At 42.4% G+C, this 59,981-nt stretch overlaps 3 protein-coding genes across 3 annotated transcripts; all 3 read right to left on the reverse strand.

The window, feature by feature from the left end:
- Nucleotides 1–2,473: 2,473 nt before the first annotated feature.
- Nucleotides 2,474–23,795, reverse strand: shtn1 (shootin 1; the record flags this gene model as incomplete). Its single annotated transcript, XM_084470274.1, has 16 exons — nucleotides 2,474–2,559; nucleotides 3,857–3,980; nucleotides 4,332–4,382; nucleotides 5,029–5,135; nucleotides 7,702–7,784; nucleotides 7,910–8,036; nucleotides 8,827–8,980; nucleotides 11,497–11,643; nucleotides 11,857–11,951; nucleotides 13,362–13,443; nucleotides 13,916–14,013; nucleotides 14,251–14,425; nucleotides 17,559–17,653; nucleotides 21,987–22,047; nucleotides 22,651–22,703; nucleotides 23,741–23,795. The coding sequence occupies 16 exons, from the start codon at nucleotides 23,793–23,795 to the stop codon at nucleotides 2,474–2,476; spliced, it is 1,593 nt and encodes a 530-aa protein (XP_084326400.1).
- A 205-nt stretch (nucleotides 23,796–24,000) lies between these two features.
- On the reverse strand, nucleotides 24,001–48,472 carry atp6v1ba (ATPase, H+ transporting, lysosomal, V1 subunit B, member a). Its single transcript, XM_084470336.1, has 14 exons — nucleotides 48,266–48,472; nucleotides 39,494–39,549; nucleotides 38,941–39,039; nucleotides 38,322–38,415; nucleotides 36,313–36,390; nucleotides 34,996–35,135; nucleotides 31,931–32,032; nucleotides 30,097–30,194; nucleotides 29,851–29,974; nucleotides 28,622–28,772; nucleotides 26,754–26,836; nucleotides 26,340–26,444; nucleotides 26,004–26,133; nucleotides 24,001–25,033 (listed from the first exon to the last, which is right to left on the reverse strand). The coding sequence occupies exons 1-14, from the start codon at nucleotides 48,372–48,374 to the stop codon at nucleotides 24,891–24,893; spliced, it is 1,512 nt and encodes a 503-aa protein (XP_084326462.1). The 5' UTR covers nucleotides 48,375–48,472; the 3' UTR covers nucleotides 24,001–24,890.
- Nucleotides 48,473–53,333: 4,861 nt separating this feature from the next.
- vax1 (ventral anterior homeobox 1) lies at nucleotides 53,334–59,560 on the reverse strand (the record flags this gene model as incomplete). Its single annotated transcript, XM_084470404.1, is given in 4 exon segments — nucleotides 53,334–53,909; nucleotides 57,238–57,425; nucleotides 59,375–59,510; nucleotides 59,513–59,560. Coding segments are annotated over 4 exon segments (948 nt in total).
- Between the last annotated feature and the right edge of the window lie 421 nt (nucleotides 59,561–59,981).

Raw genomic sequence — 59,981 nt, forward strand, 5'->3', positions numbered from 1 at the left:
GAATCAATGTCTTTGCGTTGTGTAGTCATGTTATGTGTTATTTTGCATTTACATAAGTCCATTCGTTAATTTAATAAATGTATTATGTTTAACAAGATAATCATGATCAAATTATACCACTGTTGGATGATGTTGTTACAATAAATATGTGGATTTTCAAGTGACCCACGGAAGATATATTTATTCTTCTTTGGGACAGACATGTTATTATGCAGAACCCGGAAGTTGATGTTCACTTTGTTTCCACAAAAAGTCCATTCCAGGGGTTCATTTTAAACTTACATTTTGTTTAACAAAATAATTATGACGAACAAATACCGTTTTAAAGTTTAAAAAATCAACAAAAATGCAGACAAAAAATATTTCCGAATAACTTTTTTTTTTATTATCAACATGTACCACAGTACTTAGATCTATATAAACAATGCATACCCACCATTCATGGGGGCACAGAATGACTTGGGAGTAGGATACAGACGTCTGGTCTCTGAATCAGTGCATAAAGATCTACTAAAATTATTTTGGAGGCTATGGCCTGACAGGAAGTGATGTAACTAGAAGGTGCCAGGCCAGTAAAGTGTAATGGATAAGTGCCACATGTTATGCCACTCTTCCACCGACAGTACCAGCTCGACTCGCCTTGACTCGCCTCAACTTGGCCAGCCTTTTTTTTGCGTTTCCATTGGCAAAAAAAGTACCTGGTACCTGGTACCGGGTACTTTTTTTAGTACCACCTCCGTCGAGGTTCCAATGCCGCTTTTCCACCGACAGTATCAGCTCGACTCAACTCGCCTCGACTCGGTTCCAGGCGCGTTTCCATCTAAAAAAGAACCTCTTCAATGTGGGCGGGTCGTAGAAAAGAAGCTCTCCACCATGGGCGGGTCGTCATTAGGTTTTAATCACGGGAGACGCGATTCCCAGGAAATCTGAATCTGATCAAGACTATTTTCCCGGGATTCCCGGGAAAGGTTATGATGGAAAATAAAATAAAAAGCGCAATGACTGCGCGTCTATTGTTGTCATACGGTAACGTTGATGGAGGCGAAACTCGAGCCCTAGGAAAGGAACGACACTAAAACGAAACAGCGAAACGCTGATCCTCAAGAGCCGGTCCGTGGACTCCAGCCACGCCGGACACACACAATCACGCCCGACACACACAACCACGTGCAGCCTAACTCTAGCCCCGGGAAAGGAGCGACACACACGGCGAAACGCTGATCAGTGTCCCCCTCGGGAGCGGGTTTGTGGACTCCAACCACGCCGGACACAACTTAACTTTGAGTGATTATTCCCATTTACAGCCGCTGGCCAAACAGTTACCAGCAGCCTGTTTACGTCACACAAAAGTACCTACTCCGCTCGCTTGGAACCTCGACGGAGGTAGTACAAAAAAAAAGTACCCGGTACTAGGTACCGGGTACTTTTTTTGCCAATGGAAACGCAAAAAAGGCGTGGCGAGTCGAGTCGAGTCGAGCTGGTACTGGCGGTGGAAAAGTGGCACAAGTGAGCGGAGTAGGTACTTTTGTGTGGCGTAAACAGGCTGCTGGCCACTGATTGGCCAGCGGCTGCAAACAGGAATAATCACTCAAAGTTAAGTTGTGTCCAGTGTGGCTGGAGTCCACGGAACCGCTGCCGAGGGGGACACGGATCTGCGTTTCGCTGTGTGTGTCGCTCCTTTCCCGGGGCTAGAGTTAGGCTGCACGTGGTTGTGTGTGTCCGGCGTGGTTGTGTGTGTCCGGCGTGGTTGTGTGTGTCCGGCGTGGCTGGAGTCCACAGACCCGCTCCCGAGGGGGACACGGATCAGCGGTTCGCTGTCTCGTTTTTGTGTCGTTCCTTTCCCAGGGCTCAAGTTTCGCCTCGATCAACGTTACTGTATGACAACAATAGACGCCCAGTCATTGCGCTTTTTATTTTATTTTATTTCCCATCATAACCTTTCCCAGGAATCAGGAAATAGTTTTGATCAGATTCTGATTTCCCGGGAATCCCGTCTCCCGGGATTAAAACCTAATGACGACCCGCCCATGTTGGAGAGGTTGTTTTCTACGACCTGCCCACATTGAAAAGGTACTTTTTTAGATGGAAACGCGATGTGCCTGGAACCAAACCGAGTCGTGCTGCGCTAAGTCGTGGCGAGTTGAGCTGGTACTGTCGGTGGAAAAGCGGCATTTGTGAATATGCTATATAGTTTCGTTTCAACTAAATCTTTGTTTATAGTGTGCCTAACAATAGTGCCTATTCTTTCTTACTGTTTCATCAACAACAGATTTGTACACATTATTCATTTTGAAGTCTTACGTCTTCATCTCATGGTCAGTCCAGACCAACAAAATGGAATATTTAGAGTTTGTAATGGGATAGAATTTCAGCAGAGAAGCTGAACAGAGGTTTGTATATGGTAAGGTGATTGAAAAATAACAAAATGGAGGATGTCGAGAAACTGCAGTTTACCAGAAGAAACCCACTGTCCCTAGCAGGGCCTCTGTCTGGTCTTCTTAGACCTTGACGAAGACGACGGCTTCCTAGCATCCAGCCCCCTGCTGGGAGGAGGCGTGTCTGTGGAGAAACACACACACACACACACACACACACACACACACACACACACACACACACACACACACACACACACACACACACACACACACACACACACACACACACACACACACACACACACATTTTTCAATATACAAAGCTCAGAGAAATCCATGTGACAACATAACCTCGAAAGTCTTTCTCTGCCCAATTGAATGTGTACAAGAATGTTTTTTTCAGTGGTATTTCATGTTGTTTACTGTAGGTTGTATTGTATTGTATGCTGTCATGGCCAGATCTCCTTTGTAAAACAGATGGTTGATGGGTTCAATGGGACAAACCTGGTTAAATAAAGGTGAAACAAAACATAATCATAATACATAAAAGAAGCTACCCAGCAATTATTGGGAGATGCATGCCATCCAGTTTAAAAGGATCATTGACGATACCATCTTCTATTGATTAACACAGGTGTCCGCACAGTCACAAGTACGGAACACAATGTCACAACTTATCGAACCTTGCAGAGTAAACTTTAAATCAGCGTGTTTTGAAAACCAAAATCCACCTTCTTTTCATGTTCCATTCACACTTCACCAAGACCTATGTTGAAGGCTTTTATTTTCAGACGGGAGGTAGATGCATTTACAACACTCAATTTCTTATGACAAGGTGAGGGTCATCTACTTACTTTGTGGTGATGATAAATATAAAGGGTGAAGTACGTATTTTAAATGGACATTTTCGCTTCATTCAGAGCAAATAATCCTGCCCTACCTAATGTTCCACATTAAAATCCAACTTCACTATTTAGTAATTTAGCAGATGCTTTTATCTTAAGCGACATAGTCAGGTCTGTAGCCAGGGTTTAAAAAATTGTGAGGTCAATTATTCTTTTACTGTATTTGTGGACGAAAAAACACAACTTATATTGGCAGCTATACAGACTCATAAAGCTTAATGCTAAGAAAATGTATTACGATGCTTCTATTCATATCTCCTTTAACATAGGCTTCACTGGATCATCTTTTACAAAAGGAAAGAAGATGATGTCGTCCCCCAATTCCTTGCGGCAACAAGGAATTGTTTTAACGTTTAAAACGTTAAAACATTTATAATTTTCATTTAACAAAGAGCATACTTATTTGTACGTAATTTCCGCATTTGCGCAGTGGACAATTTACTGAAAAAAGTATGCCATCAGATCCCATGATCTGTCAGATCCAGATTCGATAAGCAGAGTCAGAATCAAAATTTAAATGACACCCACCCCTTCCCATAGCTGTCACACAGTTAATCCCCTTAAGTCACTCACCAGCGAGGGCCGTGGCTTCCAGAGCACCCCGCCTTCTCAGTAAAATCTTCTCCAGCTCCCCGGTCCCGTCGACTGCTGTCGCCTGCGGCTGGGCCCGTGGTGGAGCCGTCCGTTGGACCTTCTCCTGAGGAGGAAGACAGACCACACCAGACCAAGAGTCAAGTGCCATTTCTACAGGTTCATCTTATTTCCTTTGGTTTAATTATCTGGTATCTGACTTCTGTACCCGCAGAAGTCAGATACCAGATACCTTGTAGATACCTTCTGTAACTCATCCAACTCTTACTATCATAGTATGAGAACCCAAATGGAAAAGACAACTGCGTAATATTCCTAGTTTGTTATGATATTATAAATATTATGTTGCTCTACAACCTTTCAAAGCACAAAAGATATTCCTCTGGTGCATTTTCAACCCTTCTTATTTTCCAACCCATTACAACAGGGAAATTTGAAGCTTTCAAACTTCCATTACCATGATTCCTTTCAGTTCCTGAATGGCAGAGTTAGACGGCAGTCTCTCCACCTGAGAGGGGGTGATGAGAGGGGGAAACAGGGGACAGGGGATAGGAAGAGAGGAGAGAGAAAGAAGGTGGAGAGATGGAGAGGAGAGAAAGTGATGGAAAGAAGAAGGGGGGAGAGTGGAGAGGAAGTAATGGGGAAAAGAGGGGAGAGAAGAGGAGGGAGAAGGAGAAGGAGAGGGGCGAGAAGAAGAGATGGGCTTGGTAAATAAATAAAGTTTGAAAAATTATATTTACTTTCCTCGTTCAGCACTTAGAGTCTTAACTACAGACAGACAGTGCTGTTTTTTCACAGAATCCATTTCAGTCACAAGTCAATTTTCAGACTTTCCACCGTTCTTGATAATGACTTGAACAGGACGACTCCCATAATACCAGCTAATTTCAGAGAGCGCAGTAGCGGGGAATGGTCTTAAGAAGGCCCTGTGTTGTTATTTAATCAGAGCGGTGTCCTGATCCACACAGAACAAGCTCTAATGCTGTGTTAAAGACTAGGAGATGTTGTTGTTGGCAAGACGGTGTGATATGATTTAACAAACAGAGCTGTGGTGGAAGATAGTACAGACTGCACGGAGGGTGAATGCTAACATACTGCTATAGTACACTATGGGAGGTTTTCTATGGCATTGGCGTTTCCAGGGTTAGGAGTACCCTTGGTTTGGTCCTGGTGCTGGGGCTCCGGGCTACGGGTCGCAGGAGGACACCTCTCTTGATCCTGTCCATCATCTCATCCACCGCCTGCTTCCTTACATCCACCACTATGAGAGAGAGAGAGGAGAGAGGAGGGGGGGGGGGGGAGAGAGAGAGAGCGAGAGCGAGAGAGAGAGAGAGAGAGAGAGAGAGAGACAGGTCGGTACAATACAATACTAGTTATTTGAAATGTTTTTCTACAACATTATAACATTTATAGTCTCACAGGTCAGTACAGTACCAGCACCAGATAAAATGAAAGTTAGTTAGGAGACAGGCCTGACAAATGCTGATGCAGAGATGCTTACTAACTACATCTAACTACCGTCTCGGCTGAACTGGTCCAATGACCGGTCCAATGACCAACAAACATAAAGGTGCCTCAAAATTCCTTATCTGTCCCTGGCTCTAGTATTGATTTGAAGTAAAAGGTTAATTTGGTTGCTGACACCATGAGAGATATTCTTGTGAACTATTGATAAATTAAAAAAGGAATGTGAAACAAAATTGTATTAAGTAGGAGTTGTGTGGGTTTTATGTCTCTGCAATCGTCATATTAAAGCCCATGTATTTTGTGTTGTGTGGAATTCGATGAATTCCACACTTTCATCCAAATGTTATGCAAGGGAAAGTTCCCCAAGTTCAGGTGAAAAGAAAAAATCATTAAAAAGAAAAGAATAATACAAGAATAATCCGCTGACTAACGCAGTCTTTTGGGTAATATAACATTTCTAACAGCTTGCATTCAATGATACACACAATGGCTCCATTGAGATTTAAATTTCCTAACATTGTGGAAAAGCTATTTCATATTAAAAGTCATATTCAAATATTTTTCGTATTATTCCAATGTCAATAAAGTATCCTTGGGTCCTTTCAACCCGGCGTCAAATTCCCCATAATCACCCCCGGGCACAGTTGCCAATTGACGCCCGCCAAACATCTTAGACCCGAGCGAAGACAAGCGGTCTATTCAGTCAACCAGCTCTCCCAAGTCAAGGCTTCCCTTTTGTTTGGGTAGATTGAAGAATTTACCTGTGACCTAATCGGCCAATGGGAGAGGCAGAAGTTAATAAGTTCTCATATGCCACAAGCCACGATGTTTATCTCGCCACTCCAGAGTGACTCGCACAAGGCGATAAAGCAGGTGAATAATAGTTTCTCCTGTGAGGGAAGAGTTTCTGTGGCAGTGTTGGGGGGGGGGGGATATTCTGACAGAATATTCAACACCTGGTTCAAATAAGCAGAGTTCGGCAGCAGAGGGAAACCGCGGCATGCTGGACGTTTTGAATTCATTGTTGGGGGCTGTTGTAATGCCCAGACGGTGGCCGTCCAATTTATTTTGTCCTGAATCGTGTGCTCGCGGGAGGCTGAGAATACGGGTGAATGAATCCCACTGCGCAGGTACACTGTGGCCTCTACGTCACCAGCGTGGTACACTGGCCTCTACGTCACCAGCGTGGTACACTGTGGCCTCTACGTCACCAGCGTGGTACACTGTGGCCTCTACGTCACCAGCGTGGTACACTGTGGCCTCTACGTCACCAGCGTGGTACACTGGCCTCTACGTCACCAGCGTGGTACACTGTGGCCTCTACGTCACCAGCGTGGTACACTGTGGCCTCTACGTCACCAGCGTGGTACACTGTGGCCTCTACGTCACCAGCGTGGTACACTGTGGCCTCTACGTCACCAGCGTGGTACACTGTGGCCTCTACGTCACCAGCGTGGTACACTGTGGCCTCTACGTCACCAGCGTGGTACACTGTGGCCTCTACGTCACCAGCGTGGTACACTGTGGCCTCTACGTCACCAGCGTGGTACACTGTGGCCTCTACGTCACCAGCGTGGTACACTGTGGCCTCTACGTCACCAGCGTGGTACACTGTGGCCTCTACGTCACCAGCGTGGTACACTGTGGCCTCTACGTCACCAGCGTGGTACACTGTGGCCTCTACGTCACCAGCGTGGTACACTGTGGCCTCTACGTCACCAGCGTGGTACACTGTGGCCTCTACGTCACCAGCGTGGTACACTGTGGCCTCTACGTCACCAGCGTGGTACACTGTGGCCTCTACGTCACCAGCGTGGTACACTGTGGCCTCTACGTCACCAGCGTGGTACACTGTGGCCTCTACGACACAAGTGTAGATAATTTCATCATGGGTTCTCTTTTCCTCTGCAAACATGCAGTACTACACATCTTCACCCGTTCATTGGTTTATCATCTTTATTGATTGCAGAAATGAAGCAACTTTGATTCAGCATTGTTATTGAATTAGCATTTGTATTGATCTATCATGTTTCATGATGAATCATCTATACTGATGAATAATTTTCATTGATTTATAATCTTCATTGATTTAACATCTTCATTGATTAAGCATCTGTACTGATTCAGCATCTGTATGGATATAGCATGTTTATTATTCAGAATGTTTAATGATTGAGCATCTTTACTGATGTAGCAACTGTATTGATTTAGCATAATTATTTATTGAGCATGATTATTGATAACACATCTGTATTGTTTTAGCAATTGTATTGATTTAGCAAGTATATTAATCAATGAACTTGCTAAATCAATACAAGCATTATGATTCATGCATGTTTATTCAATCAGCTTGTTTCTACCTGGTTCCCCGGCGGAGTCCTGAACGACCAGCGGGATGTCCATTGCGACGCCCTTCTTCTTGCGGATCAGAGACAGCAGGGAGCTGAGAGAAGGATTGTTGTGTGTCAAAGCCTATCAAGACGAGGTCGCCAGGTGAGTCGGCACAGACCTTTTAGTAAGGACATTTTAAGAGGGAACGGATTCTATCACACCTGTGGCTAACCTTACCTGAGAGGGTTGGAGGGCTGTGGTGGTGGTGGTGGTGGTGGAGGAGGCGGGGGAGGAGGTGGAGGAGGAGGTGCGTGGCATGAAGGGGGATTGGTAGCCGTCTGGAGCCTCTGCTGGAGTTCCTCGACTTCAACAACAACACACAAGCCGACTCAATTCAAGTCAACTCTATATGTATATATATGTAGAGCCCTTAATCACAGTCACAGCCTCAAAGGGCTACACCATATTATACACCCTCTAACATTTAGCCATGTGAAGGATGAGGAAGGAGTCAAACACAAAGCCAGAGGTGAGAAACATTGAGAAGAAACACAGAAGAAGGACCCCTCCTTCCAGGAACAGTAAGGAGTGCAATAGGTGCACATAAATATGACCCTGGATTAGGAAATATTAATGGGGCATTTAACAACCATAAGGCTGGTTGTGCTGGCCCGGTAATTTAATTTACCAAGAAGACAAGAGGCCACTCAGCGGTGCAGAATGCGGCTGTTGGGATGGTCTGAGCAACGACAACACAAACTGTAGTTGTGAATATTCTCAAGGGGAAACGATGGCAAGAGGAGAGAGGGGATGGGGGTTACGCTCAGTGCTTTGTCGCCCGCTGGAATTCAGCCCTGAGTGTTTACGGCGCAACGTCCCTGGGCTCCCATCACCTCTCAGCTCCCACATTCTCCCTCCCTCTCCACGTCCCTCACTCCGCCTCCCTCCCCCTCTCCAAACCCGGTCCTCTCTCCCGTCCCTCCATCCACCCTTCTCTTTCTCTCCCCTCCCTCTTTCTCCCCCTCTCCCCGTTCTATTATCTTCCCGGCTCTCTCTCTCCCCCCTCTCATATCTCTCTATCCCCCCCCTCTCTCTTTCGCTCTCTCTCTCCACCCTCTGCTATCTCTCTCTCTCCCTCTTTCTTTCTCTCTCACCGGTGGAGCGCAGGTCCTTGACCTCCCTCTCGGCCCGGGTGCACCTCCCCCCCTGCTCCTCCTTCTCCTCCTCCAGGAGGTCAAGTTTGAGTCGCAGAGCCGTCAGCTCCTTCTCAGCCTGGCCGCTCCGCACTCGCTCCTCTGCCTCTTTCATCTGGCGACACAAACACAAACACACACACACACACACACACACACACACACACACACACACACATTAAGCGGCACAGTGTCAGTGTGGCTCAGTGTCGCCACACACATCCACCCTCAGTCCACGCCCAGGTCTGATATACAGTATTTGTGATGTCAGAAATGATCCTGTGTTCTATGTTGACAAAAAATCTTAACCTGCTTTCCATAAGGATGATAAATTATCTATGAGATAATGGAATCTTAGACCAGAAAATATACATTATAGAATATATATATATATATATATATATATATATATATGTGTGTGTGTGAAAAAGGTAGGACACCCAATGAAAACTTTTTTCTTTTTCAACATATTTGAACATGGACATTATAACATTATTTAGAGATGGCTGTAATATAACTAAATAAATAAAACTGAAAACAATATGTTTTGTAATTATTTGGAAGATGTAATTAAGAACTGCAATTTATTGTGAGGAAGAAGTTAGGACCCACCCACACGTTTTGCAACTTAAAATGCCTTACATTAGAATCAAGTGCACTACATTAGGTGCAAATTATTAAAACATCCTTAGAGAGGATTTTAGAGGAGCCTGCCTTATTTAAACCGTTGACATTTGGTCAGGCTTGCTCTCATTGTTGAAGTTAATGTCATGGTTTGGGGCTGTTTTGAGGCAGCTGGGCCTGGCCAGCTCCCCATCATAGAATCCTCCATTAATTTTTTATTGTACCAGAGAGTGCTTGAGAAAAATGTGGGATCGTCCGTCAGAAAATTGAAGCTGAAGCGTATGTGGACCATGCAACATGACAATGACCCAAAACATTCCAGCAAATCCACCAAGGAATGGCTCAAAAGAAAGAAGTGGATAGTTATGGAATAGCCAAGTAAAAGCTAGGATCTTAATCCTACGGAGATGCTGTGGGGTGATTTGAAACGGGCTGTGCAGGCAAGACACCCCTCAAACATCAAACTACTGAAAGAATTCTGCATGGAGAAGTGGGATAAACTTTCTCCAAACCGATGTCAGAGACTGGTACACAGTTAAAGGAAACGTCAAATTGAGGTCATTTCAGCCAAAGGGGGCAATACCAGCTATTAGGGAATATGGTCCTAGCTTTCTCCTCAACAGAAATGTTAGCTTTTTTTGTAAAGTAAATTAAATCAAGAATTAGCATTGTTTTCTGTTCTATTACATCACCTTTATCTGTATATATTGTTTGAAAGAAGATCAAATATTGATGTCCATAGTTATTACCATTGTTTTTTGTTCCATTACATCACCTTTATCTGTATATGTTGTTTGAAAGAAGATCAAATATTGATGTCCTAACCCTGTCCATAGTTCTTAAAACATATAACATATAACCTCACCATATATAACATATAAACATATATATATTATTATACTTTTTTTTATACAGGCTTTCTTATCATCTTATAATCTAAGGTTCGTGGCTAGATCTGCTATTAGCTTGCTGACTGAACTGGGTATTTGTGGACGAAGTCTGAGGCAGGTGGTTAGTAACATGTCCGTGGCAGCAGAACAAGCAAGTGAATGGCTGTGGGTAAGGAGAAAACATACTTCCTGGGGTGCAAGCTAAGGTAAGCCAGCTGTGCTAACGTGTGCTAATGTATTAACGTGTTTGTTTGGTCAGGGTTAGGGGTAGGGCTAGGGGTACGATGCAGGAAAGAGTGTTTAGATGCATTAAATGTGGCAATGTGGTGGCAGCATTGAGGGGGGTGAATCCAGGACGCTGGTTTCATTGTTAAGCCTTCAGGAGGTGTCGTGGGCCTAACTTAACGAAACATCTGTGAAAGAGGGTGCCCACTTGATAACCCCAATGATATTCTGCTCACTGCATACTGCTGTATTTACTGCTGTTAGTTGGGCTAGTTGTCTCGTGTTTTTCACCTTTGGTTGGTAGCTTAGTAGCGCCAGTGGGGCTTCTGAATATGTGTGTTCCTTGGATTTTGGCACAAGGGATTATAACATCTGATCCTGTGTATTAATGAAATAAAAAATAAGGTTCAGAAAATAACTATTTAATGTCAGACTGGATGAGCAGTGGTTCCTGTGGAGGAGTGTAAACATGCGTTTGCCAGTGTTGCGTGTTCACCGGCCCCCTCGTCTGCCTGCCACCTCGGCTTTCCCCAACAATGTGTCCATTGTTCCCCAAATGAAGAGGACATCTCCCCTCTCACCCCAGCGCAGGGGGAGTTCAGCGATCCCACTTAGCCCTAATTGTTCCTGCCGTCTGTGCCAAGCAGTGGAATTAGCCAGCCAAGCTGTGTTTGCTGTAGGCAGGAATCTGGCAGGTCAGACGCTGGGATCTTCCTCCCAACCCCAAGGTGCTAATCTAGACCCCGTCCAGGGTAAGGGGTAGGGGATAAGGGTGTTAGGGTGAAGAGGTTAGTGTTTGGGGGCTAGGTTTAGAGGGTTCATAAAACTAGCCCTGGAGGATAAGGGCTAGTGGGTAGTCAATCTAGCGTTGCAGGAAGTGGTTTGGTCAGACCTGCTGCAGGTGCTCCAACCTCTGGGTTTCCCCTTCCTGGGTGAGCTTGGCGACCTCTCGTAGTGCTTCCTGTAGGGCATGGCCAGGGGCGGCGCTCTGGACCAGCAGCTGGCTCTGTCTCCTCAGCTTCTTCTGCTCCACCAGCATCTGGACCGGAGGAGTAGGACATGGTGAGGTCATGTACAATGCTTGCATATTCTATTATGCATGGTATGCCTTGCATCCTGCAAGGATACCTAAAGAGAGACATTGGGGTTTGAACCTAGAACCTTTCGGTTGGGAGTTAAACACCCTAGTCACGATGATGTGAGCCGGACTAGGTTTTATGCATAACTACGGTACAGGACAGAGTTGATTTACCTCCCTGGCAAACTTCTCCGCCTCTGTCCGCAAGTCTCTCTCCAAGCTCAGGTCATCCTGCAACACCTCAAACTCCTCCGCTGCAAACACTGACACTGGAGAGAGAGACATGGAGAACGAGAGATCATTTTATTTTTAGTCATAGTTGTTTAGTCGTTAGTTGTTTGATTATGTGATTATTATTATGACTAGTTGTAATTAAACCCATAGCTATAATGTGGAAACCCCAGTCGATAATGTAAGAAATTTCTGAGCACATAATATAATAACATTTTGCCTATAATGTTACAACATATAACATTTTGGTTCACCTATTACATAATGAAGCAAGCGTAATAATTTTCTCCTTACGTTATGAAGCAAGCATATTCATTTTATACTTATAAGCCGTTTTCACACATTGTTGCCGCATTTGTATATCAGGAGATTCGACCCTGAGGGTGATTCACACTCGATGCTTTATATGCGGACATCGATGTCGTTTAGACATCAGTAGAATCAACAGGGGGTTCAGGGGGATTAGGCTTGCAAGGGGCGGGATATGACGTAGGGTCTAAGTTCCCAAGAGGCGGGAAAAGTGTGGCCTCTGTCACTGTAGTTTGTTTTGATTTGACCATAGACAAAATGGAGGCAGAACGGGCAGAACTCATCGCGATCATCTTAGATGTTGCTAAAATGATGCATCATATATTCCGTTGCATCCACAAAAGACATTTAGGGAGGCTCAAGGAGGAGAGTAATATTACATTTTAGCAACAAAGTGTAGTCTCTATAGACATAATTCACCATACTGTGTTATTGACGTTGACGATTGATGTTTTCGTTCCGTGTTATAGGGATGCTGTCTCTTTAAGATCACGTGACACGTGTGTTGGTATGCCGGTCGGCGCGATGTTTGAATCTAGCGGTTTTTATATGATAAGATGAACGACCTGCCGTTGCGTTGTCGACGTGAGTAATTGTCTCTTCACTTCTTTTAGCGCAATTTCTACAGTCTATAGCAGAACGTCTTACCTGGGAGAGTTTGACGACGGCGGGTCCGTTAAAACAGACGGAAGGGGGGAGGGGGGGATCAATATCGCAAGACATTGCGGGATGCGGGATCGATCTTGCCGTTGTCTTTGAACGTCTGCATGCGTGCGTGCGTGTGTGTGTGTGTATATGTGTGTGTGTGTGTGTGCGTGTGTGTGTGTATGTGCGTGCCTGCATTCGCGCGTGCTGTGTGTTTGTGTGTGAGCTGCAAGCTGCTTGGCACATGCGCACTGATCAACTTGTCAGAGCAACTTGTCCCGACAGGCCTGCTATTATAGTAGTAAGACGATTATATTATCATATCATATTGTTAAATGCTTTGGCAACAAAAAAACGACGAAAGACAGAGAATGAGAGAGAGAAAGAGATTGACATTGAAGGTATAATTTATTCTGCAAGATGTATTTCTTCTCAAGGTTAACTTACAGCAACAATACAGATAGACAAACACACACACACACACACACACTCACCTCGGTTGTATTTCTGCAGGAGGGCTCTCTGCCGCACTGTCTCTGCGATCAAAACACTGTTATCGTGTTTCTCTTTCAGCAACTGCATTAAAGTAAAGCCAGTAAAAATTACTTTTTATGTGTAAAAGAATAACCAAAACTTTAAACTCGCCCAGTTGCACAACAGAGTAGTACTATCAGTAGCAAGTAAATAATAAACAGTTTGGCATCTGTTTTTTTTCTCATTCCATTTGATTTGATTCTTCAGTTACTTATTAAGGAACTAGGAAAATTAGCGGTTGTTGGATTTAACCAAAAGGTAAACATAACGTGAGGTGAAAAGATAACACACACATTATCCATGTTTATACTACTTATTTTATATATATATATATATATATATATATATATATATATACACACACATTTCTATGGGATTAGTACCTTCATGGACAGGAGAGTGAAGAGAGAAAGTAATTTGAAGAAGAGAGGGCGAAACATGTGCCACAGGTCAGTTTTCCATTGAGCTACCAGAGGATTAACCTATGCGGGTGGCACACTCTACTCCTACTCACTTCGTCCCTGGTGTCACAGAGATGGTCACGAAGGGCCTCTACATCGACCACGGCTTGCGTCTTCTCCTGCACCACCTGAGAAAGTTTCTCACGCAGCTCTGACACAAACACAACATCCATTGCACCACCAGTGATAACCTTTACACACAAACAGATCCTGATCAAGTAGTGCACTAGTACTAGAATTTGATGCCAAACTAGGATGCTATGCTGAAGGTCCTTCCTTCTCTCCCTAAACGCTGTCCTGCCTCTCTTCACTCTCCTGTCCATAGAAAATAACTTGATCTGGGAGCATTGTGGTCTGAGAGGAGGAGCACTGCAGGCCCCCCAGGTACCTGTGATGGTGGTCTGGCACTTGGTAAGGAGACACTCCTGGTTGGCTCCTTGCAAATCCTCCTCCTCCTTCTGCTCCTTCTCCTCCTCCAGGTGGATCTCAGTGATGGTGTCGGGGCCCAGATGAGCCATCAACAGCATGCTCTTCCTCTTCAGGGAGCGGTTCTGACGCTTCAGCTGGGAACACATGGAGATGAACACATGCAGTTGGAGGGATGAGGGGACGAGGTGATATAACTATTCACACATGCAGGTGGAGCAAGGATGAGGTGATAAACCTATGGAGAAAAGCGAGGGATGAGGGGATAGACCTATGTACACATGCATTTGGCTGATGAGGGAATGTTGAAGTGGTAGAACGATGAACACATGGAGGTGGAGGGATGAAGAGATGAAGTGAATTCATAGTGAACTATGAATGTGGTCTACGGGATGTAGTCACACACGCACGCATGCACGCATTTCAAGGAGGTATATTTAAACATGATAAACACAGCAAAACAACACCTCATCCTGCTCTCATTTCGCGGGGGCTTTTATTTTCTAAGTGAAGCCGTCACACAGACGTAATTCATTGTGAATGTAAAAGTCAGAAGAAAAGAGCAGGGATGAGGCACCGCTGAGCTTGTGTTCTGATTTCTTTAGTTTCCCTCGTCCCTGCAATCAGCAGAAGAGGCGTGGCACATGAGACGAACAAACAGCCGTGTAACACCAGACACCTCATTAGAGGAACACTGGGGGAAAAGTGGCCCAAATATTTCTCCTTTCTCCATCGTAATCATTGCTCTCTTTTCTTATTTTTTTCATTTGATAGCACACGGTATTTGCGTCTATATTTCCATGCAGCAATTTGCACCTCTGTATTTTGAATCCAATGCTCTCTCTATATTCAAGGCGATTCAGCGTTTTCATCAGTGCTATACTGTGGGGGGGTCCACTATCCACTATGGGAACAGCGAATCCAGTGCTTCTGTCTTCCCGACAGCCATATATGTCCATTAGGGCGAGCGTCAGTAAGTAAAACCCTAATGAAACCTATGGCACAGAGACAGATGGCAATTATGCATATGTCTTGATGCGTTCTCAAGGTGGGAAAGTGCACAGAGAGAGATGAAGAGACAAGAGAGATGGAGAGAGAGACGGAAAGAGAAAGAGAAAGCAAGAGGGATGGATAGAGTGAGAGAGTGAGAAAGAGAGAAAGAGAGAGAAGCCAAGTCACAAATGACACATTTATTAATGGCGTCCCGCAGGGATGCAAATAGCAGCAATTCAATCTTTTGATAACGCCCTTCAAAAGGCATCTTTTTATGTGTGCATGCGTGTTAGATGCAATCAACAATACATAACATGGAATCACAGCCCTTTTGATAATAATCTATGATTGATAAAAGGCGTGCGTATGAAATTATGCACTCAGATAAATCAATGGCACCGGAGGGCAAGACCAGGGGAGGTCACCATCAACAAATTTGTCGCTCCCGCTGTCCTCCGCGCTGATCACACATCAACGCTGAAGAAAAAAAAAAGTCAAGCATCGCAACACTGCCACTGATTGGCCCGCTCGCAAATTGCTGGCATCCTCTGTCGTCTGGTTTTAATTCAAAGTGTTGGGAAATCACATTCAAGTTTCACCGCCTCTGTTACTGCTCTTTGGAAAGAGCTGGCAGTCAAAATAACTGTCATTGGACATGGAGAAATTAACGTGGGCTCAATTTGCCTGTCTTCCCTTGGTTAAACCTCCCCAAATATTTTGGGTGTGATTTAAATGGAAATGAGCTACAGAGTGATGCTGCCAGCATCCAGAGTCCAGGGATGCTGTTGCTGCTCCAATTAAATGGCTTATATTTATATCTACAGTATGTGTGTCAACATTTATTCATGCCTCCAGTATGTATCTTTAACATAAATTTAGGTCTTTCTCTCTAACTCTGTCTTAAAGTATTGATTTTATAACGATCTGATTCATTCAAAAGCTACCAATTTTGGTCAGTTCTGGAGGTATGAACAGAAAACCTACAATTAACAAAACTTGATCTAACTGATTAATCAGCAAATGTTAAAGAGGCCAATTTCAGCAGCAATAAATTAATATTTTAGCTTTAAGTCCACCTTGTTTTTTCTGCATTGTAAATTTATTTAGTAAAATGTTATTGAGTTCAAACTGCTGGACTATTTCACCAACTCCCTTTCTCTCTTGCCTGATTGGTCAACCCTAACATAAATCAATAAAAGTAAATAAAGGGTGATGCTATTTTAATCAAATCTTAGACATATAGTTATCAGCAAGTTCTGCTCAGAGGAGTCAACATATTCTCCTTATATGAATGAAGTTTCAGAGTAGGATGCTGGCTGAATCCCAGCGCTCTGATTGGACGGACCTGCTGATTAGAATAATCTGCTATTCCTGGAACATAATGATTGGTTATTGGCTTGCTGCTTTTCATGCTGAAAACGATGTGAATTTACACTCTATCTATGGTGTCCAGGGGACACCAGCCGTTATATTTGTATTTTGATTAAATTACTATTCTCAACTTTGAGAATAGTTATGACTTGATTTTACAAATTAAAATATGTACAAAAATGTATAAAAAGTCTTCAGATTTGTGAACAGGAGCAAACTCAATCCGACCAGGAGAAGAAGACGTCTTAGAAACAATGTGCTCAAACACACCTCATATTAGTATAAAAATAAAGATATTTTAGAATTTACACATTTAGAAATTAGGAAAAGTCTTGTATCATCTCAAATCACATTTGTTTCATTGGTTTGTCATTTCCAGTTCAGACGTTCTGTCCCAGTATTTCACAATCTTTTGTGCTTTAAATATGGCTGCCTGAATGGTATTGGAGGTGTGGAAGATGCTAACAGGAGGACCCTATTTGGTTGTTTAAACAATAACATAATTATTACGATTACTCTTAGTAGACCTACTTAATCTAAGAAACTAGGATCAACAACAAGCTGATATATACAGTATCTGCTCATTTTTGTACTCACTTGTCGAAACGTTACAAAAGTGACCTTCAGCAGCCAATTCAATGGCTTGGATAGGCCTTCAAGTTGCTAATCAACAGATGATGTACAACGTTTAATTTGCATATTTGCGTGTTTGTGTGCATGTTTGTGTTTAGCTTGCCTGTTTGTTTTGCTGTGTGTGCAATACAGTTCAGAAGGCGTGGTCTCCCATCATAAGAGAAGAGCATTAATGTAAATGCCGGTTCTTTGTCTGTGAGGAAGCTCTGCATGTCGTGGCGTGTTGGGGGTGAGACACAGCTGTACAGCGCTTGTCAGTGAGATGAGCCGTACCTTTGAGGCCAGGATTTCAACGCTCTGACGACAAGTCCTCTCAATCTCCAGATCCTCTTGAATGGCATTCACCTCTTCAATGACCATGTGGGACACTGGCAGAAAGACATACAAAGAGACAGAGAGAGAGACAGAGACAGAGACAGAGACAGAGAGAGAGAGAGGTCGTAAGATAACAAGCAATGGTTAGAAAGGATAGGATAGAAAAAAAAATCCTATTCTTAGGATAACCCTAAAAAACATGCTGGTTTATATAACTTAAAGGATAAGGAATACAGTAGGCAAACCATCACATTTTTACTATAAAAACATGATAGATCACATTTGTAAATACATTGTTAATGTACTTTCAAAGAGTAATTATTTCTTAAAACATTGTTTATATGAAGATAACATACAATACTCTCATACAATATTACTGTATCACGAAACAATATCTCAAATACGTCTATTCATAATGCCTGAGACAACACCATCCATGTCCCACCGTCCATGATGATAATGTCACCATGGAGAATCGATCAAGAAAAAAAATACAGAGAGCGTTGGGTGTATTCATGTTTTCTTAGCCTGTCACCTACAATGTTAAGCCAGTGCTATTCACCGCACAGCAGCATGTGTTTCCATACGAGTCCTGTTACATAAAAACACCTTTGTGAAAACAAAGAATTGGATAAAGATCTGCGCGGGTGTGTGTATGTCTGTGTGTGTGCGAGGGAGCATGTAACCCCCTCAGTTTACAGAGCTTTTAATTGACACGAGAACACCGCGATGCTTGACACTTTAAACCGACCGGCTGTCATTGTGGTGGTTACGCACGTCTTCATTCACAGGCACATGAACTCAACACTACAGATTACAGAGGGCTCGTCTCCTTTGTCTGCCTACTAGGTTTCCCTTGTTCCTTTTTACATATCCTTTGCTCACCGTGTAGATTTCAATCATAAAAGGAGGGAAGAAAAAAACATGCAAATTTACTAAGGAAGGTCGTTCCGGCTGCTATATTAGAGCAGGGTTCACACATACAGTACGATTTTTTTTAGATTTTTACGATGCTGACCATAACAACCTTGTCATTAAGATAGATTGCTATCAGGAATAGAAGTAACAGAAGTAGTAATAGCAATCACATGGTAGACGACCTCAAGCAATTTGATGACCAAGAAAGACTAATAACAATAAAACATTTAAAAACCACCCTCAATTAGTTTACTAGGGGGAAGATTGACTTTTGGAATGGAGATCTATAACCACTGCTCTAATCTGAATGTAATTCCTGGATCTCTCCCCTCTTGTCTCTATTTCTCTGCGGTTTTCTAAGCCTGACATGTGGCCCTGACTGATGCCATCATCAAGTATCTCTCGTCATCACACCTCAGGACAAAAGATCCTTCCTCACCACTTAACTAATTAAACATTGGGTGTCTGTGTGTGTGTCGGGGTGGGATTGTGTGTGCAGGCGACGGAGGGATGAGGCATTAGTGCCGTTGCCGCGGGCGACTCCCCTACCCCTGGTGACACATAATTAAGCTGTGTGATGAGTGTTGAACGGTACCACTCATCCATCAACACGTCAACAGTAGCTGCAACGCTAGTTCCAAATTTAGCTTCAACACTAGCCTCAATGTTTGCCTTGATGCTTCAACACGTGCCTCAACACTAACTAGTCTCAGCAATGACTAAACTCAATGCTAGCTGCAAAGCTAGCCTTAATGACAGCTTCAACGCTAACCAATGCAACACCAGCCTTAATGTTAGCCCATCCACTAGCCCTACTATGAACGCCATCTCTAGCCTCGAGCCAATATAGTTAAACATAGAAATACAGACAGACAAACAGAAAGGGGTGCCCTAAACTAAATGCTGTGTAAATTGTTATTACTGGTCACCAGAGTAAACAAACCTCCATGTGGAAGGTGTATGTGTGTGTGTGTGTGTGTGTGTGTGTGTGTGTGTGTGTGTGTGTGTGTGTGTGTGTGTGCGCGCGCGTGCGTGCGTGTGTGGCAGGGCCAACGACACAGAGAATTGTTAGTGTTAATTATAAGTTTCAGCCACTCCCCCTTGCCCCTCCCCACACCACCACCACCATCATCATCATCGTCATCATCATCACTCCATCTTTGCTTTCTACCCCCGCCTCTTGTCTTCGTGTGTGTGTGTGTGTGTGTGTGTGTGTGTGTGTGTGTGTGGACAGTGATTACCCTCAGCGTGTCAACGTGCAGCATAATGGTATCAGAGGCTCCAGTGCATCTCTGAATTAAATGGTGTGTGTGTGTGGGGGGGGGGGGGCTTGATGAGGGAGGTGGGGGCAGATGCCTTTGTGGTGTTATCATTACAACACAATGGTCATGTTGTCGCCAACCTTGCCACAGCCAATTCAAAAGAAATGATTGTGTGTGTGTGTGTGTGTCTGAGTGTGTATGTGTGGGTGGGGAGGTGAATCGTGGTGTGTGTGTGTGTGTGTGTGTGTGTGTGTGTGTGTGTGTGTGTGTGTGTGTGTGTGTGTGTGTGTGTGTGTGTGTGTGTGTGTGTGTGTGTGGAGGGGAGTAGTGATGGTGGTGATGGGGGTGCTGGTTTGGGATGGTGAGGGGCTTGTTCTCTCCCTTTCTCCCTCCCACCTCCGACTCATCCCTCCACTACATCACCCTCACCCCCCCCCAGTCGTTTCGTTGTGAATAGGAGCAATTTTCTAAGAGCTATGAAATCACGTAATAGGCCCTAATATGCAGCTGTTTGGCAGTGTGCGACAGCCTCTTTTAGCGTGCAAGTCAAACACAATATGTGTTTTGGCTGAGGGATCGCTGAATATTCGCCACGCTTATTCATATGAAAATCCTGGCGCGCGCACTGTGATTACAAAGGCAAACTATTTGCTTGTTCTTTTGACATGTGGCACCTCAGATCAAACCCTGCCTGCAATTATTTGGTCATGGTGCCCCATTCTACCTTAAAGGAAAATATATTTTTCGCGCAGGCTGAAGAAATGTGAAAAGCATTTAAATTGTTGAGGGATGTGTGGAGTGAAAGTGCTGTGGCAGGCCTGGTACTTGTGAATGCCATCATCTGAAGGTTTGGAGATGGCGGAGGTGGGCCTCCTCCCATAGGCCAGGAGGGGGACGGACCCATGGGATATTTTGGTGCCGAGTTTTGGTGCCGATTCAAACACGTCGATAATGCAATTGTTAACATATCTGGTGTTGTTGCCAGGGACAGAGACTCTCACATTACGGCGTGTCAATGTGTTTTCGAGGAGCAGTTTAGTTTGGTACCTACCTCTGACATTCAATCCAAAGTCGAATCGAAGGAAAATCACACCAAAGATTCAATCATGAGGAGGTGTGTTGGCTCTGCTTGCTACCAGTGATGGTTTACGTTTTTGTAGTTGTACCAACAAGGGCTCAATAGGGCTCAATAGGATTGTTAATTTTAACTAGCATATTATGCATTTATGTTTCAGTGTTGATGAGCAAATTTGTAGTCCAAATTAATTATGAAGGAAAATTATCAACTGATATATTTAGGAAGGGATTTGTTTTTTTGCTTGGATGTAGCTTGGGTTAACTAATGCAATGTTATTACCCTAAATTGATTATTGAATTTCAATATGACTGTGAGCACACTGTATATGAAAGGCTAGTTCAACCGTGTTTAAACAATCAAACTATTAAACTGTGTGTTTTAAAGACTGCATGTCAGGGTTACCACTCTACCCTGATCCATACATCCATAAAGGCTTGTCACAATACCCAAACGTTACTTCAGTCAGGGTGTCACCATACAACTTGGATCCTTCTATGTTAAGCACACATTTGCACCTACATGTGGGCTGGGCAAAATGGAAAAATGTATTATCACGTAGCTCATGGGTCATTTTACTTCATGATTAAGATATCCATCAATATCACGATTTAGAGTATATCTTGTCATCCTCATTGTTCTATACTATAAAATTGGGGATCACAAGTCGATATCCAACCAAACATTTAGTCAATATAAATGAACATGTGGATAAGTGAGACCCTAGCAACATGTGGATAACCTTTTGAAGGCCCACCCCACCAGAGAGGTTGGGCTGCCGGCTTCCTGAAAGGGGGTGGGGCAAGCCACTCAAATAATCAATACAAATGCACATGCATGTGAATTAACTTCTGCAAGCTAATTGATCGTTTCCGATCATTGGTTGTGTTGCCCGGGGCAGGTCAAGGAAGACTTTTAATATTTGTATACTTGATCACTGGCGTCATAAGTAACTATGTAAGTAACTATGTAAGGAACGCAAATTCAATCAAGCAAAAAAAAAAGGGACGCTGGCAGGGAAACCCTGGTCTAGTGGCAGCCGATAGCCAGCCTGACCTGGACCCAGGGCTAGCAGTTCCTTCTGGGTATGTCTGTCTGTCTGGTGGAGGGGGGGTCTGGAGATGAACCCACCTTGCTGGAACTCATTGAGCTTCTGGATGGCCTGGTCCCTCTCCTCCTGTATACGCTGACACTGGAAAGAGACAGAAACAGACAGACAGACAAACAGACAGACAGACAGACAGAGAGAGAGAGATTCTGGCATCTGAGATGTTTTGATATTGGGGAGCATATAAATAACAGGGTAAATAAAATGGATTGCTTAAAATAAAATATACTGAAAAAATGTGATCTGTAGGAACATTGGAAAGAGCTACCCTCAGCCCAGCTAAAGGTTTACCTGGGAGAATTGTCACCATTTGAATAATGACATACTCTGAAGAACATTTCACTCAAATGTATATATTTTACTTGATTTGCTCAAAGGACATTTCCCAAATACTTATGTTACCCCCTAGTACCAACATTTTAACTATTTATTTTAGTTAAAAATTAAGATTTGATCTGAGACTACGATTTTTTTGACAGTGAAAGCCATTCAGGTTCTGAATGGACATTGTATGCCTAAATTTACACTCCAAAAGGGTTGTTTAGCAAGGCTATTCAGTCGCTTCATCTCTTGGCAGATAAATGCATTACAACATTTAAGTTAAAATGAATGACCTGAATGTGAGTGGGCCATGCTCACAGTGTTTCATGTAAAAGCAGTAATGTGTGGAATAAAACCTCAACTAACCTCCATGGTGGTGAGACCGTGTTCCCGCTGTAGGGCCTCATATTCCTGGACCACTGTGGGCAACAAGGGGTGCCACTTACAAGACATCTTCACAAAGACAGGAGTTGTGGAATATCTGATAGTTTCCCTTCATCACTAATATCACTGCTGCTAAATAAAGAGCAAAAATGGGCCAACTTGTGATACACCATCCTCTGACTAGGTTCACCCCCCCTCCCCCATCCCATGTGTCATGACCAATAATGTGGAAAATAGCGATAGCCCCACAGTTAGAGGGAAGTGTGTGTCTCTGTTTCCATAAAGTCAAGAGGCTGTAGACCTAACTTTACTTTATTAATTCAGACTGGAAATTAGGGGGACATCATTAAAAGACACTGTTGATAGTGAGCCAGTAGAAATAAGGCAGTAGCCATATGTATATGTAAATCATGTTTAATATCACAATACACAAACGTGATAAAGATTTGCATTATGCATGTAATTTAATAGTGTGCCAGAGGAATCAATGTCACACACATCCTTCTACAGTTGATAACCTATTTCTACTTTGTGTGGTTAACGATAAATAAGACCTCCATCTTAAGTCAATCCTTGTAAAACCCATTGTTGTTTGAGTAACCGAGGACTGTGTTGACTCAGGGCGGGTTGGGAGGCCAATGGTCGAATACAATTATATATTCAGGTACCATCCATGTTTTATATATAATATAACTGTAGTCCCTTTTCTAGGGCACGTCTTGATTATTGGTCGCCCGAATTCCTTCTTTAAGGACTAACTTTAGTAAGGTAAGAGACAAGATATGAGATGAGCCTTGCATTTACACTCGATATTTGGACTTTGCCCTTGCAGAAAAGTCTAGCAAAAAATAAATAAATAGTGTGTAGTGCATAGTGCGTTCATATTTACGACAGAAATCTACATCTAGAATTCTAGACGGAAAATGTATCCATCTCCGTGGCGGTTGGGGAAATTAATTGAGTATTTAAAAAACATCAAAGTTGGCCAAGACACCGTTGACGTAGTAATAATTCACAATGTTTAATGTACGCTGCTACAACATATATGAGGCTAGTTTCACACCGAACTCACCTTGGTTTGACAACTTTGCGATGACATTGATTTGCTCTAGTTCTTCTGCCGCCATTGTATTAAATTCAGCCTTGGCATATAGAGCACGTGACTTGTATGTAGCGCAATGAACAGGTAGACACGAAGTCGCGCGCACAAAGCACACGCACACACCACTTTATTATCCTGAACCACGCCCACAGCGATAGCACACACAGGTTAACAAGTGTCAAAGTGTACAGTTTGACATCTGCTCATAGGAACGACGCAAAACCACGGGACACTTTGGAATATAATTTAATTAATCCGATGACAGGTTAGCGCACAAATTAACAGCTGTTGACAACATTCAATTGATTTCTTCAAACACAAACGGGAATGTTTATCATATATATATATATATAGTCCTTTTTTTTCCTTTACAATAACAATCACTCAAAACAACAAAACAAAGTGTAAACATCCACTGTTTTAGGATTCAGGGAAAATGCAGTGTAGACAAGACGAGGGAATAAACCAATTCTGCATGGAGCTTGTGATCTGAACGTGGCTTCAGCTTTGCATAACAAACCTCTGATCATACCCAAATCTGAATATCTGAAATCACAGACAAATGTCTTATCTACCACAGGTCTTCATGCATAATACTCTCAACAAAACAGTCTAGCAGTACCGGAAACCTTGCAAACACTGAAATGTTTCGAGAATGTCGTCGGCAAACAACCCCAACCTTTACATACAAACATACATACAGCTTGCAATAAACAACCAAGATTTTTTTTTTTTAATCCAGCACAAACCCAAATAAATAACAAGGAACCATGTAGGATTCTGGAGGTGGAGCGGGGGAAAAAAACACTGCTTGTTGTAATAAAAATGTAGATCTCACATTCAAAGCTACATTCTATACAAGACTGCTGAACATGTACCAACCACACTACAGCTACACTAAAGGAGGGCCTCACCCTGTTCAATCAAGGGTGTCTTAAGGGTGGAGGAAGAGAGAGGAAGACGGCTGGGGCTGGGAAAGGGGGTCGGGGGTGGTGGGACAACCTCCGTGCCGGAATTGTCGGGAAGCTGGGAGTGAGACAACGAGAGCGGGAGAACCAGAGACAACGAGGGGGGAGGATGGTTGAAGGTGGAAGAGGGGGCTGGGGCTTTGGGGCACCCCTTAGTGGCGCGCGGCGGACTCCCTGGGGTAGAACTCGGCGATGGTGCTCTGGGGGATTCTCTTCAGCATCTCCTTGGGGAAGATACGCAGCAGCTGCCAGCCGATGTCCAGCGTCTCGTACACCGTCCGGTTGTCGTAGGGGCCTGGGGGGAGAGACGGGCCGGAGAGGACGGAGTTAGACGCCGTCGTCATGGGGAGGCTCCAATGACACACCCTGACCTTCACAGGCATTGTTAGAAAGGGACTCGAGGATGATCTACCTTGTTATTTGATGGTATCAACCAATCAAACAAGTCCATGTTTTAGAATTTCCTCAGACATGCAGTATATACATTTTTAATATTTCTACCTAAATTGAAGTGACAAAAGTAAAAATTTTAATGATTGAATGATTTAATGTCAATTGAAAAAAACAAATCAATGGTGCTGTAATAATACTATTAACGATTAAAAACATTGTTAGCTTAACAAACCTTTTTAACCTTTTTTCAGTTTTTAATCTTTCCTAGTCCTGTTCAAATAACACACACTCGATATAGTGGTGAAATGGAGTCTAAAAATACATCTCTGGTGGTCAGGCGAGGTGAGTGTGTCAATGATCGTTGACAGCCAACACTTCGACGGTAATGGTGTAAAAAGCTTGCTCCGACACCAGCGTTGGGTGTGCTCACAACAGCAAGCACACCCTGTGTCACACCAGCTTCACCACAGGTCCATTTTCACCTTCTCTGTTAAGTTTCACAGAAAAACTCCCTGCGTTGGGTTCTTTCAAGGACACAGAGGTAAGCAGACCCATACATGTGTCCCAAGCTTGGGGTCCAGACCTCACTTGGGCTCACCTGGTATGGATTTGGACTTTGCTTGTACAGTCTAAACGCACACACAATTCTTTTTTTGCCTCAACACTTCATAGCCATAAGTGAACTACTAATCACTCAGTGTGGCTTGATGCCAATATGTCACCTTGGACAGTGACATTACATGCCAATATTAATTGATTTAAAACTTGATTTAAAAATGTGTTTCTGGAAGCAGCAGAAAAGCCATCGTTTTTGAACTGAAAGAAATATAAACCAGTTCTAAAAACAGGACAATGGACCCGCCCCCTCTCACCCTGAGCAATGAAGTTCTTCTCGAACTTCTGCAGGAACTCAAGGTAGAGCAGGTCGTCGGGGGTCAGCGCCTCCTCTCCGACCACAGCCTTCATGGCCTGGACGTCCTTCCCGATGGCATAGCAGGCGTACTGAAGGGAGGGAAGGTAAGGTGTAACGGATCCATACTGCTGCATCACGACAATGGTTCGGAAGTCCATTTCTATATTTAAAATCAAATGAGTTGTAACTTAAAATAACGTATATAACTAACGAAAATAATGTTTAATAAAACATGATCTCAAAATAAAGCGACAAACTTTCATGGATGGTTGTGATGTTATAGCAGAAGGTTTACCAGCTGGTTGGAGACATCGGCATGGTCCTTGCGGGTCATGCCCTCACCGATGGCAGACTTCATCAGACGAGATAGGGACGGCAACACATTGATGGGGGGGTAGATCTGAACAAAGAACAAGACGATTAAACATCTACATGCAGGTAAAAACACACAAACAAACTCCTTTCAAAGCTTGGAGGTTTTGTGTACATCTTGAGAATAAACTTCATCACAATTACAGTCTGAAAAGGTCTGCTTTATCCCATGTTTAAAAGAGGGCAATAATGAATGAATGAGCCGTAATCACAGATTTAAAACACGCTTGCAACGACTGGTAACTAGTCCAGAGATCACTGCTGAAATCCTAACCAGAAGAAGCAGCTAAATGTTTGTAAAATACTGGTATAATAAGAAAGAGTTCTCTTAGGTTACCTGTCTGTTGTGGAGCTGTCTGTCCACATACACCTGGCCCTCAGTGATGTAACCAGTCAAGTCAGGAATGGGATGGGTTATGTCTGAGGGAACAGAGATTGTTAAGTTAGGATTCCCCTCCCTCAAACCAGTCGGCCCCTATCCATGGTGCTTTCCAAACCATGGCACAATGTAAACCAATCGCAGTGCATCAAAATCCACAGTCACGGTACATTTACCACCATGGATGGGAATTGACAATGTTACCAATTCATACCACTCAGTACGTTTACATGCACAGCTTAATTCGATTAAAGCCATAACTCGACTATGCTCCTCAATTGGACAACTGCAATTGTCCGCGTATACATGGCGGTGAGTAAATCGATTCATTGGCCGAAGCGTGTCATGTCCCGGTACGATAGGTGGCGCTGTGCCCATTTCAACTAGTGGTAATAGAGCCACCGGTTGACCTCTTTACGTCACAAGCAACAACAAACTCAGGCGGCATTCGAGAAAGATGTTTTCAGCAGACAGCCGTCAGTTCACTTCGGGTCCATATCATTTCTCAGACTCTCCATTGTTCCGACCTCTCGATCGTATGCCGACTCCTCCGGCTGCTCTGCCGGCAGAGAACTCCGCATACGACCAAGAGGAACAATGGAGCGTCGGAGAAATGATATGGACCCAAAGTGAACTGACAGCTGTCTGCTGAAACATCGCTTTCTCCTCCATGTCGCGTTTCAATCTGGACTTCAGAGAGTCAAAGCCAAAGTTCATTACCCCCAATTCCTTTCCCCCATGGGCGAGATAAACCCAAGTCTTTACTTGTTGTGGAAGTACCAGAGAGTCTGAGAACCCGACGCAGTCTGTAAGATTCATAATATCAGAGAATACCCCCATCAGTTCGGCCACAGCGCAATGAATGAATAAAGATCATAGTTATTTTACAACCTCGTTGATGAGCAACATTTAGAAAAACATGTACTTTTAATTCAGCCTTGGGTTAAATCGAAGCGTAGTGTGTACTGAATGCATGTTGATGATGATACACTCCTTATAGGGGGCAACTACATTGTCACGACACCGACTTCCTCCATCTTCTGCGCCAGCTTTTTAAATAAATCACCGACCCGAAGTGAGTTGACAGCTGTCTACTGAAAACATCTTTCTCCCGCTGGAGCAGCCCCTCCACCGCCCGTCCGTATACGGCATTCCCCGCTGCGGCGCAATGAATGAATAAAGACGGTAAACACGTCGGGAGAAAAAAACATTTATTTTGACAGATGTGCCCGAAGTTACTACTTTACAACCTCGTTGATGACCCACATTTAGAAAAACATGTACTTTTAATTCACCCTTGGGTGAAATCGAAGCGGAGTGTGTGTGCTTCCACCTTTAATGAATGCATGCCATGCGCGCACCTGCGGCCGGGACACAATTATTATAGGGGGTAACTACATTCACCGGCTTCCGCCATCTTCTGCGCCACCTTTTTAATTAAATGGCCGTTTCTCGTTATCCCTTATCCGACGTCGACAACAACAACACGACTATCGTCTCCTTCTACTTCCGGCTCACGGCCCCGGGAAAAGATCTCGAGCATGAGCAGAACGCAATTCAACGCATAATCCAATTCGTCTCCGTACATGCACGCTTAGCTCGACTATGAATTGCATTATCTAGGGGTCTTAATTCGACTATGAGTAACCCAATTCGATTCGAGTATAGCTCGACTAAGGTGTATACATGCATCTTAGTAATCCAATCATAGTTGGACTAAGCCAATAAGTCGACTTTCTTGAGTGTCATGTAAACGCACTGAATGGTTCAACCGTGGTGCATTCAACAACCATGGTTCATTCACATCTAAACGGCTTCTTCCCTACCGTCGTTGGGCATAGTGAGGATGGGGATCTGGGTGATGGATCCGTTCCTGCCCTCCACTCTCCCGGCACGTTCGTAGATGGTGGCCAGATCTGTGTACATGTATCCAGGGAAACCACGACGGCCGGGCACCTCCTCTCTGGCTGCAGACACCTGGAGAACAGAGGTGGTGGTTGAGGATACATACCAGCGGTTAAGGTAGCCTCTCTGAGAGCGTCAATTCACCCCCTTCCTAGACGGTATTCACTGGATCGCAGACATAGGCGGGTCTTCGAAAAACACCATCATTAAAAGTAAAAGCAGCTTTTGGACACACAAACGCTAACTGTGTGGAATCAAACTCCTGGCAACTCTTTGGATCGGAAGAGAACCGCTATTAAGGAGAAGACATGGTATGCACTGAATGTGACTTCCTAAATCCACCCATCACACAATGGAGGGATTACGTTTCATTACAAGACTATAAAGTTAGGTCTTCATCTGCTCCTCATCATTTCAGGATCTTTGTTGTGTTTTACTGTTTAAGTGAACACAGCGATGCTACACCATTACACACACACACACGTCAATCTATGGTGGGCATGTTCTACATGTAGTCAGAAAATAAATTTGAATTGTATGTCAAGAATAGTCATGGGGACTGAGAACTTGAGCTATAGCTCCACCCTCCAGTCCTTTCATGTGAACGAGTGTTGCTAGCATGCGATTAGTACATAGTGGTATAGCCCAAGGTATCCATGTGGATGGATGCAGTGTTGGGGTAGTTACTCAAAAAAAGTAATTAGTTACTTATTAATATTACTTACTTACTCATTACTGTATTCGTAAAGTAACCTCACTACTTATTACTTTCATTGGAAAATATCCAAATAAAGGTCACTTTATCCCCTACAATTAAAACGGAAATACTGTGGTGAAGGCGGTGGGGGGGTACGGGATTACTACCTCACTACCTACAAACTAGCTTTCTTTTAACTCAATATACTGTAGGTCTCTACATAGTGTGTGTATATATATATATATATATATATATATATATATATATATATCTCAGCCCACTCATCGTAGAACGGTTGTACTTCAGAGATATAAACACACAGACCCTGCCAAACCAACTTCATGGGAGATACGAACGTTAAGAACCCATGGATCGTTCCACTATGATAAAACATTCTGGCGGCTGCATAATTATGACAATTCATTATTAATAAATAAACATCAGCAGGCCTACCTCTCGGAGGGCCTCGGCGTAGGAGCTCATGTCAGTGAGGATGACGAGGACGTGCTTCTCACACTGGTAGGCCAGGTACTCAGCGGTGGTCAGCGCCAGGCGGGGGGTAATGATGCGCTCAATGCTGATTGGTGGAGAAGAAATTGCGTCAAACACGGGCACTGGGCATGATACGCAAAGCATGGTTACTAGCCTGCGTTAGTATACAGTGATACAGACATGCAATGGTGTTATGGCGGCTCTTACGTGGGGTCGTTGGCCAGATTCAAGAACAAGCAAACGTTATCCATGGAACCGTTTTCCTCAAAGTCCGACTTGAAGAAGCGGGCAGTCTCCATGTTGACCTGGAAAATGCAAAAAAAATACGATAACCACAATAGTGCCGACCCTGAAATTTCAACCATTGGTGTAGATAGGTATTCTGATCTCCATTTCGGTATTCGAATGCCTCAGGTATAGTGGTGGTATTCGCATATTTGCGCATACCACAGATAGAAGGCTGGGTTACATTTCGTCTGAATATCTCAGTTATAGCCCAGGGAAAAAATAAGATGTAAGGTCGTAATCCCTCAGTCCAACGGCGCTTCAAATCAAGGCTACGGTTGAGGTAATGGTGGCCATCATAGGATGAGGGAGTTCTCCTTATGTAGTTTTGTATTTGGATATTTGAGCATTATTTTAATACTTCAGTAGCAGTAACCTGCCATTCATTGTGAAAATCAGCAAGACCAATAGAGATGCTAAACTAACTGGCTGGAATTATAATAATATGTCATAAATGTTCCAGGGTTTCGCTTCAGGATTGGTTTCCCTGGTGGCGCTCCAACTACTCCGTTGCGTCCATAGAAATAAGAGGTTGTGACAAGTGGGGGCAGAGCTCAAGAATAACTTTTACTGATGCCACTAACCTTTTAATTCAATGGTGGTTTTAATAAAGAAGGGTTTAAATGATGAACATATTTAGCAGCTATTTCAATGTTTAATTGAAGCAGAAATACACCGAAAAGCTCTACCTTCTAATAATAACAGGTTGGTAATTAAATATATGTAAAAAAAAAAAAAAGATTGTCAGTTACAATAATGCAAGTTTCCCCATCAGATGAACCGCGCTGGTAATTTCATCAAAATGTCCACACAGCAATCCTACCTGATATTGTAGTTTTGCAAAACATCAGAACACACCTCTGCCGACGAACAATACAACACTGCCCTATGAATAACGTAATCACTCCACAAATCTACACGTTTCCACTTGCACAAAGCAGGTATGGTTACCACAGCCCAGTCCTCTGCACAGTGTATAAAGTATACTGTGTTCGGTGGTCTTACCCTAAGCCCCCTAACCCCCTGGTCGTCTCATATTCAACTGCTTTCCTCTTCTTCAGTCTCTCCACAGCGGTGTGCAAATTGATGGATTACCAACAAAAGGGCAGATTAAAAAGGTAGGTGTGTGTGTGTGTGTGTGTGTGTGTGTGTGTGTGTGTGTGTGTGTGTGTGTGTGTGTGTGTGTGTGTGTGTGTGTGTTGTGCAAGTGTGTGTGTCCCCGTCCAAGTGTGCGTAAATGACTGTGTGGAATTTGCAAGTGTGTGTGTTTGTGAACTCCAGGTCAGGACGGCAGCGAGGGGCATTAGAATAGACAGAGCAGCAGCTGAGGGGGATAACTCGATACGGGTGGTGTGAAGGTGTTCTAAAGGGCTGCTGAATTAGCCAGCGGTCAGATTGAGCCGCGGGATCTGCTCAGGAGCCCAGAAGTAACAAGAGGGACTTAGAGGCACACAAGTCACCTGATGAATAAGGAACTGGTGGGGGTGGGCGGGGTCAAACTGTCAGGGTGTAAAATGAGGGTCAAGAAGGGTTGGATTAGTGTTGCAAACACAAAAAACAGGACCAGGAGAGAGAGCGAGAGAACGACCAGGGTGGGTGGTGGAGAGAGAGTGATTTGGCAATGAAGACCTACGTTTCTAATGCCCAAAAGGCCAGACTTGACTGACACAGGGAGAGAGAGAGAGCCACAGAGAGACAGAGACAGAAGAGAGGGACTGCAGGAGATTTTCCCATGGACCACGGCTCGGTCTCTCACCCCCATAGCTGCGAAGACGATAGCGAAGTTCTCAGAGGTGTAGTCCATGACGTCTTTGGACTTCTGGACCAGGCCGGCCTGCCGACAGATCTGGGCTGCAATCTAGGAGGGAGCAGAGAAAAGCTTAGTTTAAGAGTCAGTAGGCTCTGTGCTCAATGACAGCCCTTTGAAAAACCATGGAGTTTGTATTAGATGTAAAACAAACCTATACTATGGACAGTTCCTCAAAACTGCAGTTTTCAGCAGCGAAGATGTGATAAAAGATTTCATCAGGAACAAAGGGAAGAAACACTACAATGATAAAAGAGCATAGTGGCTAAAGGTACCAGGATCGATCCCCAGTGTCCGCAGTCTACCTAGAAAGATGCCCCAATCCATAGCCTGCTCCTACATGACCTGCATCTGAATTCACCACAAGGAAAGGCTTTGGATAAAAAGCCTTGCAAAAAAAGTTATATTAAAAAAATCAAAAGTTATATATATTAATGTTACATCATCTTGAATTTGATTGTGCTCTCCACACCGTGCCATCTGCTTTGCCCTGGGGAAATGATTTTCAAGCACACGACACCCGTGAAGAATCGGTATCCTACAGCCGCAATGCGCCCTTGGTTCCACCGTCTGATCTACAAGTCTGTTCTGCAGACTCTGACCTCCACTTGCACCCTGAGCTCCCACACCTGGTCCATGAAGGAGGGAGTTGTCGGCGACATGACCCTCTGTGACATCTAGGTAATGAAACATCAACTCCCGGGCTATTGAACCCTGCCATGCCTACATCATTACACCGACAAGCCAACCCCACTTTGGGTTTACAGTAAGACACATGCATCACACATCCCCTCCCTTCATTTATGAGTGCCAAAAATTCTGCAGCCATTTTCCGTTGAAGTTAAACACGGGAGAAAAGACAAGACGCCGTCTGGGATTAAAATTGAAGATATTTTTTGGTCAGGGAGGTCTTGCGGTGGAATCACGTTCTCAAAAGTATTCCAGAGCTGTGTCTTTGACTTTGGCTAGAAGCCATCGAGAACAAGGCTTTACCTACTCCGCACGTTGGCAGCGGCAACAATGCCTGAGCAGGACATTGATCCAGTTAACTGCTTTCATTTCCCGCCCTTGGGGAGCGAGGTGTGAATGGTAGATGGGAGTGTGAAGAGGGAGCCGGATAAACCGCCAGTCTGTAAAACTGTTTCCAAGCTAAAGAGGCTCAAGACCAGAGAACTAGCTCTAGTAGTCTAGTGTGTCTCAGATTCAATGAGAGAACATTGAAGAGCTCAACTAAATCAATGTTGTTCTAACCAACTTCAAAAAAGGGTCCCTCTGTAGCCTTCAGCGCCATCCTTGGAGCCATTTCTAAAGTTAGCCTTCATCTTGGTATTAAATGACCTCCTTGACATCTGCACATTGTATCCCGAGGGCAATCAATGGATCCTTCACCTTCTTCAGCTAAATACTTGTCGTCTTACTCTAATTTGCACTTGTCTCACGTAACTTTTCAATACCTATGCCAAAAATAAAAAATAAATATTAAAAAGGTCTTGAATTAGCAGAAAGATCCTTGGTGTAGTCAATAAAAAAGGAAACAAAAAATATTCAAGAACAAGTTACGGGGAGACAATTTTCTATGAGGCTGTTGGATGAGCTTACATGCCTAACATGCATAAAGTCTACATGCCTAACATGCATAAAGTCTGCCCTGGACAGACATAAAGAGCAAGGAGGATATTTGACACAAAAGCTGAAAAGGGGCAATCTGACAGTTTATGCCATTGTTTCAGTTTTTCATTTTAGGTACAAGGGATGGCAATTTGCATTATTTTAATACTATTTCACTAGTATACTATACATTTTGTTTTTTATATATATATATATATATATAAAATATAATTTTTTTGGATAAAAAAACAGCAACAGCAATTCAATAATATTGTTCATCGTCTTTCACTGGTATACTATTGTCACAAAATGAAGTGCAAATTACTCAAGATGAGAATATATACCGTGAAAATGAGGGTTTGAAACATCAGTGAGAGAGGAAAACAAATTTCTTTATGCTTCAATCGAAGCAACCCCCAGTTAGACTTTGAATGGTATTTTTAACTAATTTCTTGTGTAAAGAGGATGCAGAACAAATCATCTTGTGACCAGGGATTGGAGGAGTTGGACTACTTCCCCTTCCTGCTGTGCCCAACATCTACCTCTTCCCAGGGAGTTCCCAGAAGATATGACGATGTCGCAAGATCATTGTTATATTGCAGATGAAACCAATTACAAAAAATGGATTTAACTGAGGCCAGTGGTGAATGCCAATGGTGAATGCTCAGCTTTTCAGAAATGTCGCTTTAACTCAAGTGACATTAAGTTGTATCTCACCACAGTCGATTGTTGACTGCTTTAGGGTCCTTCTAAATCAGACTTGCAGTGAAAAATATAAATAAAACGTGGATGTGACGCAAAAATGCAGCATTTTCCGATAAGTATCCAGCTGGTAAAAAAGACAGATGGATTAGATGTGAAAGGACCTTTAGCCTTCGAACAAATCAGTTTAACCATCACAATCGGGCATCTTCGTCATAGTCACCATGGACACTGTACAATTCTTTTCTCAACACACAATCCTTTTATTGCATTCATTGTTGTACACTATATTCATAGAGCTAGACTTATCTCTATCCAATACATGTATTGATCATTACAGGCTAATAGTTACCTGCAGGCTGTACGTGAATAAAGGTTGCTATTGATGACTTGTTTATGTGCAGATGTATCTTCGTTTGGGATACTAACTTTCTCTGAAAGAGTGATAGCCTACTTTTAGTTATCGGTCACAGATGAAAAGCTAATGCCCCCGAAACATGTGTGCATTAAAAATGTCCACCCACTTATCATAATCGCCCTCATCCAAAGAACTTCCATTTGCTACACTATTTTTAATAAATTGTGCTAAACTTCATTTTTAATTGAATCCTTCAACTCCTTACAACAAAAAAATATCAATTTCAGTTTTACTTATTTAGAGGCATTACGTATTTAGAGAACCAAGACTCCCCCCGTCGGCTCACCTCATTGTGGGGCAGACCAGCAGCCGAAAAGATGGGGATCTTCTGGCCTCGGGCGATGCTGTTCATGCCGTCAATGGCGGAGATGCCGGTCTGGATCATCTCCTCCGGGTAGATACGGCACTGGGGGTTGATTGGCTGGCCTGGAAGAACCACGGGGGGAGAGCACAGGTGAGCTGTTACAGCGTTCCTCCGGCCTCCTTTCAGATAACAACACATTGGTCCCTGCCCCCCCTCATGATATACGGTCAACCCCATTGCATGTTTTAAAACACCAACACACATTCCTCCAGTGCTGATCACTGCAACACATTGTCGCAGGGATTTAAAGGCCAGGTTTGTAGGTGTAAGTGAGGGGACCTTCACGATTGGCCTTATGTTACAACGCCATTCTTTCCTTAAAACCCATTCAGCTCTTTGTCAAGACATTGGCAATGAAGTATAGCAAAAAGGCAACACCGAGGTCTGCTTTAGGGTCATTTAAATCCATTCATCCACAATACTGAATCTTTGGCGGCATAACTTCATTCATCATAAGTGGAAATTAGTATAATACATTAGTTAAAAATGTGTCCTTACAGCAAGAAGCAAGCAGCAATTCATCCTGCAGTACGTCTTAATTTTCTATGATGCTTTGGTTCAAAGATGAATGCTTTAATTTTCAGAAATAATAATTATATAAGAGAATCCTTTAGAGTAGAAGGAGTAAAAAGTATTCCAGGGTATCAAACAGTTTTCTATAGGCGAGGCACAGATCCTCCACTAAGTGACAATGTGCATGTCCGTTCATACCAGAATCTGCATTCTATTTGAAAGGAAATATAGGCTACCATCAGCCTAATATACTATAATACAGGCTTAACTCAAACTATAGTACCAACTATAACAACATACTGCATCTATGAAATCCAACAGATGGCGGTCTCTGTTTAGACATAAAGCTCCAGTCCCTCTGCTTACGCAAGATATTCACATCAGACCATTACAAAAACCCTTAATAAAGAGCATCTTGAAGCGTTTGACTGATTACAAATGTTAAATACATACATATAAATTATGCGTTTAAATTCATAGAACAAATGCGGCGCCATTCAATTGGGCAGAGCAGCAGGAAAAGACCAGGCCCACAGAGTACCAACCGAGAGAATCATTTCCAACAGCGAGTGGGGGTGCGCGTACTCCCGTCCTGTTACTTTTCACGTTTTTTTGGGTATGCTTCAATCCTTAAAGCACACAAAGTGTGCATTAAGGGCTCCCTAATAAAGCTCACTAAAGTCAGGAGCAAAAGACAACAGACCTGTCGACTGGGAGAAACCTTACCCATGATGTCCAGATAGTCCTCGGCCAGCACAGTGGGCCCGCGGTCAATGGGTTTCCCTGATCCATTGAAGACCCGCCCTGGGGACAAACAAGAGAGGGAAGCCTTGAACATCAGACCTGTGGTGATTGGCTGAATAAAGATGTCCATCATGGGAGGTTGAGGCTCCATATGAATATATATATATATTTTTTTTTTTATAATGAAATAAATTTGATGATGCTTCCACACCCAATCAGCCCATTATGCGTGAGACAGCTGAAACAGACAGGGAGGTCTGAGTTGATCCTCGTGGTGGTGTTGCATGTTTTACTAGAAAAAGTACAATTTCTAAAGGACTTGTGGTGTGCAGCTTGATGTAGCTGGTATATTGAAATTCTCAGTAGTGCTGCAGTAGTGTGCCATTTGTTGCTTCTTGGGTTTTGATAGTTGCTAGGGTGGTCTGCACAGTTGCTAGTGTTCTGGGTTGTTGCTAGGGTGTTCTAGGTAGTTCCTATGGTGTTCTAGGTGGTTGCTAGGGTGCAATGGGAGGTGTTCTGTATGATGGTTACCACTGGGTTCTATATTGACACTATTTCCAATCTATTGAATATTCTAGGGTTAATACAGATTTATTATTAGAAGAAGTAAATTTGTAGGCATTGGCGGCTATACAACATCATACATGCCATCACGACTTATCACCAGGAGCTCAGCTTTTACCTTTCTTTTCTTTTTGAACAAATACATTCATATACACCGTATACCCTGATGAAATGTCAGGAAGGTATGACAAATGTTATATCTCCCAAGCCTAGTGGCTGCTATGCTGTTCTGGGTGGTTTCTATGTGGTTGCTAGGGTATATTGAATGGTTGCTAGGGTCTTGTATATGCCTGCTAGGGTGTTCTTGGTAGTTGCTGGGGTGTTCTTGGTAAAAAAAAAAAAAAAAAAGAGTAAGTATTGAGACGTTATATAATAGGTTGGATGGTAAGGTAGTAAGTACAGATTTATTACATTAAATTATTGTTTTAGTATAAAAGCATGATGGAAGGGATCGGGAAGAATAGTAATTGTCTAGTTAAATTCCATCTAGGAAGGACTTTCAAATTTGTAAACGTTGATATTTTACATTGAAACACAATGTAAAGCTTTACCGTTAGTGGTTTTGTTTCACTGGTTTCACTTTTAAAATCATTCAGTGATTACAATTATACTCTGAAAATCGTGTCTTTTATGTCTAACAACCGTTTATATTACAATGGTTCACAATTGAGATTCCCAATATTGACAGAACAGAACATCTTTTACAAAACAATTTTACTTGAGGATCACCACGTTGGACATCAACGTGTTGTACTTCTACGGACCATGACCAGGCCCGATTAAAGTGGTCTTTTTTTTTTTTTCATTTTAGAGAAAGAGGCTATGATTTGAGGCAAGGTTCTTCGTAAATGGATTGTTGTCCAGTAACATTAAAGCAAACAATGAGGTTGGCCATGTTTCTTAATTCTAATGCTACTTAAAAACTATATTCTTCACGTAAGGCCATCATCACCAAAAATATATTATCTATATTATATTAACCAGAGTTGTGCAGCTAAAGCTCCATACACAATACACGGCCATCCTTAATGATGCTTCAGCAACAAAGGGGACTTTACTTCCTCCCTCTATTCAGCTCACAGTCTTGTGCTGTATGCCGACGATCACATCGCCCAAAACGTTAAGAGACATTTAGCATTCAGAAGAAGGATCTGGCATCAAACTGACCTCAGCCGTTTAGTCTTCTGAGCACCAAAGAGGATTCCAAGAAGAACTAACACAACACAGAGAGCTCGGCACAATCGGCCATCGCTGTGCTGTCAATGTCAGCTTTCTGGGCATCAGCAGTGTAGAACTGACAGAGGGCATGGTGGGCCCTTATGAAAAGCTCAGGGGAAAGGATCTTCAGCAGGGATCTAACAGTGAGTCGATGCTGAGGTGAACACTATTGTGGTTTGTTTTCTTCAGAGGATATGGTGTGATCTTACCCAGCATGTCCTCAGAGACTGGCGTACGCAAGATGTCGCCCGTGAACTCACAGGCCGTCTTCTTGGCATCGATACCCGACGTCCCCTCGAACACCTGTAGAACACAGTCATGATGAGCCCCATGACGCATGAAACAGATAAACACCCAAAGAACAAACCAATCTTCCCACTCTCCAATTGCTGCGTTGAAGGATTTGTTTTCTGGCAAAGAGTACGACGGCTCCTGCAGTCTCATCTTGGTGCAAGAAATCCAGCCACTACCTGCTCTATAATGATGCATTATATCCTGATTATTATTTAATTAGTTATTTAGGAAGGTATCTGGATTTATTGTTTCTGAATATGGAACTTCCATCCATGACATAATCTGTTTCTAGGATAGTAGTATCTAGTGTGAATATTTAGTAATTGAATAAACACTTAAGCAACTTAGAGAATTCAGATAAAGGTCATTATGGAGTGGGTAGGGATTAGGGGGCATCTTGCTCACGGATGCCTGGTGGACTGAACCAAGAACCAAGAACCTTGAACCAAGAACCCTGGAACCATCGCATTACATGGTAAAGGGTGGTACTAGGGTGGTACTAGTGTGGTACTAGGGTAGTACTAGGGTGGTCACCTGGACGACAGCCTTGCTCCCGATGACCTCCAGAACCTGCCCGCTCCTCTTGGTTCCATCAGGCAGGGTCAGGTGCACAATCTCAGCATATCTGGGGAACTGGATTAAGAGAAAACCAAAGTGGATTAATCCATTGATAACGCCCAGAGAAACCAAAAAACAACCATTCATATGAAAGGGGCGGTATTCAAAACAGGGCATAGGACTGCTGTTATTGGGTGGAATGGACCAATCAATTTGGCACCAATATTAACGATTCAAAAAGAGACTTGTACCCCAGAGATCATAAGATTCTTCCCATGATTAATCATCCTCATCATTTAGATTACTATTACAAAATATCGAAAGCACCAAAAACCTTCTGAACCCTCGCTGTAATTTTAAGCATTTGGTTCTGTGTCAAGTATCGTGCATATCAACTGACATGCAGGGATGTACATGGCTGTGAATGGGGATGCAATAAATGGAAATCACATAAATGTTAAAACATGCCAATTAGAGACAGATTAAAACAATTTATTGATAAAAAAGGACAAGAATTATTCAGACTCACCTTCACATTATCTAGAATCACCAGGGGTCCATTGACACCAGAAACCGTAGAGTAAGCTGAAACAAAAGGGAGAGTCTGTTTTTAAGGATTTCATTTCAAAAGGCCACAGGAAAGCAGCATTTAATGACAAAGGGTGTATCCACAGTATTTCTCAGGCTGCCCACGGGTTCAAATGACAGCCCTCAATCAACATGGTAATAAGCGGTCTTAGCCGATAGTTGCTGCATTATTAATCGGACACTGACCTTTCCCAGGGATATTTTAATGGCTCATATGCACTTCCCTGCCCAAATGTCAAGGCAAGGCAAATGTCACGGAAAAATTCATGGCAAGTACAATGTACATTAGGGCCAGGTCTCCGATGGCATCCCCGCAGACTACAGAACAAACAACGGTTACAACCCCAGATGGTGAGTCAAATTAACCTCAAGCCTACTATTATGTACAAACCAAATGTGTTAAGAGGAAAGATTACACCTTGACACATCTACTTGAAATATATTGCCATGTTAACGTTGGCCTCTTCAACTTAGAGCTTATTTTAAACTATTTTGAGTGCCACAAAGGGTGACCCCATTTGCAGTCCACCCAGACATTTTATAAAAACCTAATAATGGTCTGTAACAAATAAAAGATTTCAGGCTAAAATGCGTCATAAAAAGGCAGAAGTGTATCAGGTCGGGTCATCTTTGCAAGTTTTGGTTGGATTCCTTTTCTCAAAAACTGAAGAATGTAAGCAGTATTAACACTGCTGACACTCAGCAATGTTAATACAGACTCCTAGCACCACATAATACTAGCAAGTAAGAACCCTAGGTCTAGACATTATCACTGTAGATGGGGATCCAGAAACTAGTCAAGACTTTAAAATGCACTACGTCTGTGCTTTACAACTACCATGAGTACACTGACAAAAATAATCATATTATGAAATAATCACAGTACTTATGGTGAGATTATTATTCACTCAGTTCTGAGTTTTTACTTTTTTTAAATATGAGGAACAAATGCATTTACCAAAAGTTTAATTTTATCGACCATAGCCTAGAATGTTGAAAATGCTTTTACACAGCATAGCGTTTCGCAATTTTAACAACAAACAAACAAACGTGCGGTACTGGGGAAGATCGACCATCGGTCTGTCCCGTCTTAGCACTCTTGGTTGGCATAGTAACCACCTTGTCTTCCGTTCATCATGTTCTTGTGGGGTCTTTATATTTTTTGTGTGAACTGTCAGTCTGGTGGTGGCCGATATCAAAGGCGTGAGGGCCCGGCGAGGCCCTGCTGGGGGGGCCTTCCCCACGTCTTTAATTAGACAGACAAACACACACCTGCATTTCACCCTTATTAGCAAAATAAAGAGGGGGGCACACCATTTAAAGTAGGGTAGTGGGGGGGGGGGGTGGTTCATTGTTGTGAATCCGAAAACAGGCGTTAGTAACAGGATAAACATCTGTCTGTCGACCCCCGCTACAACTAGTGTCCTGCAGCTGGAGGGGATTTCGAGGTTGTACTGTTCAGTCACCGAGACTAGGCTAATGAGTCATACAACTCAGACATCCAAAGACACCTCTTGAATGAGCTCAACATCTATCCTTTCTTTCACTAAAAACATTGAATAAATGATTAGACGCCTTCTGGCCTATAAATACTGTGTTCAGGGTAGTGTACACGACACTACCCTGAACACAGTATTTATAGGCCAGAAGGCGTCTAATCATTTATTCAATGTTTTTAGTGAAAGAAAGTATAGATGTTGAGTGTACACGACACTACCCTGAACACAGTGAAATGTATATATTATTTGAACCAGCCGTATTATGGCCATTAGATGTAATGTTTGATTTCTACAAGCATAGTCTTGTACAAAAAAAAAAAAAAGTTAAAGAAAGTGATAGGAGCTAAAACGATGAGCGGATTTGTGAAGGTTATTTAAACAGTACGTAAAAGAAACACGTGACCTGACCGGAAATAAAAATCCACAACGATCATTTTCCAATATTGGAAACGTTACTAAATGGATTACATGCATCAAGGGTCCCCGGCAAGAGATGACCTACACTATGATGGACATGTTTATCCACATCAAATGACAGCCATTATCAGAACTAATGTATACACCGCGTGATTTAACACACTTAAAAATATATGAAAATCCAGACAATTTGTTGACTCTTTCGAACGCCTTATTTTCCCCTACATTGCGAAATGGTTACCATACAACATTCATAAATGGACTTAATAGCTACACTTACCCAAATAATTGCACATTCATCTTAAAAGACATACATATGACTATTTACTGCACACTAATAATAACGGTGATGATGATGTCGAAAATTGCAGCCTCCTAATTACGGTGAAGCCACTTAGAAATCCATAAAACCACAGCACTCTAACTGTAGGAGGTCTGGAAATACACTGGTGGCAATAGTTGAAATAAAGTCGAAAACATGACTTTAACAGGAGCACTAACACGCTGGTGGAAAGGCTACGCATCAAGGACATTTCCTTTCCAAGTTCCTTGCTATAGAGCTATGGCAGACTTTGATTAGAAACATTGATTACTTCAAGCAGATATTGATTACTTCATGCTAAACATAAAAACACATATTCACTCTGCACATACAATCCAGGATTTCCCAACTAAATACCATCTTATTGTACACATCAATACAATAAACAAAGCTTCTAAACAAGTGAGTTTAACCATCTTACGCTCTACCCATTAACCAGCACGAAACTAACTGCCTCTTAAAAGGATATGCACAGTTACTTTCTCTATTCACCACGCATAGGAAGAAAAAAATAACCAAAAAGAAAATGGGGGATGAAGGGGTGAAAGGGGGAGGGGGTTATCCCTTATTCCACAAGATAACCAACTTGGTTCTCTTTTCTTTTTACAGTGTGAAGAGGCAACATTTCTCCCATTAGGCTTAAAAAACTTTCTCCGCCCCTCGCAGGCTCCTTGAGCCCAAGTAGCGGGGCGTTCCGTGGGCCAGGCATGCCACGGCCCCGCGGGTCACCGTGCGGGGCCCGCTCAGCTGCCACGGCCCTTTGTGTACCCAGACGTTAATTGGTCCTAATCCGCCACTAGAAGCTGTTTTGGTAGCCTGACCTCGCACCCCGAAGGACACGGCGGTGTGAAAAACGAAAGGGGCCATTCAAGTGCCAGGAGAAAAGAGGCACACAGGATTCCAACACAATTCAATCACAGCTGAAAGAGGTAGCAACCGTGGGGATGTGTGGGCTGTGGATGGGTGGGAAGGGGGTGGCGGGGGTACGGCTCTGCCAGTGTGCGAGCAGTACAAAGCAGAGCAATGACGGTGTAGTGCGCCAGCTCACGTGGTTGCACGCAACAAACATGCACACGGGACAGTCTCGTCCGTGCGGAGGTAGGAAATAAGCCTGGAAAAAAAGTCCCTAAAATGAGTCAACAAAACCGACCCAACTTAGTGATGCGTAAAATACATGGACCTTAAGACAGAATTACAAGTGTGAAGAACTTCCAATACTTCTGACTTGTAACTGACAATTCCATGTAGTTGTCCCCCCCACCCCCCGTTAATTGGTTTGGAGGGGTCAACTTGAGGTGGATTTTGTTTTTAACTTTCAACACCTTACTGGCACATTTCTGACCACTGAAGTCAGCACCCCTCACTGGGGTTGACCACGTCTGTATAAGATAAGGTTCATCCAAGAAACAATCAACTCAAGGAACTAAAAGATATCTTGGGATAATTGTTTTTTTATTATATGTCCTTGCAGCCATGCACAGGTTTTGACCTGTGCTAATAATTTGATTAGCTTGCAAACATAATAATTCAGTAAAAAGGGAAAAGAAAGCGTGATGAAAAAAATATGTAGGACATCTGAAATAGAATAGAAACGGTGTGCAAGGTTTAGGCCGTGACACTGAAAGTGTGTTCGATTTCAATATCCTTACTAACTGTCCACGACACCACTAGACAGTGTTTTAAATACAATGCCTCTTACTTTATCCGGAAGATAATTCAACATTGGCTAATTCTCCCCATTGTTTCTTGCAGCATCTTATAAGTCAGGGCTGGAATGCATTTAAAAAGCTACGCAGCAATTGAGGCACTCCAAAAACCATGGCCAAAACGGCTCATCTGGAAGCCAACGAAAGGAATCTTATCCCACAGACGAGAAAATGAATAGAAATATGTGAGCGACACATGCTCAACAAAGTTAGGCAACCTTCAACAGGACAGATACTGAAATGGGGGGGGGGGGGGGGGGTAGGATCACCAAGGCTGAATACATTCAAATCATGCCTTTTGGTACAAGGACAGCACCTACTCTATTAGGAGTTTAAAACCAAACAATCCAAAACTATTTTTCAAGCGCTTCTATTGTTAGGGAAAATAATTGCCATTTTCCATGATACAAAAGGTCCTCAATGGTGATGAATATGGATATAAACGTATATTAATACTCTCAAGTTCAAGTCCAAATCAGATTACATAGGACGGGCCAAAAAATAAAATAAAAAAGTATGCCCTACTTGAAGTGTTCTATTTCAAATTAACGTACGCTTTACTTGGTTAAAACTCTTTGCGTCTTGCTACCAATATGAGGTGGAATTCGCGCTTTGTATGCTTTGGGCTTTAGTGACGGTGGCTTCAGGTTCCATCAACCAAGCAAATGGCTAGATATTAGGATAAACCAGGATCGGGAGGACTGGCAAGAGAACTAGCACCTCTTCTCAGTAGAGGAGAACCTTGCCGCTACAACCACCTCTGAAATGTTACAGATGAAACCAAAAGCCCTGCGTAATACTACTAGACCAGATGGCAATGAATAGGCTTCATACACGGCAACAAACAAATCATACTTGACCATGGTCATAGGATTCAATGGAAAAATCTATGTAAACTAAACATGGAAGATGGGCATTTGAACAGAATCTTTGTCTTTTCTCCATTAGTTACCCTTGAAACTAAGAGGGATGCATTAGCCACTATTTAGCCCTTTTTGCTAAAAGCCAGCCGTGATTCAGATTTGTGAAGGTTGTTGTTGAAATGGAAGCAAATGTTTTATAAGATCTGTGCCTAGAAAATGCTGACACAAGACGTACCAGTTTTATGGAACATATTGAAATATGTTCCATAAATATGTATGAATTCATAAAAGCAACTCATCTGACCTTAGTTCCAAACAATGTGTTGAAAACACATTTATGATCACCCAGTGCATCGATTCCACCAATGGGTTATAAAATATCCTGATATCTTGTGTATAAAACTGGTAGAGTAGTTTCTTGATAAACAATTCTATCGCTTCAGTAGCACCTTCACCTGTGATGAGGATAACACTTTGTTGAAAAGAATTATGTGTTTAAGTGTGTTGGAATTGATCCATTTGAGGGCCAGGGACAATTTTCAAGAACTGTTGCATTGTATTCAACAAAAAAGTGCTTTCACATTACTAAGAGCCCCCAAAATGTTTTTAGAAGTACCAATATCATTACAAAATATATAAACTGTTCTTTCCATGTTGCAAAATTACAAAACGGCACTTTGAAAAGACAGGACATTTCTAGACTGACAAATGTGAACTGGTTAAGGGGAAGTTGAGAAAGAGTAGTAATCATCAATATGGCTGCTGAAATACAAAGTATTGCTCCACTAAACCACTCTGAAACAACGCTAGAGGGAATAGACTTACGAAGAATGGTATAGGTAAATGTATAGCGCTCGTTTGGATTGGTTTCCCCTCACGCAAAAACAACATTAGTGTCACATCTTCTGATCTGCGTTTTCATCTTCTTTCACAGGGAGAATGACAACCGCCCACATGGGCCGGTTTCCACTGCTGACAAGCTAGCTGCTTAGCACTCATTAGAATGTAGATTATAGAAGTGTTCAGAAACCATTTGATAGAAAAGACTTTGCCGGTGACAGACGAGACATTGGTTTATTGTGACTACATCATTACTGCTAATTAATTCTTCACGCAGAGGCACGCCGCCTTGCTCCGTGTCTTTTCAGATCTCCAAATGACAGAATGTAACACTAAAACAATGGAAGCCCATTTCCTAGGCTAATAGCCTTTGTAGCATCTGACATCCTAGAGACAAAGGGCTCTTAATGTGAAATGACTTATGCCGATGATAAGGCTTTTATTTGTTTATTTCTAACCCACCAAAGAGACTACTGACACATACTTCCTCTTATAGAACTCCTCTTCCAGTCCAGCAGATCATATTTAACTAACAATTATTCCCATGTCTCTTATGGGGTGTTAAGTGAATAAAAGCAACATTTAAACAATCCATAATAACATTAATAAGTGGTGCAGTAGTTCATAGTAAATAAAAATGCTACTTAATAATTAATGTCAATCGACACATTCGGTTTACCGCTTCCACTTATTATTCTGATGTTTATTCATTTTTTTCTGACATTAAATAATGTTAGAGTATATAGAGCTAATACATTCACCGAAAATGAATACATGAGAAGGTAATTTATTTTTAATGTATAAGCAAGTTGGTATAGCCTCACATTAAGGCTAGTCATGGCCAGTTAAAGGCCATACATTAATTAATTTAGACTACAAAACTGAATATTTCGATAATCCACATTTATTTTATCACTATCCAATATTTCGTAAGCAATAATATTACATTGTCCACCATTCATATAAAACCTGATCGAAACAAATAAAAAAAAAATCAACCCAAGGACAACATATTATAAAACCACGCAAAAATGGACCAAAAGAAAGGGGACGCAAAATAAAACCTACATAAACCCAATGTCCATTGAACACATGCCGATATCATCTTCAAATGACTGCCTCATCATCTGGATGTAGTGCTACCGCACAATGGCTGTATCAAGAAAATGACCAGCATTCTGGCATATGAAATTATAACACCGAAAATGTTTGTTGAAGGCATTTTAGGTCGGAGGAGGAGCTGCTGCTGCTGCTGATGGCGGTGGTGGTAGTAGTAGAGGTGGGTGTGGGGGGGGGGGGGGGGGGAAGGGGGGATTCTGCATACACCATCTTCACAGCTTAGCTCCGAGATGGCAGCAGCACCATTAAGTCATTTTGGAGCCTACACTTTGCTAAAAGGCTTTTAGTCTATGTTCACAGAGGGGTTGAACAAGGAACAGGCCAAATATCCACGAGACGTGCGGATACATGGGCAAAGTGCCAACCGACGAGTATGAAAGATAATCTGTGTATATATAGAAATACGCGTGCGGAGGGAACATTTAGAAAATGGATGTAATGGAAGCAATAAAGTCACAGAGGCTAGGTTAAGACGAAAACACCAAGAAAAGAGAAATGAAAAAAAGTCACAGTTGAAACTTTAAGAAGTTGTGCGTGTGTGGGTGAGCAGCAGAAAGGACAGAGGTTATTTCAAATGATTAATGCTAACCTTTCATCTAATGGCAGCGTACATCAAATATTCAGCACGATCAACACTGTAGATGGCAGTTTAAATGATGGTTCATCAACGCTAGCTTGACGTCTTGGCGAGGTTAAGATGACAAGACCCAGTCACCGGCACAGCCAAGAACATCGGGTCACATGATTGGTTTCAGCAGCTGTACCCGAGGTTTTGTGAAGAATGCCAATTGTGTTTCAAATGACTTTAAACATTGGCTAGAAGCCAGGATGGAGGATATTAAACGTGTTTAATATAAGTTAAATAGGCTAACTATCGAGATTTTTCACACATTTGTCTGCAACAGTGAAATTGTTTCAAAGGTTGTCTGGTTTAATGCTAGGCAATAGGCCTGTAATTTAGTGCACTGAAAGAATACAAAAAAATACAAGATAAATGTAATTCTGATGACTTATTTAGCTAAATTAATATCCATGTTTAGTGGTAATATACAAACTACCATTTGCATGCAATTAATGTAGGCTACTTAAGCCTTAAAATGTCTCTTGGTATTTGAAGCTACTGAATATAGTTCAATATAGTAGGCAACATATATTAAAATGACCAACATTGCTCCCATACATTAGTTAGGCAAATTATTGTATCTTTAAAGTAACATTTTTGTAATATAACCATGTAGAAAAAGCCTGAAATAGCTTTTTTTTGTGTCACAACTAGAGAGGTCTTGTGCCTCTCACGTGATGCGGTCACATGATGAGCGCACATAATGAGCGCACATGATGAGCGCCCCCCCCCCCCCCCCCCCCCCCCCCCTATTGCGTTTAGAAAGAAACTGCAATGATGCGTTTTCGGTCAAACATACGAACAGACAGCTAATTCGATCAGAACCATGGTCAAATAATCTACGGTTGTGGATGTGTCAATTAATCCTTGTGATGTGCACTTGATAAGACGACACAAATTAAGGCCGAGTCATACCAGCTGGTACACCTTCATCGTCATCATCATCATCATCATCATCACAAATCACGATATCAGCGCGTTTTACTCAATACTGAATGAAACGCAGCAACAATGTGCAATCTTAATATCAACACACTGCATCGTGTCAGATCTGAAGATTGCGTTGAGCTAAAGCCGATCCAAGGCCGACTGGAACCTGCTAGCATACTCAGATGAATGACTCGCAATGTTACAAAATCATAAAACAAGATGCAGGATTAAAACATTAGAACACTGCAGTATTGACTTTCACTGTGGCTCTACACATCCAATGCACTCGATAGATTGTCGATGTATTTATAATGACACAATGTCTATCTGTAAACGTCAGCACGGCTAGTCTGGATTAGCTTCTTAGCCCGGGAGCTAGCAGTAACATTACATACTTAGCCTGGGCTGTGAGATGTAGTTTCTGGTCACAGCCTGGGTGTGCTCCCTGGCAGCCGCAGCCATGCTGTTGAAATCCATCCCCCGGTTCGCCGCCAACGTTGCCATAGCCGAAGAGTGTGTAGGTAAAGCGGAAAGCAGCAAACAAGTAGCAGTGGGAATTGAATTAACAATGTCGGTGTTGTCGAGACGACGACTGAGATGAGCTAGTCATATGACATTGGGGGAACCGGAAGTTGCAAAAAGTCGCCGAGCAAAACGCGCATGTGCACACTGCACACATTTCAAGTTATTTTCTTCTCCTGCAGATGTAATACATACGTAGTCTTTTTGTATCTCATATCTTAATAGTTTTTGCAGATCAAAAGCGAACACCCTGGGAAAATGTCAAATAAATAATGAAAAAAATGATGGATAGGCAGTTGGCCATAATAAGCTGTATTGTCACTATAATGGAAAAAAATATTCAGATCCAAATTCAGATGTATTTATTGATGCAAAATCAATGGACTCACACAAATGAACAAACACACAAACACCACACACACACACACACACACACACACACACACACACACACACACACACACACACACACACACACACACACACACACACACAATACACACATGGGTGCATTCACACAAATGCCAGGGTGAGTGCCTGGTTGATGAAAAGTGTGATTGCAGACATTTTCCTCTTAAAAACACTGGCGCTATTTTCTTCCAATTGTTAAAACTCTGATCCACTCTGATCCAGTGCAACATGTCAAAGCAACATTACAAGGATGACATGTGAAATTACACTTTTATACATCATACACAAATCCCAGTTCTTACATATATAGAGGTACACACAGACAGATAGACGACTGTATACATACATACATACAGACATATATTATGTATGTATGTGTGTATGATACATACATACATACATACATACATACATACACATACATGTCCACTGGCATTACTGTGGCAGTGAGGCTGAACCCCCTCGGGGGCTCATTGAAATGTTGAAAGGACGCATGCAAACAACAGCAAATTAATGCACCTGAAGGGCTTGTGCTTTTTGGAGGAGCGACCTCGTTTCACAAATATATCACCTGTTTTCCATCAAGGGTCTCTTTGGCATATGATTATCAAGAAATACCAGTTCCCCTCCTAGCTGTTAAATTATCCTCATCACAATATCAAAATGTGGATAGTACAGTGAATTAGAGCAACTGCAGTTATAGCTGGTGCCTTTTTTCAGTGTTAAAATATTTTTCGGAAATATTTAACTATTGAATATTCATCTGAATAAGACTTGAGGACAGAATCGCTTCTCCTTTAATTATATCTCTTGGGTATGAGAATCTTGAGTATCCCAATAAAAAATCATCTCACAGGTTTTCTTTAAGCCAATAGCAATGCAATGGCTGAAGAGTTGGGTTCAATGCTATATTTGTGATACTAGCCAATGCTGGTCTCTCAATCCTACTGGACCTGTGTGCTTAATCAGACACTATGGACTGCGGGACCCTCAGAGTAGGGTTCATTCTTTATGCTAAAGACACCTAGCTGTATACACAAGTTGACTACTTCCTAAAGGCCAACATTCACCACAGCCCTACACCTCCACTTTATCTCCCAAAAGACATCAAACCTACCAATTGGAACCACAGCCATGGGCATGAGGCAGTTGAACTGAAGTAAAACAATGGGCTCTGTACTTTTATGAAGTAGCTCAACATTGAGGATGTCATGTCATCGACTCATTTAGCGTTAAACATTGTCAACTCGATCACAACTCACATGAGCTACTCTAATACTTTAATGTGAGTAAATATTAAGTTGCTACTTGTGTATTTAATTGTGTATTTAATGCTTTTACTTGTTCAGGAACATTATTTTCTAAAAGGATTTGTACTACTTGAGCATAGTACTTTTTCTACCGCTGAGTAGAGTATAGGCGTGTAGAAGAGAGGAAAGGAAAGGAGAGGAGATAAGAGGAGTGTAGAGGAAAGGAGATGATGTTAGGACAGTAGAGGAGTTGAGCGTAGAAGTGAGGAGGGAAGAGGAAAAGAGAGTGGACTAGAGGAAAAGAGAGTGGATTAGAGGAAAGGAGAGGAATGAAAAGAAAAGGAGAGTAGGAAGGGAAATGAAATGAGAGAGGATGTAAAGAGATGAGTAGGGAGGATAAGATTTGTAAAGTCAGTTTGTTTCTGAGCCAGTTCCTCATCTTATCTTTTTGTCACTTACAGTTAAATGCTTTTGGTGTTTTGCCACATGGTGGTTACTGTGATTGTATAATGAGATTATGTTCAGACAAAGACGTGTGTTTCCAGCTGAAGTGATCATGTCTGACTGTTACCACACAAACCCACACTCCGGCCTCTGGAATACAAACCAACCGCGTGGCTCATGGGACGGGACCTTTCTCCTACTTCCCGAATTCTGGGCTTCAATGCCAGATTGGTTGTCGGTCTGAAACCTACTGACTACACAGTCTTACATTGCCATAACCTAGCAATTAGAAAGAGCCTCTACTGATCTTCTTTTTAAGTGGTATTGACAACCATTTGTTGTTTTTTTCAGGGAGATTCCCTGCCTCAGATCGAGTCTTGTGGTCTCTTTATCCCAAGCTCAAGGTGCTGAAGTTTGAATGCCTCCTCAGGTGTCTTACTCTTACAGACTCTGAATCTTGTCTGTTAACAGTCTGCATGAAGTCACAGTAAAATGTACACACTGATTACAATAGTAAACACGATGATAATAACAGTAAAAATAATAATAGTACTCGCAGTCAGAAAAGCTAGATCAATGCTAAAACTACACCTACCACAAATAATAATTATTGTTAATAATCATAGTCATTATAGCCTGTATATGAATAGCATTATTATTGTTGTTACGTTTTTAGTGCATCATTTGTCATTGATACGCAACCCGGTGAGTGCTGTGAAGAGATTTACAATTAAAATGTTTCCATGCCCTTCATTTTCTGAGCCATCCACCATCCATTCATCAGTGCTTCATGTGATATTTGAGCCAACGCTAATTCGTACTTTACATCCTTTCTGTGGATACCTTTTCCATCACTCTCATGGCCGTCGAGGGCAGGAGTGTTGCCAATTAAAAGGTTTTTTTCATGCGTGTTTCTTCCATAAGAAGCTGCTTGATGTCCCATTATCACCTATAACTGGATTCCTTTGAACTTCAAACCTTGATTCACTTTGTTTTGATTTGTGTCTTTATATCCAAAACATTAATTTATCAGATTGTCAATTTATTTTTCCCCCCCTGTGATTAAAAGAAGAGAAACTAAAAACTCCTTTGATAAGTTTGTTTTGTACTGCTTTTTGGTGACCCTCGAGCCATAATCAAAGATTTAAATGCAAGCTAATGTGTCCAGTATCTCTCAAATCCACTATTCACCAACACACACTTTTTTGAATCGATTCTACTTGGATGAATGAATGAATTCCCAAATCTACAATGTTAACATTGTGCACGCCTCTATTCAGGCCGCAATTCAGGGGGGGGATAATTAACCTGGAAACTAAATAACAGTAATTACTCAGAAAGTGTTAATATGTTCATAGAAAACACTTTACGCCATTATGTGCAGTAGCTGTAATGAATTTATCATAAAATGATCAATATAGAGACATGTAAGTAATAAAAGGAAAAACACAGACACATTCATGGCTTTGTCTGTTGCCATATACATCATATATATGCACATTTGTACCGCACTTTCCACAAATTCAACATATGTCACAACCACAGCACCCAAGAGCTCAGATTGGTTCGTCACTCTTTCAATACATTCATACATTCATTCGTTATTTACCAAATATACTAATAATCTATTTAATTACAGAACTGAATAATTTACAATAAAATAACAATTTTAAGGTACATTTCTCATTTTCAGTTATTTTATACGACAATAATTCCATAAGTCTCATCATGCGTCTGTCTTTAAATCTCTCCCTGGGTAGAAAGGTTAAGACGTTGTCCTAAATTAGCAATCAGGTTTTAAAGCTTCTTATCTTCATCCTGATGCTCTTTGAATCCAACACCTCCGTAACCCGCGAGGAGTAAAAACTGTACAGACAAAACCAATTCAACTAACTCTGGTATCAAAATCCACAGACAAAAACAGTCAAATACTGCATTTTTAAAGACATGAATGTCAACAAATTTAAGACTGCCAAGAAAAAAAAAATCTCTGGGGAAATCATCACCAAGCCATTTAGAAAACAACAAACACTGAACAATCAAACCATTATTTACTGCATGACATCAATTGTGTTCTGTGGTCGTATTCTGCAGTCGAGCTCCTGGTCCAGTACCGGAGGGACATCTGCTCCTGGAGGAAATGCATTCACAGCTTGTAAAGCGTGGGTCTCCCTAGGCCCCGGGCCTCGCAGCCTTCTCTATCTCTGAACACAACAGGCTGGCCGTGGTGGAGGAACGCCGGCCGTCTGCCGGGCAAGAAACGCAGCTTTCTTTTCAGTCTTTCGGGTGAACCGCGGTAACCCAACGCTACCAAACACAAGCAAGTTGTAAAACATAAAATGGTCAGAAAAGATCCCATCATTCTTCTTACCCTCCACTTCAGTCCTAAGCTGCACCTTGAAGCTCTCTGTGGTGACGAGACGCCACGTCTCCTCCTTACAATTGTATTTTGGTTGATTTCTTTCAGAGGGAAAACTAAGAGGAGCTTGGTCATACCTTCAGCCCTCTTTCTTACCATTTGTACAAAATGTCCTTTGCAGGGTAAAGATATAAGTGCAAAATCATTTGTGTGTGTTAGACTGGATGGGGCTGGATGTGTTCTTCCTTCATGGACATGCTGCCAGATGTGCAGGTGGATTACAGTAAGACGCTATAGACCAACCACAGGAAGAAGGAGAACCAAAAGAACTACAGCAACGCAAACCAAACACCAGAGAACCTTCTGCAGGGGAGGGAGGGAGCCAGAGGGAGGGAGGGGAACCAAACAGACATACAAAACAAAAACAAAAACTCCACCCAAACAACCCAAACACGAGGTCCATGTCCGCCTCACGGATCATTCTAGGAGCTTCTTGTCCAAGGCCTCCTTGCCATTGGTCCGCGAGTACGGCTCGAACGCTGACGAGCTCAGGTAGCGCGCCGACAGTTCCTGCAGGTTTCCCGCCAGCGAGCCGGCCATGGCGAGCGGGCTGCCGGCGATGCGTCCGGCCACGCCCCCCAGCAGCGAGGGCATGGGGAAGCTGAAAAGGCCGTGTGTAGACGCTCCCCCCCCACCACCGCCCCCCACCACCGTCCCCGAGCTGCTGACCACGGGCAACGGGGGGCTCCCGCCCGCCGCCCGCGTGCTCCCACCGCCTCCTCCCAGGCCTCCTCCTCCGCCGCCCAGGAGGCCGCCGTTGCCGCTGAGGGAGGGGCCCCTGAGCGCGGCCCCCAGGGAACCTCCACCGCCGCCGGGGCCTCCGCAGTGGGGCATCAGGCCCGGGAGCCCCGGGGGAGTGAGCAGCCGGCCGTGCTCCAGCAGCCGCAGTACGCTGCAGGTGGCGGCCGTCTCCGACACCACCGACCGCAGCTCCGAGTCCTTGCCCTGGTCTTTCTTCTGCTTGGTGCGCCGGTTCTGGAACCACACTTTCACCTTGAGGGGGAACATAATGAAGACACATGATTTAGACCCGAGAGGCACACGCAACATTATCATTTAGAATCAATTTTATTGATCTGTTATGCTTTCATTTTCATTTTCCTTGTATTTTGTTATTAGTAGCTACTATTTTGCTATATTTATGTACTAACTTTTGCATTTGTATGGTTGAATGAATGAGTAATAACTATTATCTACTCCCACATTTTTCTTTTGTGCAGTGACACGTAAATATGCATAAATAAGTAAATAAGTAATTTCGAGATTAACGATATCCAGGTATTTTGGTTAAATTATTATCCTGATTTTATCATCGTCAAACCTCTTAAATGCTTTGCCAGAAACTGTTAGGTTCACTTCCAAATGGATTACGCAACACTGTTTCAGGATATTTATAGTGAGCAAGAGGAACTACACGCACGCATGCATGCACACACACACACACAGGTAATGATAACAAACCTCCATTGAAGCAAAAAGGTTAGAGCCCTGTGTGACTACTCACAGCTTTTTATCGTCAACCAACGCGCGCGAGCACACACACACACACACACACACACACACACACACACACACACACACACACACACACACACACACACACACACACAAACACACACAGTACGAACAATATTTAAACAGTAGAGTAGAGAACTATTTCTCATTGGTCAAACAACGACGATGAGTCACCACTCGAACAATCCAACGCTGCTAAGTCGATAAACTCATTTGTGTTTCTTTAAACAGCACCTCGTTGTCATTTCAGAAATTCCATAAACGAGCCCTGCTTATTTATACAATTCCACAGCCGTGTGAATAGGTGGCGCAAAATAAAATCTCCTGCAATCAAATCTGATTGGCTGAATCAGGCCCATAATTACAGAGCATGCACCAATCACCAACCGGCCCACCGGACACCTTTAGCCAATCATATACATTTATATTTAAATCTCATCATTACAACCGCAAGCTTAATTCTCCAACAACAACAGGTCACACAAGCGTTTCTCCCACCTGTCTTCTCTGGCCAGCCCCAACATTGCTGGGATGCAACGGGTTGAATCATACATACATGCAAAGGAAGAATCCCCCCCCCTCTCTATTTTAGAGGCCGACCGATGGTGGGGGGGAGGAGTAAAGCCAGTTACGGAGACACAGATTACGAGGTGTACATACTTGAGCAAATGGCGGTCATCTCTTAATGTATGCCAGCGTGAGGGCCCCCGGAACAAGATGTTAATTTCACCAACGTGTCCTTAAGAACCACTTCAGCCCCAATTGCATTCACACATCGCAAGAAAATCCAAACACCATTGTCTCGTCTAAAGGGTGGACAAAAGACTGTCAGGCTCTGGGGTTTTTCTCTGCTTTTCATAAAAAGCGAAATCACCGCTATTGTGAATTAATTTAATTGTTTCTAATATGTGTTGTGAAAGGAAATACTGGCAGCCATTAAGGTGGTCATGTTATAAAAAAACGATGCTTCAAGCAAGCAAATGCAAGCAAGATTTGGAAAAGAAAATACTTAACACATATTCACTTTCACACACCATTAACAGCTGAAAAAATATCCTTCAGAATAAAATTGCTTTGCATTTATTTTTTATTTTATTTTGGGATTTGCTCGGTGGCCTTTGTAATGGATTTCTGAAGTCCACAAAATAGTTCATAGTCTGTATGTAAAAACGTGCCCTAACCCTATCTTTTGCTGTTAACAAAAGCAGCTGGTCGGTGAGGGACAGACTGAACCAGGTAGCTCAACATGGGCCTCAGCCCTCCCTAAGGAAACCTAGCTGGGCTTTCTTATGACAAAAGACACACAGGAGGACCGGGGATCTGATCCATGTTGACACGGATTCAAGATGGCAAGGCCATCGGCCATTAATAAATTTAACCCAGATGTTGAAACCATGTCTTCTTAATACCCCAGCCTAACCACGCAGGCTAGCGCAGTGTGTGTGTGTGTGTGTGTGTGTGTGTGTGTGTGTGTGTGTGTGTGTGTGTGTCTGTGTCTGTGTGTGTGTGTGTGTGTGTGTGTGTGTGTGAGAGAGCGAATGTGTGTCTCAGTGTGTGTGTGTGTAAGTGTGTCTCACTGTGTGTGTTTGTGTGTGTTTCACAGAGTGCACACACTGTTCACCCTCAGAGGTCGTGTCGTGTGACCTTCTAGTGACAGTGATGTTGCCGCTACACATAATTATTATTATTAGCAATAATAATACCGTCGTAATTCTCACTATTATGAGGTGAGTAAAAGTGTCTGTGGATCAGAAGGCTAATGAGCAGAGATAATTTGCTCAGTCTTCTTAAGCAGCCTGGGGCTTATATTTAAGTAAATATATATATATATATATATATATATATATATTCAAATAGTTTTAAATAGTACTGTTATACTAGAAAGCAGAACATATATACAGATATATATATATATATTATATATATATATATATATATATATATATACATATACATATACACACACACAAACAAATGTGTAAACACACACAAATGTGATTTTAGTTTATCTATACATATATTAGTATTTTATTTTAAATATATATTATATATTGATGTTTAGGAATGAATAAAGTATCTGTCTATCTATCTATATGATTTCCTGAATCTATTGTTGTGATTTTACCACAAGGGAAGATGTCAGCCTCAATCCCTCCCTCCCTCCCTCCCTCCCTCCTTCCCTCCCACTCTCTCTCCGTCTCCCTCTCCGTCTCCCTCTCCCTCTCTCTCTCTCTCTCTCTCTCTCTCTCTCTCTCTTTCCCCTCCCTCTCTCTCGCTCTCTCTCTGGGCTGTGTGTGATTCACAACCTGGGGTACAGGTTCCAGGGGTATTTGTTAGGATTTTGATAATAATTACAATGTATATATTTATAGAATCTGTGATTTATATGTTGAGTGTGGCTGTCCAATATAACTCATCTTATTTGATTTAAAATACCTGAAGGTTATTACAATATTATTAATGATAATAGTATAATATTAGTTCCTAGGCCACAACACTATTATTAATGACGCTTAATCCTCATAGCATATTATTTGTTTCTATGCCACTACAGAATTAACAATGATGCTAAGTTATGATAATAAGTTATTAGTTCCTAGGTCACTACAGTATTAACAATGCTGCTAAATGTAAATAGTATAATATTATATATTCCTAACCCTAATACATTCAAATGACATCATTTGTGATCGATGGTTGTGTTTGATGGTTGTTGATGAGGGGGCCTTAAGCCATACTGATCAGGGTGTGTGTCTCCTACAGGAGGCCAAAACAAAAGGATATCTCTGTGGGTCAGCGGTCATACCTGGGTTTCAGACAGGTTCAGCTGGCGGGCCAGCTCGGTGCGCTCGCGGCCCACCACGTACTGGCACCGCTGGAACTCCATCTCCAGCCGGTACAGCTGCTCCGCCGTGAAGGATGTCCGCGTGCGCTTGGGCCGGTCCAGGTCCAGACCTTTGGGCAGGATGATCTCCCTGATGGAGCCCTTCGCATCTGCAGAGAGAGAGAGCGAGAGAGAGAGAGAGAGAGAGAGAGAGAGAGAGAGAGAGAGAGAGAGAGAGAGAGAGAGAGAGAGAGAGAGAGAGGGGGGGGGGGGGGGGGGGGGGGGGGGGCGAGAGGGTGAGAGAGGAAGATTTGAGTTATGATGGAACAGAACATGGTAGAAGGTGGATCAAAGTAAAGCAATTTGTATTGTGTTGGATGTGTTTACAGTGAGATAGTCAGTTCAATAATTCATAATAAGAGCAAATATTATATCAGTTGTATTGTACAATTATTTATATAATATTGCTATTATTATTGCTGCTTCATAATTTTATTGCTGATATAATTTTGTTATTGTATTTTTGTTCAGTTGTGTAGGAATTTCCGACAATATTTAATAAAGATTCATAATCGTATCCCATTTGTATTTGAAGTACACAATATGGATTTTAATTGTTGGTTATTTGGATATTTTGTCATTATTTGTGGGAAATTCAATACATAACAATAAAGGTCAAAATATTATAGCAAATTATTCACTATTATTTTCCCAATAATTATGATTAATGCTGCCCAATAGTTTTTACATAGAGGTGAATATACATTAGAAAATGAAGGCAAATGGTTTAGTGTACAATAAAGAGACCAAAAATAATTTCTCCACCATAAAATAAGGTGTTATTTATAATTATAATGTCGATTGATAATTAATAAATGCATAGGACTATACAGTAATTATTATAACATTTATTTAAAAATGTCTCAAATATGCTAACCGTAAAAAGGCAATACGCTACATCAACAAAACGTTTGGTCATGCTCTTCTTTATTCATAAATAATAAAGAAATAATAAAAAAAATGCTTTAAGATTTTGTATTCCGTCTGTCCGGTTGCTGCATCAATATAATATTAATATAATTGTACTGCCCATTACATTTAATGAAGACAATTTAACTAAATATACATCAATGACAATATTTAAATCATAATTTATGTAAAAGCTGATGAAACTGAAAATCGATTTGATTCATTTATATAATCTGTATCTTATACACAATAAAACCAAATACTTTTCTTTACTTCTGATAGTTTATGTGGTAACATTCATATAATATAATTTATTTAATCACAATCACATAATTGCATTTTTGAATGCAGTAAACAAACCAATGAAAGTAATACTAAAACATATCATATTACCATAGTCCGTAGTAGCCAACTAAAAGCTAACAATTCCTAAATGAAAAGCAAATCCATCAAAACCCCTATTCTAGTCAATTCTAGTTCAAATGCTTTTGAACATTTCACGTCATAAAATGACCCAAACCTTCAGGCCAACTCATTTCCTATTTAACAATAACAATGAATTCCAATTTATAGATAAATTAAAGATAAAATAACTTTTTTAACCATCACTAAATACACAACATGTTAAACAAGACAATAAAACATAGAATAGTTGAAAATAACTCAACAAAAGTATAATTTCTTCATTATGAAGTTTAGCATGAGAGGAAAAACAAATGAATAAACTGCTTTATCATAAAAATTAACTTTGATGCAAAAAACAAAATCTTTTGCTAAAACTATGAAAGTTAGGTTCTACACAAATTCCAGGGGCAGAAAAAAAACAAATATTTTAGTCCATTTAATTTATCAGTCTCCAACCCGTTCCTTTAACAAACTGCCTGTCGCAAACCTGCTGAATCCAACATAACTACCGCGACTAATCTGTGTGTGTGTGTGTGTGTATGTGTGCCTGCGTCTGCATCTTAGTGTGGGTGTGTGTGCGGGTAAAGCCCCAAACAAACCACTTCCGCAGAAAACACAAAAGATCCGGGAAAGAAAAATAATAGGCAATGAAATGGAAAAACAAAACCCCAAAAAATCCTAAATCAAAAAAGCGAAACTGAAGCACGCAGACGAGCGGTGCGGAAGCACGGGTGGCGGCGCTCACCTCGGACCAGGATGCGTCGGCAGTAGTCGGGGTCCCCCCCGTGCTCCCTCGGGTGTTTTCGCAGCTCTCCCCCCGTCCCGGAGCCAGAGAAGGAATCCTGTGGCTCCTTCATGAGGCTCTTTGAGAGGCTTCCCCGTCACCCTCCTTGCCCTCCTTCCCCTCCTTCAGGACGTTCTTCAGCACCATAGTGTCCCTCTCCGGCCCGTACCCGCACCTCCATACTCCCCTGGCTGCTGATTCTCTTCTCCTTCCTACTCCTCCTCCTCCTCTTCTTCTTTTTTCTTCTTCTTCTTCTTCTTTTTTTGGGGTTAAAAGAAAATAAACCTTCTGCTCCTTCTTCCCCTCTACCTCGCTTTGTTTGGTTTGTGGTTGAGAGACAGAAAGAGAACAGAGAAGGAGGGGAGAGAAAGAGAAAGAGCAAGAAAGGAAGAAAGAAAGAAGAAGGGAGAGAGAGGGATTGTAAACGGCAGGGAGACGATGCACGGGTCCGAGTCCGAGTCGCGATTGGTGTGGTTTTCAAACCTGCGGCGCGGAGCGGGCTGCAGACAGCTAGCTAATGTTCGTCCGGGCTCTTGCCGCCACCGTGGAGTCCTTATTATTGGTGACC

This window comes from Micromesistius poutassou (genome assembly GCF_964030765.1).
Source record: "Micromesistius poutassou genome assembly, chromosome: 7".
NCBI lineage: Eukaryota > Metazoa > Chordata > Actinopteri > Gadiformes > Gadidae > Micromesistius > Micromesistius poutassou.

Excerpts from the sequence above, each read along its gene's own strand:
- atp6v1ba (XM_084470336.1), bottom strand. The coding sequence starts at position 48,374 with ATGGCAACGTTGGCGGCGAACCGGGGGATGGATTTCAACAGCATGGCT. Across the intron at positions 28,773-29,850 it reads ACGCCGAGGCCCTCCGAGAG|GTGTCTGCAGCCAGAGAGGA; the intron begins GTAGGCCTGCTG and ends TCTGTTCTCCAG. Across the intron at positions 26,134-26,339 it reads CCGATGTCTCCAACCAGCTG|TACGCCTGCTATGCCATCGG; the intron begins GTAAACCTTCTG and ends CCCTCCCTTCAG.